The sequence below is a fragment of the Xiphophorus hellerii genome, chromosome 15 (genome assembly GCF_003331165.1).
Source record: "Xiphophorus hellerii strain 12219 chromosome 15, Xiphophorus_hellerii-4.1, whole genome shotgun sequence".
NCBI lineage: Eukaryota > Metazoa > Chordata > Actinopteri > Cyprinodontiformes > Poeciliidae > Xiphophorus > Xiphophorus hellerii.
In genome coordinates, this window is record NC_045686.1 from 3,694,631 (window position 1) to 3,765,330 (window position 70,700).

The window sequence follows — 70,700 nt, forward strand, 5'->3', positions numbered from 1 at the left end:
GATCAACAACATCAAATCCACAATAAAGTTCCCAAAATCCCAAACTGCACTTTGGATCAAATATTCATTTTATTTTATAATTATATTCATTACACACAAGAGGGCAGTATAGAGCCAGAATCAATAATTGTTATCTGGTTTTAAATAGTCAGACAGAAACTTGTTCTGTTTCGCTCCAGTTTGTAACCACAGAGATGCTTTTACTGATGTAAACAGTTTCAAATGTTCTGGTTTGACACTTGGGTCCATCTTACTTTCATTAAATGGGCCAGACGTTGAGTTGAATTCACCTTCTGGTTCTATCAGGTTCTGTTCACAACAAAGCTGTCATCAGTGTGCGATGTGTCCACTTCTCTTTCTGTGGCTCTTCTAGTCTCTCTGTATCTATGTTATAATCTGCTGTTGACGCTTTAAGCTCAGCTTCAGCCTGAGAACTTCCTGTTTGTCGCCGTCCAGTGACGAGATCCTGTTGACCAGAGGTTGCTTGTTGTCTTGGTCACATGACAGAATGTGAGCAGCATGATGACTATTAAAAAACCAACTATTATGAAAGCAGGAAATGCATTAGTTGACTCACGGACTGAACAGTTGATGTGAATTTTGGACTTAAGCTCATAGTTGGAGAACAACAAGTTGTGAAAAAATCTCCTGAAACATTGAAAAGCTGGATACATGCATACAAAAATTTAGAAAAGGTCACACTAAAGTCACCTATAGAGGTCATAGTTCACTATAGTTACTCTTGATATTTTACTCTCTGAATATCCCATTTTGTAAATGAACAAAGCAGCTGCTAACAGATCACAATTACTTTTTGTCAATTTGTAAAATATTAAAAATAACAGGCGAGTTAGGAATGTAAAACTGTTGATCTTAAAACTCTAAAGTTTCTCGTTGTTTTAACACTTTTCCTTTTTTGAAAACCAGCAAAGCTGTGAGGTGAACCACTTTCTCACCAAATGACTTCCCCCTTCATGTGAATGTCTGAGTTAAAAGTAGAAACAAGTTGTGCTAAAACTTCACCTTAAACTTTCTGCTTTACTTGCTGCTATTGTAACTTTTACATGAATTTGATTTCAATGCTGAGTCTACAAAGACTGACTGTTAAACTTTTCTCTTAAAGAACTTCTAAACATTCAGTTTAGTTCACTTCCGCTTTATGACGGTGAGAAACGCCTCTGTTTCTGATGTGCTTTGTGGTTGAACACAATGTTCACAAAAAGGCATTAAGATGCATTTTAGTGTGTTTAGATCTTAGCAAAGTAAAATATGAATGTGAGAGTTAAAATGTCTAATTTTAGCTCAGACATTCATCTGAGAACTGAAGAGGGAAGTGCTTTGATGAGAATGTGGGCAGCAGCAGAGAGCTGCTGGTTTTCACAGCAACAAGCATCAAAAACCTAAAACTATTTTTAAACAACAATAAGAAAACTTCATATCTTGATTTTTCACATTGTTAAGATTAAGTGAGTCTCATGTTGTTCTCTAATAAAAGTTGACTCATGCTGAGAAGAAGTAATGACCGCTAACGATGTTTCAGACATTAGTGAGAGAGATATGCATCAACCACTGTTATGTTGGGAAATTCATCATTGATCATCTGAATGCTTTTTTGAGACCTTGAAACATTTAAGTGTTCTGAAATCTTTACCACAGTCATTTCCATGCATCTGCTGTTAAAAAAGTTTCCCATTCTTTCACTCTCTGCCGTTAAAACTTTTAGTTTTGCTTTTAGTTTATTGTTACATGCAATGAATCGAGGGAAAGTATTTATTGCGATGTTGAATCCTGCTGGCTGAATGTGGCTGTGGCTTAAAAGTGCTTTGAGTTGTTGGTAGAACCTGAAATGTGCGGATATGTGACTGATGTTCGATGGCTTATAAAGATGCAGTTAAATATGAGGCAACGTTTTGAGTAGTGTGTGTAATAATAAAGTTCATCTGTTACAAATGATGATTTTCATATTAAGTATCATCACAATGAGAGTGAAAGTCTTAAAGACTCTTAACCCAACATACTGACCAACCTGTTGTGCTCAGGTTTTAAAAAAAAAAGTGATCTGTTTTCTGAATGCATTTTGTCTTTTGAGATGTAAAACGAAAAAAGTTTCACATGGGAAACTTTTAAAAGCTCTGAAGGTTTTACCACAATGATGATGCAATAAATGACCAAGTTACATACTACTTATTTCCTAACATAATGAGTATGTGAGAAAGTAACACCTCTTTTATCACGGAAGTACAGATGACCTTCAATAGCTGCCAGTGTCGGTTTAGTTCATTAGAACAAGAAAGACGGAAGCATCAAGGAGCAATGGCTGAACTAAAATGGATTAAAGTTCATTTATTTCTGTTCCTGGGGCTTCAGTTTACTGGTAAGAACATAAAGAAATATTTAAATGGCTCAGAAAATATAGCTGCTCATAATCATAACAAGGAAATGTTTTATTTATATTGCTACCACAAGTCAGTCATTTTCTGTCATTGAACATCTGAAATATGTCTGCAAGCTTCCAGTTAAATTGAATGATCTTGAAATGTTCAAGTTTGTGTATTTATGTATTTTTTACTGTCTGTTTTTGTCAACAGTGTGCACAATAACTGGATCATCTGTTTTCATAAGATCTGGGGATGATACGGTTTTGTCTTGCCAACATGTGATAAGTGGTCAGATAAACTGTAATGGTACCACATGGGTCAATAGTTACACCAGCGGCTCAGTAGAACTGGTTGAACTGGGACAGGTTAAAAATGTTCAGAGTAAATCTAACAGACTGAGTGTTGCAGCAAACTGTTCTCTGGTAATGAGGAACATCACAGTGAAGGATGCTGGTTATTATGATTGCCAACAATATAAATCTGAAGCTGAACCCAGTAAACACATTCTGGTTAATCAGTCTGGAGTTTCTCTGTCTGTTGTTCACAGTGAGTATGAATATGAAGTCATTTTTCTCTTCTACACTTTATCACTATTTTAAAGATTGAGCTCAATAGTAGCCAGACTGTCTATTGTATAATTGTATAATTTGTATATTTTATGTAAAATTTTTCTTCCAATATCTTATTTCTTGACCAGTGAGTAAACAGAAGGTTACAGATGTGGTGACATTAACCTGCTCTGTGGAGACGCTTGATCAGTGTGGATACAGAGTGAAATGGCTGACTGACTGTTGTACTGGGAATATCGCTTCGATCAACTGTACAGCACAACACTCTGGCTGCTCTGCTGCAGTTTGTTTTATAGAGCATTCCTACACACAGAGGTGTGAGTTCCAGTGTGAAGTCACAGACGGTGAAACCAAACAGATCTTCAACTTCAACCATCAGTCCACAGAAGATAAATCAGGTGAGAAGACTTGCTTCAGGTTGAATAAAAATAATCAGGCATGTTTAATCTCATCTGTTTTTTTTGCATCTTGTGGAGGGGAAAACATGAACCAAATAACTTATTGATCTTGTTTGTCTGCAGGTGGAACCACATGCATCCCAACAAGTAAAGTTGAAGATACAACAAAATTAATGACAACCACAATACATCCAACCATTTCAACGTTTAATAAAGACAAAGGTAATTAAAAATGAGACTCCATCTTGTTACCCCAACAGTCAAAACTACTTGGTTCTTCCACCATTACCTGTTACCAGAACAAAAGTTCTTTCCACATCAACACAAATGTCCCAACATTAAGGTGACAAGAGTTTGTTGAGTCAGCGTCTGGCAGAAAATATAAACATGGCTCCTGCAGTAACATTTAGCATGCTTGAGTTGTATTGATTATATTTTCACCCATAAGACTAAAGTAAAAGGAGATAAATTCCTTAACAGGTGATCTAAGATGTAATTTTTTTACTGGTTTGTTGTCAGGAGCTCCTTACATTGCTGTTGCTGTGGTTTTAGTCACAATCTTGATAGTTGCTGGGATTGTCATCAGATGGAGAACTAAACGTGAGGAAACTTTAAATATTAACAAAAATCATCATGTATTGTAATTCTGGAGGTTAAATCCAAACCTGATGTCTTTGCAGAAAACCAAAGACAGGTGCACGACTGTCCTGTGAGTATAATCACTATTAGAACCAATTTCTCAATTCTTCTTTGTGAAAGCATTAAAATGATTATTCATAACTGTCTTTTTGTGTAGAATCTGAATCTAAATTCTCCAGTGCCTCATACCCTCCTGGAAAACAGCCATGGCAACGTGAGAACACACACAAATAAAAACAGATTTTTAAAGTTGTACCTTTTAAAAATAGATTGCTAAATGTGATAACATATTAATTAAAGTAACTGTACATCTCACTGAAGTAAAACTACATCTTTCTCCATTAGCAGGTTGATCCTGAAGATAGTGTCTGCTACGCCACCATCAGTAAAGCCCAAGTGAGGTTCAATGTAAGTGTGACTCTAGTCAGTAAGTGAAGACATATGTAAGATTTTAATCTCTAGAAAAGTCTCAATAAAAGCCATTCCAAGTTTTCACACTTGAAATGGCTAAAATAAAGAGAGGACTCAGCAAAACAGATAATGGGCTAAAAGTTGAAGACATTCAGAACAACTGACAACAATCCCAAGTCTGGCTGTTGGAGAAAATTAACCCTAAGAGCAGACCGCAATGTGCTAAAAGTCTAAAAGTATCATCACTTCATCAAGTGGCTTGTTTGACTTTTCCTTTTTTTCAGGTTGTTGGTGAAAGAGACAACGTGATCTACAGCACTGTGTCGGCTGCTGGCCCGTCTGCTGCAGCACCATCTGACCCCAACAACCTGTACGCCACCATCACCGCCCCAGGAACATAGTTTTATAATGAGACTTTAATAATACTTTTCTGTTAAATTAGTAACATGTAAATTCCAGATGTTGGTGGTTCTGAGTGACTCTTATATCTCTCTTTGTTTTAAAATGCATTGGATAATTTTGTCTGACATTTGCTTTTATCAGTTTCCTGTATTTTTATCAGCTGCATCAATAAAATAGTTTGTTGTCGTTACATGGGTATTACAGTCACTAATGTATACTTCTGTAGTTTTGTAGATATCTGAAATCTGATTATAATAAATAGAAACTAAAGAGAAGCATTAGATTATTACACTCAGATGACACATTTACTACTTCCTGTTTTATAGCCATCAAGCAGCCGAGTCACACTTACCGCTCCCTGGAGTTACCAGAAGTACTAATGTTTTATTTCTTCCTTTCTTTCTTCTTCACGTTTATGAAGTTATTGAAACGAGAAAAATCATCAGAATTTGCAATAAAACACATTTCTGAGAAACAAACTTATTTACTCAGCTGCATGATTGAAAACACAACATGTTAGTCATTATTTTAATTGCTTTATTGTGTAATTAATAAATTCAGCCCTGAACATTTTGTCGTCACATTTTCAAGAATAATTCATCCAGTAGGAGGCACTGTTGAGTAAGATATTAATGAACCTTAAACAGTTTCAAATGTCCTGGTTTGACACATGGGTCCCTCTTATCTTCATTAAATGGGCCAGAAGTTGAGTTGAATTCACCTTCTGGTTCTATCAGGTTCTGTTCACAACAAAGCTGTCATCAGTGTGCGATGTGTCCACTTCTCTTTCTGTGGCTCTTCTAGTCTCTCTGTATCTATGTTACCATCTGCTGTTGACGCTTTAAGCTCAGCTTCAGTCTGGGAACTTCCTGTTTGTCGCCGTCCAGTGACGAGATCCTGTTTACCAGAGGTTGCTTGTTGTCTTGGTCACATGGCAGAATGTGAGCAGCATGATGACTATTAAAAAACCAACTATGATGAAAGCAGGAAATGTATTAGTTGACTCACAGATTGAACATCCATCCCTCCATTTTCTTCCTCTTTATCCGGGGTCGGGTTGCGGGGGTAGCAGCTTCAGAAGGGAGGCCCAGACTTCCCTCTCCCCAGCCACTTGTTCCAGCTCTTCCGGGGGAATTCCAAGGCGTTCCCAGGCCAGCCGAGAGACATAGTCCCTCCAGCGTGTGCTGGGTCTTCCCCAGGTCCTCCTCGGGGAAGACCCTCCTGGGACCTGGGACATGAACACCTCACCAGGGAGGCGTCCAGGAGGCATCCTGACCAGATGCCCGAGCCACCTCAACTGGCTCCTCCTCATGTGAAGGAGCAGCGGCTCTACTCTGAGTCCCTCCCGGATGACTGAGCTTCTCACCCTATCTCTAAGGGAGAGCCCAGCCACCCTACGGAGAAAACCCATTTTGGCCGCTTGTATCCGTGATCTCGTTCTTTCGGTCATGACCCAAAGCTCATGACCATAAATGAGGGTGGGAATGTAAGATCGACTGGTAAATCGAGAGTTTTGCTTTTTGGCTCAACTCTCTCTTCACCACGACGGACCGGTACAGCGCCCACTTGACGGCAGACGCTGTGCCAATCTGCCTGTCGATCTCCCGCTCCCTTCTTCCCCCATTCGTGAACAAGATCCCAAGATACTTGAACTCCTCCACTTGGGGCAGGACACCCCCCCTGACCCGGAGAAGGCACTCTACCCTTTTCCGGCTCAAGACCATGGTCTCGGATTTGGAGGCACTGATCCTCATCCCGGCAGCTTCACACTCAGCTGCGAACCGCTCCAGCGAGAGCTGCAGATCACGACCCGATGAAGCCAAAAGGACTACATCGTCTGCAAAAAGCAGAGATGAGATCCTAAGGCCACCAAATCGGATCCCCTCAACACCTTGGCTGCGCCTAGAAATTCTGTCCATGAAAGTAATGAACAGAATCAGTGCCAAAGGGCAGCCCTGGTGGAGTCCAACTCTCACCAGAAACGAGCCCGACTAACTGCCGGCAATGCAGACCAGACTCTGACACCGGTTGTACAGGGACCTGACAGCCCATAACAAAGGGCCCGGTACCCCACACTCCCGGAGGACCCCACACAGGGCTCCCCAAGGGACACGGTCGAACACCTTCTCCAAGTCCACAAAACACATGTAGACCGGTTGGGCGAACTCCCAGAACCCTCCAGGACCCTGCCGAGGGTGTAGAGCTGGTCCAGTGTTCCAGGACAAAAACCACACTGCTCTTCCTGAATCCAAGGTTCGACTATCTGACGGACCCTCCTCTCCAGGACCCCTGAATAGACCTTGCCAGGGAGGCTTAAGAGTGTGACCCCTCTATAATTAGAGCACACCCTCTGGTCCCCCTTTTTGAACAGGGGGACCACCACCCCAGTCTGCCAATCCAGGGGAACTGCCCCCAATGTCCATGCGATATTGCAGAGCCGCGTCAGCCAACATATCCCTACAACATCCAGAGCCTTAAGGAACTCCTGGCGGATCTCATCCACCCCGGGAGCCTTGCCACTGAGGAGCTTTTTAACCACCTCGGCGACCTCGTCCCCAGAGATTGGAGAACCCAACCCAGAGTCCCCAGGCTCAGCTTCCTTAATGGAAGGCATGTTGGTGGGATTGAGGAAGTCTTCGAAGTATTCTGCCCACCGGCCCACAACGTCCCGAGTAGAGGTCAGCAGCACACCATCCCCACTCCAAACAGTGTTGGTGCCGTACTGCTTCCCCCCCCTGAGACGCCGGATGGTGGACCAGAATCGCCTCGAAGCCATGTGGAAGTCTTTCTCCATGTCCTCTCCAAACTCCTCCTACGCCCGAGTTTTTGCCTCAGCAACCACCCGAGCCGCATGCTGCTTCGCCTGCCGGTACCCATCAGCTGCTTCCGGAGTCCCACAGGTCAAGCCTTTTTGGCCTGTGGGTCTCCAGAAGCAGCTGGTTGAACAGTTGTTGTGAATTTTGGACTTAAGCTCATAGTTGGAGAACAGCAAGTTGTGAAAAAATCTCCTGAAACATTGAAAAGCTGGATACATGGATACAAAAATTTAGAAAAGGTCACACTAAAGTCACCTATAGAGGTCATAGTTCACTGTAGTTAATCCTGATATTTTACTCACTGAATATCCCATTTTGTAAATGGTCTGTTTGAACTTTATATTTTTTCTGAAAAATTATAGATTGCATAAGGTCAATAAAGTTTTAGCATTGTAAAAAAAAAATTCCTATTGATATGTTTCAGACATTTTAGCTCTCACCTTTTGTGATTAACAAAGCAGCTGCAAACAGAGCAATCAATAACAGTAAAGGTTATTTCTATACAAAAAATAGTTATTAGTATAACGTAGCAAGACGTATAACAAGAATACTAATTAACTGGATGTAAAGTGACTCTTTTCTAAGCTAAAATAAACATGAGTTCATTTAAAACTGAATTCATCTTCACAATAACTTTTAATCAATTTGTGAAATATTAAAAATAACAGGCGAGTTAGGAATGTAAAACTGTTGATCTTAAAACTCTAAAGTTTCTCGTTGTTTTAACACATTCTTTTTCTTTTTTGAAAAAAAGCAGAGCTGTGAGGTGAACCACTTTCTCACCAAATGACTTCCCCCTTCATGTCTGAGTTAAAAGTAGAAACAAGTTGTGCTAAAACTTCACCTTAAATTTTCTGCTTGCTGCTTTTGTAACTTTTACATGAATTTGATTTCAATGCTGAGTCTACAAAGACTGACTGTTAAACTTTTCTCTTAAAGACCTTCTAAACATTCAGTTTAGTTCACTTCCGCTTTATGACGGTGAGAAACGCCTCTGTTTCTGATGCGCTTTGTGGTTGAACACAAATTTCACAAAAAGGCATTAAGATGCATTTTAGCCTGTTCAGATCTTCTTAGGAAACTCAAATATGCCTATAGTTTATTAACATTAATCACTAAAGTAAGAAATAACTAAAATATTCATTTTGTGTGTTATTTCCTAACACAATGAGGATGTGAGGAAGTAACACCTCTTTTATCACGGAAGTACAAATGACCTTCAATAGCTGCCAGTGTCGGTTTAGTTCATTAGAACAAGAAAGACGGAAGCATCAAGGAGCAATGGCTGAACTAAAATGGATTAAAGTTCATTTATTTCTGTTCCTGGGGCTTCAGTTTACTGGTAAGAACATAAAGAAACATTTAAATGGCTCAGAAAATATAGCTGCTCATAATCATAACAAGGAAATGTTTTATTTATAATGCTACCACAAGTCAGTCATTTTCTGTCATTGAACATCTGAAATATGTCTGCAAGCTTCCAGTTAAATTGAATGATCTTGAAATGTTCAAGTTTGTGTATTTATGTATTTTTTACTGTCTGTTTTTGTCAACAGTGTGCACAATAACTGGATCATCTGTTTTCATAAGATCTGGGGATGATATGGTTTTGTCTTGCCAACATGTGATAAGTGGTCAGATAAACTGTAATGGTACTGCATGGCTCTATGGTAACACCAGCAGCTCAGTAGAACTGGTTACACTGGGACAGGTTAAAAATGTTCAGAGTAAATCTAACAGACTGAGTGTTGCAGCAAAATGTTCTCTGGTAATGAGGAACATCACAGTGAAGGATGCTGGTTATTATAATTGCCAACAATATAAATCTGAAGCTGAACCCAGTAAACACATTCTGGTTCATCAGTCTGGAGTTTCTCTGTCTGTTGTTCACAGTGAGTATGAATATGAAGTTATTTTTCTCTTCTACACTTTATCACTGTTGTAACTGCTTTACCACAGAATACTTAATATTCAAAAGTATGAACTTAATAGTAATTATAGTGACATATGTTGTTGCGCAACATCCCCCTCCCCCCCTTCTTTCTCTACTCTCTCTCTCTCTCTACTTCCTCTTCTGAGAGGTGAGATGTGCTACCAGCTCTCTAACGGGCTAATTGAGTTTCCTGAATCTGCTGGGATGTATCCTGTCCAGAACTGAAGTAAATTCTGTTTAAAGCTGGTCTCAAGAAAAGACTCATCTGGTTTCTGATGGCCTACATCCAGGTGTCCCAACCTTCCCAACCCTGTGAATTAGCCAGACTCATCAGCCTGCAGCCAGCTAGTTTCACAGAGCACACCTGTTAACTGTCGCTCCTTCTCTAAATTACAACGTGCTCGTTACTGAACCAGGTTGGTTTTAGTGACTCGTTCGAGTCCAAAGGATGTTGTTTTACATGTAGTTTTTGGGCTAAAAGCAATCTATAAAACATTTTCCAGCTCTTCCTCTCCAGAATCAAACATCAGAGCTATTTTACAACCATCAAAGAACTTTAAGGTGACTCATTAACTGAATGTTCACAAAACCTTTGAGAGAGACGGACGGAGTTTGGCGTTTCAAGAAACCAGAACTGGCCTGATGATGAAGAAGGTGTTGCAGCAGGAAGAGGAAGTTGATCGATGAAGGCAGGGATCTCTGTAGGTCTGATGAGCTTCTTCTCTGCATGGATGGTGAGGTCACACAGGACTTGGTGCTGGCAGGAAGAGTACTGACTTAGAGCGACAGGTCTCGGCTCTGAAGCTCCCTCCATCTTGTCTCACAATCTTCCTGGTCCAATGAGATGTAGACAAGCCAACCTCATGGAAGGAAGGCACCAGTTCTTTGTCTTTGTCTTTGCCTTTATCTTCATCTTTGTCTTTGGGGTCTGAACCCAGCTGATGAGAGAAGTGCGATTTGAAGCCACAGGTTGCGGGCCTGACGGGTTGGTCTCCATGCGCAGGTCAGTCTTCGGCTCTGTGGCCCCGGCTCTTCTTCAGCTGCAGAGTTCTTTGTCCATCTCGATCTTGGCTCGAAGCTGCCTGGAGGATCCTACCAAAGGTTCCTCTTTTGCTCTCACCTTTTATAGGGTTTATCCACCTTTTGGTGGGTTCGCATTGGCTAGCCCTGATGTTGTGCTTGTTTCATTGGCCGACTGCTCAGACAGATGATCTCATATCCATCACTGTCTTAGAGACATTATGTCCTGATGTCTGTGCTAATGTCTCAGGGTTGCTCAACCTCCTATGTCCATTGCCTGCACAACCTTTTCTTTGAAAAGTTTAAGTTGTCCAACAATCTGCTTCCAAATAAGACGTTGATCATCTCTGCTCTCCTGTTAGTTCCCCTTTTTCCCCTAACCTTTCACCTTTCACCTACCATCCACCTCCAACATATTGGTGATGTTTAATTGCAGTTACACCTTTTACACCATTTCAAGTTCTGTCAAAATCACATTTATAACTTCTTTAGCTTCTCTGATTTAGCTTTCATTTATAATTTTATAACCATAACTTATTAATTACTCTTATTATAATCTTAATGTGAGTTATTACAGATGTTTTCTGAAAAGAAACCAAGAATAATCCATGATTCTAATTATTTGACACCAAAGTTACAGTTACATGTTTTACTTGTAAGTGTACCAACAAATGTAAGTGTAAGTATTCTTACAAATAAACCAATAATAATATAAGTATTTTACTTTGAATCTTGTCCAATTACTCAAAATGTTTAGACTTTATTCTTTAAAACTTTCATGTTTTGAAATAAGGAATAGTCTCAACTATTTTTATAAATCTGCAGGCTGAAAACTTCCAGGAAACCTGCTCTTCCTGTTTCATGACTCTCCCTGTCTGACTATGATTTCTTATGATTAGATAGAAAAAAGAAGTAGAATTAAAGCAAAGTCTGCAGGAGACGAAAGCAACACACACAACCAGATGGATTTTATTGACGTCTAAGTCTGCTGTTGGGCCTAGATGTCACTTGTGTGATTAACTTTAAAGATAACTTTATTTATTGTTACTGTTAAACTAAAATCTTCAGCATTGGGAAGTGGGATGTTCTCGGGTTTTCTTGACACATATTTTCTATAATTTGTATAAAATTTCTCTTCCAATATCTTATTTCTTGACCAGTGAGTGAGCAGAAGGTTACAGATGTGGTGACATTAACCTGCTCTGTGGAGACGTTTGGTCAGTGTGAATACAGAGTGAAATGGCTGACTGACTGTTCTACTGGGAATATCGCTCCGATCAACTGTCCAACACAACACTCTGGCTGCTCTGCTGCAGTTTGTTTTATAGAGGATTCCTACACACAGAGTTGTGAGTTCCAGTGTGAAGTCACAGACGGTGAAACCAAACAGATCTTCAACTTCAACCATCAGTCCACAGAAGATAAATCAGGTGAGAAAAGTTTTTGCTTCAGGCTGATTAAAATTAATAGAAATATCTATTCTTCTGGAATTTCTGGTTTGGGTTTGCATGTATTATTTTTTTCATGCAGAGTGAAAACATAAACCTAAAAACTTCTTGGTTTTGTTTGTGTGCAGGTAAAACTACATGTAACCCAACAAGAAAAGCTGAAGATGCCACATCAGTTTTGCCTATGAGAAATTCTTTGTCCAATGAAGGTAATGATGCTGCATGTTACTGTGAAACTTAAGGTTGTAAGTTTATTTAATTCTGTCTATATGTTCGTCACTCAAACTGCATGGAGTAAATGTTTGGGGGGAAAGTTCCCTGACTCATTATTATCTTTACCAAATAGTTTCTAATAACCCAATCTCTTGTATGGTTATCAAACCAAATCCAAATGATTTTGTATTGATGGATCAGTTGGAAGCAAAACAAAAAAAAACATGCAAAAGGAGAGAGGAAGAGTTTCTGGAGGGACAATGTTAGTATCAAGCTTTTGTAGGCCGGAGACACTAGAAACAGGAAATTTTATTCGCCCCAAATGATATATTTACTGAAATAACCATGAAATAAAACTTCCATTTTATTTCATGGTGACAAAATATTAAGTTATTTTAAGGTTTTCTGCTCGTTTACATGTGAAGATGCTGCATCTTAGTTTGATTTTAAACCTAATATCATTGCTGCAAACTGTTCTATCAGAAATCATTGGAATTAATGATGTGGACTATTTTAGATTTCTTTTTAGAGTTTGATGATATGAAAATTAACAAATGTGAAATATGAAGTGACAGTAAACTGATATTTGTTTTTTATTTTCAGGAATAAAGATCATCATCCTCTCTCTGGGTTTAGTGGCGCTTTCAGGAACTGTTCTGGTCGTTCACATCTGGATAAGAATCAAAGGTAAATACTAAAGATCTGACAGATTTCACTTACAATTCAATTAAAATTTACCATCCTTTTTTGTTTTAGGAAACAAAACATGGACTGTAAGAAATAAAGTAAGTTAAACTTGGATATTCAATGATTTATGCATGTTTTTGTGGACAAACATTTTTTTTGTTAAATTGTGTATAAATGTTTCTCTTTGAGGATATTTGTCAGATAAAGCTGGGTTTCCTTTAAGGTCCTTTGTTTATATTGTCGTTGCCTGATGTTCATTTTTTCCTTCATTCATTGTCAACAAAATGGTTTTATCTCAAGAGAAATGTTTGTTTGTTATTTGCAGAGTGGTGATGATGAAGAAGATGAACTGTAAAAACCCTTGAGACTGTTTGGTTTATGTCAGAATCCATTCATGAATATTACCCAGTCCTCAATATATTAAGACCCAAACTGTTAGGCTGCAGACATTTTCATTAGTATTGATTTTATATGATAGTTAGATTATTTGCACACAAGAGGGCAGCAGAGAGCCGGAAGTAGTGAATCTTGTCACCTTGTTTTCAGGAAGAGGTTTGGTTAATGTCAGACAGAAACCTGTTAACTGTCGTTTTGCTTCAGTTTGTAACCAGAGATACTATCAATATGTATGTTTTGCTAATTCTTTGCAAAAATATTAAGATTAATGTGGATTTATTATCATTTTTCTTTACACTTTATTTCTTCTAAAATGTTGCTTGTATAAATATTTGTTATAAAAACTGTACATTTAACTTTTTTTAGTAAAATTTGCTGCATGAATTATGATCCTTTGTGTCAGAATTTTTTTTCCATTTTTTAAAATTCTTTTCTTAAGTCATAAAAAAGGTAGGAAAATTTTTTTGTAAAAATAATTATTTTTTTATTTTTTATTTTTATGTGATCAATTGTAATTTTGTCCAAGTACAAAGTTGTTATTTGAAAAATACATCAGTAGTATTGTTCCTTAGGGGTTATCTGATGTCACAATATTTTTTTTACTTGCAAGAGTCGTCTACAGTAGAAGGAGGGACCGGGTCGGTTCTCATGCTTTTTTGTCTGTCGGCCATATTGTATTTAACAAAAATAATTTCTTGCATTTGCAGCTGATGGCCAGTAGTTGATGGTATATTTTATGATGCATTAGTGTCCACTTCAGTGGTCTGTGTGCATTTATAACATAAAAATCCACAGGAAGCACAAGAAAATGGCTTTTAGATAGCTGTCCACTGTAGTGACCACTATGCATGAAAGGGTTAAAAAGCAAGACATTGAATTCATTTTATGCTAATTGTTTATAATTGCTAATTTTATGCTGTTGAATAAAGTTATCAGCATATGACTCATAATCAAAGCAAAAAAAAAAAAAAATAAAGACAAACTAAGTAGAGCTGTTCTGTGTTTGTCATGACTTGTTGAGTTTAGAGAAAATAATTACACACTTTCAGGTATTTTCAAACCTCACCTGGCTGTGAAATGTTTTTTAAATTAATTTTAATTTTTTATCATGAATAATTTCAACACTTTTTCCACCTGTAAAACACTGATCATGTACGATTTAACAGGTTCACATGTTAACATGGTTCTTATTCATGGGAATAATCAGTTTGATTTCCTGTTGTAGGTTTAAGACACGCTAAGCTAGAAAGCGCTAACTTCCTGTGTTATTAACTCAGCGCCTGTTTCAAATGCTTCCTGTTTACTGATCAAAATGTTTTAGATTAAATAAGAATAATATTCTGATTTCTCAGAAATACGTTTTTATTGTTTGTGACATGTTTGGTTACCGTTTGGATTATGTTTCATCTATAACACAAATTCTGTGTTTTTAAATCAACATAAACACAGAAGAAGAAAAGAACGGTGCTGCATCTAATAGTCAACGCTTATTTATTCACTTCCTGTTAGACTTCCTGTTCAGTTATCAAAAAAATCAACCCCTTGGAGTTGTGATAAGACATTTGAGGTCTTAGATTGTCACGTATAACATGATCAGTCAAAAGCATTTCAACAGGATGTTGATCAGGGAGAGTCTCTGCTCAGCAGCAGAAACATTTGTTTTGATCATAAATGGCACCGAAATAAAAGCAGAATACAAGATTTAAAAATCTTTCTTCTCTGTTTTTATTAGTAACTTGATTTTCAGTTTACAGGAAATTCAAGGATGCAAAAGCAGTTGACAGGCCCAAGATTAATGAAATGAAATAAGAAAAGGACGGTGTGATCAGAATTTTGATCCTCTGGTTTTGCTTGTATTTAAGCCAAACGTAGAAAAGAAGAACTGTGTAACATCTGATATTTATCTACTCAAACAGTCTTTACATCTTTATTCAGTTCCTCTTTTTCTTAAATAAACATCAAACACACCACAGTCAAAGATGTTGATTTGCACTGCTGGACACAGCCTGCTACAATTTATTATTTTTACAGCATCATTAAGTGATGCTGTAAAATCCTACTTAGATCATATGTAGGATTTATTCCCTGCTTTTCCATTTCTTACCAAAATACTTTTAGCATTTTATAATCTAAACAGTTTAAATCCTAATAGCTTAAAATTTTAATGATTAATATTGAAAATTTATCATGTGCATATATATTTAAATAAATCTGCTCCTCTATTTTATCTAACTAAAATTCTCTTTTATTTTTCTGCCTAAAAATAAAACGATAAAACCATTCAGTCGGCATAAGGAAGTGGTGAGTGTCAGGAAGTAGCTGCTGCATCTCTGTTGTCAGACTCAGATCTGTGGCTGAGAGCAACAGAAGCAGAATGACTGAACTCGGATGGATTAAAACGTTTTTATTTCTGGTTCTGAAGCTCCAGGTTACAGGTAAGAGAATAAGATATATCTGATCAGCTCTGAAGCTGAAACCTTAAACATTCGTTCTGGTTTGTTGAGTTAATGACTGAAATGCTTCCAGATCCTGATGCACATGGCTTTATGTAAAACTACTGGATCTGTTCTATCTTTGCAGCAGTCATTGTAAACACTGCGTCTGTTTTAAAGAGAGCTGGAGATGACGCCGTGTTGTCCTGTCAGAATGTGGTGGAAGGTCAACAGAACTGTAACGGTACAACGTGGCTCTTGGGAGGGTCCAAAAGCACAGAGCTCTTAGCTCTGGTTACGTTTGGACAGATTGAGGGGGAAACCAGAACCAGAACCAGTATAACTCCAAACTGTTCTCTAATTATAAAGAACATCACAGCTGAGGATGATGGACAGTATGAATGTCAACAATATAAATCTGAAGGCTCAAAATATCTGCCTCATCCATCTGTGATTGATCTGTCTGTTATTACCAGTGAGCATTTTTATATGATATTTCAATCTTTTTTCTGAAACTTCTTCACCATAGATAACAACAGTAGAAATGACAATTCTGTGAATATTTTTCCTACAGTGACTAAACACGTGGAGAACCAAACGGTCACATTAAGCTGCTCGGTTATGAAATATGGCTCCTGTAAACACAAAGTGAAGTGGCTTTTTAGTCATCAAGAAATGGAAAAGTGCAAAGTGAAGCCGTCTGAGAAGGAGTGCTCTGCTACTGCGATCTGTCTGGAGTCTAACTCTGATAACTCATCATCGATGGATCAGCTATTTCAGTGTGAAGTGACGGGTGCTTCTAAAAATGTTCAGCTGTTTTCCTTCAGTCAGCATTCTTCAGGTGAGAAAACTCTAGAAAAAAGTAACTCAGTTGAATTTTATTAATAAAAAATTCACTCTTATGATGTGTGTTTTCACGATGACCAAATAACCTATAGGTTCTGGTTATATGGTTGTTTTATCTTCTAACAAAAATAAGACAACAGACAGAAAACATAACATTATTTGAGTTTAATGACTTTCATTTGCTTTTAGGTGCAACACCAGCGACACAAAAACCAACAACAACTGAAAACGGAAACACAATGAAGACCACAACAGGAAGTGAGCATCTCATTAAACCGTGGAGAAAACGTCTTCATGCTTCATGCTGTAGATCTTTATCTAGAATGATTTCTTCTATTTGTGGTTTTATTTTTTTAATACTTTCAAATACCTTCAAAGTGTAGTTACTAAACAAATGCTTTTGAGTTATTTTCATATTCAAGATATTACAGGAAAGCTCCAAAATAAACAAACTGATAATACTTGAAAAAAAGACAGTTTATGAATAATAGTAAACTGAATGTAAAGTGTTTAAACAACAGTATTAATTAGATTTATTTTGGTCATCAGTTGATCCCTAATTCCCAAAAATTTCTAAAATTTATGCTTTTATAAACTAATTTAAAACTAAATCTTTTGTAAGGATGTTTAATCTGTTTCCCATTTCTGAAATTAACTTTAAAAATGAAAAGAGGCTCTAAAAGCATTTCCACATAAGCTTTTATTTATGCTTCCTTCTTCTTGTCAGGTACTCCATACATTGGTGTCGGTGTGGCGCTGGTCGTCATGGTGATAATCGCCACGGTTGTCATCAGATGGAGAGCTAAACGTGAGAACTCTGTTTGGACTGATATAAACAACTTTTTTCATTCTATCCATTAAATCTGCTGACTTTTTAAGTTTCTTTCTTAGGAAATGAAACACGACGGGATGAAAACGCTGTGAGTGAAAATAAGAAAATATTTCCTCTGTGAGAAATAAAGATTTTATGAAATCTGAACTCAATTAGAAGCTGGAGTCTCATGTTTATGCATACAGGAGAAGCTTTTATACAATTTATAAATCAATATAAAACAAATCTACTTTAGGATGAGATGTAATTGTCTATAAATAAAACTCATTATGTTTATAGATCCAAGTTAAAGTACCAAAAAATCCCAAAAAGAGCCTTTTTAAGTGAATATTTAGAAACTCCAAGACTCAGACTCGCCTACATGAAGAAATGTGAGAAATATTTACTATACTGAAGCTAGAAATGATTGATGTGTCTCTGTTGTTTTCTTCGTGTTCAGGTTGATGCAGATGATGACGTTTCTTATGCCTCCATCAGACATCCCAAAACCAGCAGCGGCGAAGTTTTGGTAAGACAGTTGTTTTTTGTTTTCGCATTAATTGGTGAAAAACATTCTCAGAGAAACAGGGAGTGTTTATCTTGCCTTTATGAATTTGGCTGATAGGTAAATTAAGAAGATGAAGAAATACAGCTAGTATGAATAATAAGTTATAAAGTTAATATGTAGATTGTGTGCTCTGGGTTTGGCATCGTTTTGTGCTCTAAATGTAACTTGAGGTTTTGTTCATGAGGGATGGAAGTATACAGCAGCAAATGGTTGATAAACAGGAGCTTCCTTTAATGCAGGCATTTAAGGAAGGAAAAAGGTGAATTAAAGTAAAGTCCTTTTTTTACTGGTCCTAACTCTCAACCATGAAGCCTAGAAGCTAGAAATCATGACTGAAAAAATACAATTCTGGATAAAAGTGGATGAAATTAGCTTCTCTCACAGACAAGACTCTGTCACACTGTAACCATGGGAACAGCAGTAAAAATATCAGGAGAGTAAACATTCACTTCAAAAAGTATATTCAAACATCTGTTTAGCTGTTCCTTTATCTTGATAACGCTGAAATATTGTGTTTTTTTCCAGGTTCATGGTGATCTGGACTCAGTGACCTACAGCACAGTGAGAAGTCATTCTTCATCTGCTGCAGCCTCCAATGACCCCAACAGCCTCTACTCTCTTATAAACTATAACTAGAATCGGACCAAATGACGGTGAAATATTCAATGTTTTATTGTTGGTTTGGATCAAAAACCAAACACTGAAAATAAGCATAAAAACCTCACAGCTGTAAGACATTTGGCAGCTCCAGAACCTCATCATTGTTATTGGGTAAACAATGTATTGGCCTACTTCACTGTGCCATGATCCTAAAGGCTGAAACATTTTAAAACATAGCACTGCTTAATAACAACATAGCGTCCACCAGAGGGCAGCAGATATGTTAGGGTAAGATCTCGTACAGCTTTCTCTTCTCTGAGGCAGTTAAAGCATGTTAACGGGAAGGAACAAAAATGACAAAATGGCCACCTATCTTTGGCCATTTTCTGGCCAAACAGAAAATGACTGAACATATTTGAACACAGAAGATATCTATGTTCAGAGCACAGAGAACATCTCTGCTGTGGCCTGGAAACGTCAGAGGATCCTCCAGAAAGAACTGGAACTTTTCAGAGACAAACAACTTATTGACCTGAAAACCTTTTCCTCACTCTGATGCTATCAAACATCAAAAGAGAATCCTAAATCTAACTCAATAAATCCTGTTAGTTCACCTCGGGGAATCAAAACTGCATTCTGGATTAGATGGAGTGGAGATTTGTAAACCGCTTTCAGGATGATATTTTTTTTCAGCCTGGTATGACTATAATTCTATAAACTACAGCAATTAATGGATATTTGTCTGCATATGTGCTACAGCTGCAGCTTTAAAATAACTTCTGTTGATGGGGTTGTCAACGACACCTAACAATGAACAAACCACACCTGATTTGGTCTTTGTGGTTAAAACCTCCAGAGCTCTGCTGATGCTGATGCTCACCATGTTCTCATCAAACACTTCCTGTTCAACACAAAATAACTCTGCCCACTGCTGTTCTTCGTGCTGTAAGGTTTATGCGATTCACATGTAACTTTCAATTTGATGTGGAGAACTAGCACATGCCTCCACTGTGCACATACACACGTACTCTAGAAACACACTTCAACCCCACACACATTCACACAGACATGTTTAAGTATACACAATCTGAGGTTGTAGTTGTCAATACAGGTTAGCTTTTCATGATGCAACCTGACCACTTTGAACAGAGAGTCAATCATACAATTAGAATTATATTTTTGCAAAGAATGTCCTGCTGCATGCAGGCCATCTGCTTCTTCATACGGTATGTCTGGAATGTCGATGTAGGACGAGCATAAAAAAAAACACAAAAATTGAGTCGTGTGCTTCTTTAAGCCTTCTCTTGTGTTTTCTAGGTGACTTTTTCAGTTAGGAATCTACAGTATATATGTATATAGAATGTAGTACATACAGCTTTCTGTCTGCAGATGTGTCTCTTCCTTCTACAGCTTTAAAATACTTCTGGATGATGGGAGTGTCAATAATATGACACGGAGCAAACCACATGATCTTTTAGAGCCTTCGACTGTTTTGCTCACACAAATGACTCAAAGTCGTCTGGAGATAAATGTTCAGAACACAAATGTAGATCCTTCAGAAGTTGTGCTTGGCTCTGACTTGCTCCCACTTCTCTCTTCTTTTGTGTATGTGTGGGAGGTGTTTTTTCTTTCTTAATACAGCCTCCAGATATTACCTGATATCACACCAGTCAAACACAATATGACAAACAACGACCAAAGTAAAGTTAGCCTTCCTGTGTTTACTCTGTAGATTCCAGCACAGAATGGACCAAGACGTGTCATCAACCCATCGGTGAAAAAAGGGCAACATCCATGGGTGGAAAATATAACAAAAGATGTACATTTTTTAAAGTGATTGAGTTTTGGCATATCACAAACAACTTTTTTTTTACTTAACAGGAAAATTACGGCATATTTAAGCCAACATGTTCAACTAATCTAGGATTCCTTTAAAAGGATAAAGAATAAACTGTTATTGGTTTGCGTGACTGTGTGCACGCATACCTTTAATGATTATGAGACATTTTTGTTCAAGCTGCATCTTTAAAATGATGTTCAAAATAGCAGGCATACAAAATAAAATTCACATTTAAACTGTTTCCTGTTGCAGTTTTAAAATACATTTGTTGGTGAGTCTAAATGAACCCTGACATGGTGCTAACCACGTTTCACACTGACCATCATAGGTTAACACCCCCAGAGCTCTGCTGAAGTTCAACATATTCTCATCACTAAGATTAAGTAGAAGCTCCATCTGTGTTCAGGAGGCAGTCAGTCAGTCCTGACTGTGAGAGCAACAGACGCACAATGGCTCAACTCCCCTGGATTCAAGGCTTTTTATTCATCATCCTGCAGCTCACAGGTAGGAAGACTCTAAACATTTCTATAGAGCTACAGATCATAGATCTGCTTTATTCACTGTGTTCAGATTTAAGGTTTATTTACATAATCTCATGCTGACAAGTGTTAGAAGTTCACTGAACACCCATTAAAACTATATTTTTAAATGCAGCATCTTTCAATGCACTGAAGTCATTGTTTTTTTTATATAAATTATAAATCCGTTTAAACATGTCAGCTGATCAAATCATCCCATGGAAATTAAACACTATTTCTGCAGCGGTTTCCATGCTCAGAGAGCCAAATTAAAAATAATAAAACAGTTTAATTGTGTGACTTCATTCTTCCTTCTCTGATGTGCTAACAGACCCACAGCTGGTCTCTCTGCCTGCAGCAGGTTCAGTCAGTTATTAACATCATCTGTCAGATATGAATATTGAGTGGCTTGTTATTAGTGGAGACATTAAATAATATCCATCCATCCATTTTCTGTTCACCCTTGTGCCTAACGGGGTCGGGAGGGTTGCCGGTGCCTCTCCAGCTACGTTCCGGGCGAGAGGCGGGGTCACCCTGGACAGGTCGCCAGTCTGTCGCAGGGCAACACACATTCACCTAGGGAGAATTTAGATAGACCAATTAACCTAACAGTCACGTTTTTGGACTGTGGGAGGAAGCCGGAGTACCCGGAGAGAACCCACGCATGCACAGGGAGAACATGCAAACTCCATGCAGAAAGACCCCGGGCCGGGAATCGTACCCAGGACCTTCTTGCTGTTAGTAGCTACCAACTGCACCACTGTGCAGCCCAATTAGATAATATCTATTGGTAAAATCTGGTCGGCTAGTTATTTGAGAAATATCTTGTTTTAGTTTGTTTCATTTTTTGTTATATGATTCTAATAATTCTGATGTTGTCATCAGAGTTTTAACCACTTTTTTAACAGTTAAAACCTTCTTAGCTCTTTAGCCACATTCTAAGAAAACTTCCTCTTTGGTTCACAGAAACAAACTTTTCAGTGGAACCTTGAGGAATTAAAAGCTCTGAGATCAGCAACACATCTTAACCTTGTCACATATCTGAACTGTAACTTTCACACATTCATCATCTTCCTCTTTTTAGCACCTCACCTTCAGAAACCTTAATGATCTCACCTGCTGCTGTTGTCTCTTTACATTTACTGGTCAATTATTTTCCTGTTAAAAAGGAGGGGCAACTTTATTTTTCTTTAATCCTTTAGCCTTCTGACCTTTCTCTATAATCAGTTCAGTTTTAAAGTCTATAAATGATTTTGCTTTGGCCTCTGACTGCATTTGTACCACATCTAAACCAGCTTAAGTTTTAAAAAAGTTCATAACCATCAGTCAATATGAGGAAGTGACATCATGTGGGTCAGTAATAAGAGTCTCCATCTCTACCAGAGATAAATACTGAGGACAAGAGACTATTGATGGCTAAATTCAGATGGATTATAATGTTTTTCTTATTGATTCTGACTGCTACAGGTATGAATACAGGTATAGTAAATCTACTGATTGTGTTGGATCATCTTTAAACTGATTTAATGAAAATGTTCAAATCTGTTTAAATTATCTCAAGATGAAAATGAATCATTTATGTTGATTATTGTGACACAAAGCTGCATATTCCTGATTTACTTTCTCTCATCTCCTCAGCAGCAGCAGCTGAACAAAGATCTCACTTTGTTGTCAGAGATGGAGATGAAGTCACTCTGCCTGCTCAATGTTTTAGAAACCAGAGGGAAACCTGTGATAAAACTGTCTGGATATTCAGTGGTCAAAGAAATACAGTAGTAACACTGTATGAAGATGAGAAGATTCATAAAGATTCCAGAACTAAATCAGACAGACTGAGTGTTACAGCAAACTGTTCTCTGGTTATAAAGAAGATCTCAGTGGAGGATGTTGGTCTTTATGGCTGCAGACAGTTTAACTCATCAGGACACAACGTAGCAGAGTCTGAGGCTGATCTGTATGTTGTTAACAGTGAGTATTTATATTATTATGTTTTCACTTCAAAATATTTTGCTACAGTAGAAAATGATACAATACAATGAATACAACAGAAGTGATGAAGTTACCATTAATGTTGTTACTGTAACAATGTCTTCACCTTCCTCAGTGACTGAACAGAAGATCAGTGATGAAACCATCCTGATCTGCTCTGTGTCGACACTTGGTGGATGTTCTCACTCAGTGAAGTGGCTGTATGATAAGAAAGATGATGAAAATATCAGAACCATAACTCCACCTCAGTCTGCCTGTTCAGCCACTGTTAGCTTCACAACTTCTCCTCATGTTTCCACATCAAAACGTTCTGAGTTATTCAGATGTCAAGTTAAACCTGAAGGAGACACCAAGGAGTTTACCTTCAGGATTTCACCTCCGAGAGAAAAACCAGGTGAGAATATAAACTGTTAATAACTACTTCCTGTCTGCTGATAAAATGATGCTTCTGTAATATTACAATTTAAATATGACGGTTTGTTAGTTTAGAAATCACTCATGGAAACATAATATTCTTTAACAAGATGAAACTGTGACAATAGTTGAGAATTAAATCTAATTTGAAGATATTTGGATTGTGTGATGTTTTCTTTAAAATATTTATTTTTACTTATTTTCCAGGTACGACACGACCAACCAAAGTAACGATGACTTTGACTAGAATGAAACCAACAAAAGCTAAAGAGACAATCCAACCCACAACAGGAAGTTATTCATCAAACTCTAAAGGTTTGATGAATAACTTCATCAAACGATATGTTTAATATCGTCATAGATATTAAACATATCTATTATATTAAACATATCTGATAGATATGTTTAATTTCAATGTTTCTGAAATATATTAATTTATTCATGGTATTTTTATCTCTGATATATTATCATAAATCTGTTAGTAGATTTATGGTATTTATTAGATCTATTGAAAATATATTTAAAAACAAAACCAGTGATTTGGTTTTGTGGGAAAAAGAAAGCATTAAGAACATTTCCTGTTTGTTGTTTGTACTTTAACACAGAACATAAAAAATAATTTATAAACTCTAAACAACTGTAGAGCTTCATGATATTTAAGGGTAACTATATTGATAAAGACAACAAAGAAATAACAGAATCATCGTCTTCCTGCTCTGCTGCTGTCGCCTTCCAGACGTCAAATTACTTTTACCATTCAAGGTTTAACATGTTCAAGTGTGAAGTAAAGATAGAAAATAAAGTTCAGCTTTTTACCTTCAGCTCTCATCAATCGGGTGAGAAATTATGAAGTTAAAAATCTCTTGTAAATATATTAATCACATAAAACAATTTTTTTTCAGAAGTATTGTTGACTTATGCTCCATTTTTAGAGAAAGACAAAACAACAACCACATCGGCAGTTACAACTATACCAGACAAAAGACAAGAAACTTGGGAAACCACAGTTACAACTAAACTAGATGGAACATCAGTCTGTAGAGATGGAGGTAAAAATAAACCAACTTTTGCTGAAAATATGGAAAATAGTGAGTCTTAAATGTCCATTTAGTGACATTTTTAAACAACAAATGAAGATATTAGTTTTGAAGCTTTAAATAGTGCAGCTTTAGGTCTTTCATTATAGTTTGCATTCTTGCTGTTTTTACATTAATTGATGCTCCACCAATCAAAGTTGTTGTTCCAGTTTCTCTGGTTTGTCTCTGAACATAACCTGCAGCAGACTGGTGGAGGTTCCTCTCTGGTTCTGTGGGTTTAGCTGCTCTGATAGCAGCTGTTCTGATCGTCACCATTTGGGCCAGAACTAAAGGTCAGAGTATCAACAGATCACTGGGAAAACTGGATAAACATGAAGGTTCTTTAGAGAAGCTGAACTTTGCTCTTCTGTTTTAGGGAGGAAAACACATCTGGATAAAAACACTGTGAGTTTTTAAAACAAATATCAATCATTTGTTTTCAGTTTGTTTTATATCAGAGTAAAGGAAATGTGATCTGAGTAAATGTATCTGCCAGAACGATGTGAAGAGCTGTAGTTTATTAGTTCCTGAGAAAAGTTAATCATGCAGAAAACTACCTGAATAAAAACACCAGCTGCTGGATTTAGTCATAATTTCAAAGAGATTAATTCTGCTTTAAGTGCTAATCTGTACAGCAGGCTGGTGGCATGTTTTATCTCACTTTTATACTAATTATATGTATATTGATCTCTTTTTTTAAATGTTAGATGTTAATAAATTGTTTGTGTTTCTCTCAGGTGTGTTATGATGAAGATGAAGCTGCTCTGAACTATGAAAACATCAGAACTTCTTCAGTTTGATCCTCCTGCTTTTCTCAGACTCAGTAGATCCAGAAGCTAAACATCAGCAGGTTTATCTGTTTTAATGTTATCTGCTGTAATAAAAAACTGCTGAAATGTTAAAATAACATCTTAAAATAAGCATAAGAATTAATTATGTCATCCTGATAAGTAAAGCAGTAACTGAACAGTGTGGAGAATTTTCCTTCTCCATGCTGAGTTCTTGATCTATGAGGTTGAAGAAGAGTCAGTGAGTTGAATTCATGAATTTCATTTATTAATACCAAAATGCAGCTGGTCCATTTCTCATGCTATCCTTAAGGGCTAGCAGAACAAAATGGCATCAAACAAAGTTTGTCTTCCTCTTTGTTAGCCTCTATCTGAACTACACCCTAAAGACGGCATTTCCTAGTGTGTCATTTCCTTTAAATGTGTCATTTCCTTTAAATGTGTCCTTTCTTTTAAATGACACCTTAGGGTCATTTAAAGGAAATGACCCTGGTCTGGAAATAAAATGTTAGGGCGTTTTCTAACATGTCATTTCCTTTAGCTTTAGCTTTGCAACTAGCTAAAAGAGATAGAAGAAAAACAGAGAACTAGAAAATTTCTGAAGAAATTTAGCCGGGGCCTGCCAAGGCGTGCTCGTCGGTTTGGGCCCGGCGTTGTCATGCTACAAATTAGCATCGATGCTAAAGAACGCTGCAACGTAATCAATAGCATGTGGAGAATCACAAGAACGTTAAGTAAGGTGGACGTGCACCATTCAGTATGATTTAAAATTTTGTCAAGGCTTTTATTTTGGAAGTTTGGTTAAACTTCATTTCAAAGGGCCAAACTAATCCCATGCGTAATAGTCCTTGGGTTAAAATAGTTATATAATGCTCAAAACACAAGTAGTTGATGTAAAAATATTAAAGGCTTTCATTTTGAAATGTTTGTTAAGCTTCATTTTAAAGCGCCAAACTAATCCTATGTTTATCAGTGCTTTGGATAAAAAAAATCACATAATGCCCAAAAGAGCAAATACCTGATGTAAAATAGTCAAGGCTTTTAATTTGAAATTTTCAGTATGCTTCATTTCAAAGGGCCAAACTAATCCCATGTGTAACAGTGCTTTGGATGAAAAAGTCAAATAAAGCCAAAAAGAGCAATTACATGATGTAAAAATATTCAAGGCTTTTATTTTGGAATTTTTGTTAAACTTCATTTCAAAGGGCCAACCTAATCCCATGAATAACAGTCATTGGATAAAATCAGTTATATAATGCTCAAAACACAAGTAGCTGATGTAAAAATATTAAAGGCTTTTATTTTGGAATTTTTGTTAAACTTCATTTCAAAGGGCCAAACTAATCCCATGTGTAACAGTGCTTTGGATGAAAAAGTCAAATAAAGCCAAAAAGTGCAATTACTTCATGTAAAAATATTCAAGGCTTTTATTTTGAAATTTTCAGTATGCTTCATTTTAAAGTTCCGAACTAATACCATGTGTAACAGTGCTTTGGATGAAAAAGTCAAAGAAAGCCAAAAAGAGCAATTACGTCATGTAAAAATATTCAAGGCTTTTATTTTGGAATTTTTGTTAAACTTCATTTCAAAGGTCCAAACTAATCCCATGTATAACAGTCATTGGGTTAATTCAGTTATATAATGCTCAACAGAGCAAATATCTGATTTAAAAATATTCAAGGCTTTTATTTTGAAATTATTATTATGCTTCATTTTAAAGTTCCAAACTAATCCCATGTGTAACAGTTACTGAGTGAAATCATTTATATACAGCCCATAGCAGCAAGTAGTTCTAAAGGCCAGTTCAGTCCTGATCTGTTTCAACTGAGAGTTCCACTATAGATAGAACTACAGCGATGCGTATTTGTAGTCCTAATCAGCAGCCAATAGCCTCTTGAGTTCCGTTGCTATGTTAAATAAGTTTCTCACCAAGGTGTGAACTGTTAGTGACAGAGCCTGAGAGCCTCAGAATATCCTGTCGCATGACTTTGCTCTGAAGCACCGTGACAGAAAACCGTACGGTCTAGATAAATTTCGAAAACATTTTACCGGAGCAGACATGCGTATCAATGTCAGGACCGATTTTGATACCAATCGTGCGATATTTGTGGGCGTGATGGCGATTTGAAAATTATCTTGGGCTCAAAAAATCTCTTCATTTCTCACTCTAGCAGAGGGGCACTCAGACAGAGAGACACTCTAATTTTAGGAAAAATGAGAAACTTTGGGTCGCTTAGAGACAAATTGTGGACAAACCGTAATTGGTATCGACGAGCCGTCTTCACTTTCGAAGAGATCACAGACGTATCTACAAAATGAAATTTGAATGGCATTTCTACGTGAATTCGTGACGACACAGAAAATCCTCAAAAATAGGGTATTTGAAGGATTTTTCCCATTGACTTATAATGGGGTTTTTTTCGTAGTTTTTTGCGAATTATTTCGCCACTTTAAGCCCGAATCCCACCAAAAGTAATAACTCCAATGGCGTGAATTTTCTGCACGTTTTGATACCTCATTTGTAGGTGTGCACGCAGCGGTATGAGCCGCATTAACGGTTACGGATGAAAAACTAGAAAATTTCTGAAGAAATTTAGCCGGGGCCTGCCAAGGCGTGCACATCGGTTTGGGCCTGGCGTTGTCACGCTACAAATTAGCATCGATGCTAAAGAACGCTGCAACGTAATCAATAGCATGTGGAGAATCACAAGAACGTTAAGTAAGGTGGACGTGCACCATTCAGTAAGATTTAAAATTTTCTCAAGGCTTTTATTTTGGAAGTTTTGTTAAACTTCATTTGAAAGGGCCAAACTAATCCCATGCGTAATAGTCATTGGGTTAAAATAGTTATATAATGCTCAAAACACAAGTAGTTGATGTAAAAATATTAAAGGCTTTTATTTTGAAATGTTTGTTAAGCTTCATTTCAAAGCGCCAAACTAATCCCATGTTTATCAGTGCTTTGGGTAAAAAAATTCACATAATGCCCAAAAGAGCAAATACCTGATGTAAAATTGTCAAGGCTTTTAATTTGAAATTTTCAGTATGCTTCATTTCAAAGGGCCAAACTAATCCCATGTGTAACAGTGCTTTGGATGAAAAAGTCAAATAAAGCCAAAAAGAGCAATTACATGATGTAAAAATATTCAAGGCTTTTATTTTGAAATTTTCATTAAGCTTAATTTTTATTGCCCCAATAAACCCATGTCTAATAGTCATTGGGTAAATCAGTTATATAATGCTCAAAACACAAGTAGTTGATTTAAAAATATTAAAGGCTTTTATTTTGAAATTTTTGTTAAGCTTCATTTCAAAGGGCCAAACTAATCCCATGTGTAATAGTCATTGGGTTAAATCAGTTATATAATGCTGAAAACGCAAGTAGTTGATGTAAAAATATTAAAGGCTTTTATTTTGGAATTTTTGTTAAACTTCATTTCAAAGGGCCAACCTAATCCCATGAATAACAGTCATTGGATAAAATCAGTTATATAATGCTCAAAACACAAGTAGTTGATGTAAAAATATTAAAGGCTTTTATTTTGGAATCTTTGTTAAACTTCATTTCAAAGGGCCAACCTAATCCCATGAATAACAGTCATTGTATAAAATCAGTTATATAATGCTCAAAACAGCAATAATCTCATGTAAAAATTCTCAAGGCTTTTATTTTGAAATTTTCAGTATGCTTCATTTCAAAGTTCCAAACTAATACCATGTGTAACAGTGCTTTGGATGAAAAAGTCAAATAAAGCCAAAAAGAGCAATTACTTCATGTAAAAATATTCAAGGCTTTTATTTTGAAATTTTCAGTATGCTTCATTTCAAAGTTCCAAACTAATACCATGTGTAACAGTGCTTTGGATGAAAAAGTCAAATAAAGCCAAAAAGAGCAATTACGTCATGTAAAAATGTTCAAGGCTTTTATTTTGGAATTTTTGTTATATTCAAGGCTTTTATTTTGAAATTATTATTATGCTTAATTTTAAAGTTCCAAACTAATCCCATGTGTAACAGTTACTGAGTTAAATCAGTTATATACAGCCCATAGCAGCAAATAGTTCTAAAGGCCAGTTCTCAGTCCTGATCTGTTTCATCTGAGGGTTCCACTATAGATAGAACTACAGTGATGCGTATTTGTAGTCCTAACCAGCAGCCAATAGCCTCTTGAGTTCCGTTGCTATGTTAAATAAGTTTCTCACCAAGGTGTGAACTGTTAGTGAAAGAGGCTGAGACAGCCTAGAAAATCCTGTCGCATGACTTTGCTCTGAAGCACCGTGACAGAAAACCGTACGATCTAGATAAATTTCGAAAACATTTTACCGGAGCAGACATGCGTATCAATGTCAGGACCGATTTTGATACCAATCGTGCGATATTTGTGGGCGTGATGGCGATTTGAAAATTATTTTGGGGTGAAAAAGTTCTCTTGATTTCTCACTCTAATCAGTGAGAGACGCACTCTAAATTTAGGAAAAATGAGAAACTTTGGGTCGCTTAGAGACAAATTGTGGACAAACCGTAATTGGTATCGACGAGCCGTCTTCACTTTCGAAGAGATCACAGACGTATCTACAAAATGAAATTTGAATGGCATTTCTACGTGAATTCGTGACGACACAGAAAATCCTCAAAAATAGGGTATTTCTAGGATTTTTCCCATTGACTTATAATGGGGTTTTGTTCATAGTTTTTTGCGAATTATGCCGCCATGTTAACCCCGAATCCCACCAAAAGTAATAGCTCCAATGGCGTGAATTTTCTGCACGTTTTGATACCTCATTTGTAGGTGTGCACGCAGCGGTACGAGCCGCATTAACGGTTACGGATGAAAAATAAAGAATTGGGAGAATAGCAATAGGTTCCTGCCATTGCTTTGCATGGCAGGAACCTATTATTTATTCTCAACAACAGTATATTTACTGCCACCTAGAGTCAGATTTACATCATCGCTTTGTATCAGGTTTGTTAGTTTTGCTCAACATCAGCAGGTTAATCTGTCAGTTTATCATCCAGTGATCAGAACAGTTTTCCTTCAGCTCCATGAGGGATCGTTATAGATCCATTATAGATTTCCACAGAATGTTGAGTATAAACATTTGTCCTTTTAATCCGCCTTAAATTATCAGCATTTGGTGCATTATGTAATATGTTATCCAAAGGTTGTTTTAGATTTATTTGCTTTGCCTTTATTACTCAAAATGAGGCATGATGCTGCCATTACCATGCATAGTTAAACATATATGTTCTGTTTTTATCTACTTCTTGTTCTGTTTGCACATTTCTGCTGAAAAATGTAGATAAATAAAAGTTCCAGAGGTTCAAAACTCACTTTTTTGATTATTTTTGGATTATTTTTTCTTTATGTGTGAAGCAGCTGAAATGACATTTTGTTAATAAACTGATCTGATTTAAGATGGACGTGTCTTTAATTTGTAGAATTGATTCTTTATTAGTTGTTGTGACATTTGATCCACCTTAACCTGTTGGTGAGTTAAGCAGAACTCCTTATCATTAATTTACAGGTAATTTGTTGAAATGCTTGGTGATAATCTAATTTTTTATCTTTAAATTTAGACCATATTTAGTTTTAAACTTAATATCAATCTATTACCAGTCACAGCTTTAGATGCACTAAATGAATGCTTGATGCTGCTGTTACCCACAGAGAGTGAAGTCATTTTTGCCACGTTCAGACCTCTGCTGCTTCTGTAACCACATTCTCATGAAAATACTTCCTGTTTTAATTATCACAAACCAAAGGAGGGCAGAAAACTTCTTCAGATCTGCATTAATCCACCCTAAGTTCTCACACCAGAATATTTCCTATCATCTTTCTACATCAACACAAAATGTAGCAGAGCAGTAAACTGAGAACATGAATGTTATTTTTAACATTGACACTCAACAAATTGAAATAAAATGCAGTCAATTGTTACACATATATGAACCATATATGTTCAAACAGCTAACCTCTTCCTCTTTTCAACAAATGGCTCCACTTTATCATATGTTCCACCATGGCAATCGATGAGTTTTTATATGTTTGAAGAAAATTTGAAGACTAAAATTTTATTAGTATTAAATGATTGGTATTTTTACTCTTTATATAACAGTTTTATTTATTTGCATTACATTTTTAAAAACATGTTACATGAAAGTTTAAAATGTATATGCTCCATATTATGTAGTACTTGCTCATATTGAACACAAGGGGGCGCCAGCTACTATGGTTATCAGCATGATTTCTGTTCAGAAATGTTAAAAATCAGTAATTACTTTTTTCATGCATTTTAGCATTAACACTTTTTCATTAACTCTTTCTTAAACCTTTCTGTAAATATTAATATCTTAATATGGAGATTTTTATCAATGTTTCCGAAATAATTTATTTTTGTCATTAATCCACAATAAGATCATGTTACATTAGATGAGTCTCATCATGTAAATTTGTTGTAAATTTGTAGCATTTCAGTGTCTCAAACACAGCAGTTCATTCTGAATTCAAAATGAAGACACAGAAACTGACCCAACGTTTCTACATTACACCACCAGCTGTGGTGTGAAGCCTTGCAGCTTTCATGACGAAGTTAAACCCTGAATAACTACAGGAAGTAAAAACATAGAGGTTTAAGAGCTCAAGTTGTCACTGAGGTTCAGGAAGCAGAGAGACGATGAAGCAGAGAGGAGCCATGGAGGATCCTATGTGGAGGAAAATGTTTCTGTTTTTCATCCTGCAGTTTACAGGTGAGACTCTGAACAGCTACTGTTTATTAAATCCTCTTCATTTCAACATTAACATCACTGTTTCATCGATGCATCATGTTGGTAGTTTCATAAGGAAGAACCTGAGTTTAACTTCCTGTTGATAATCTGGTTGTAGAAGATATAAAATGTCTCTACAGTTATTCTTTATTTATATTTCTTATGTGAATATTTCTGGTTTTGTGTCATCAGGAGCTCTGAGCAGAGATCTGTCTCTCTACTACGCTGTCAGAGCTGGAGATGACATCACTTTGTCCTGTGAAAATGTGATCGATGGTCACAGTAACTGTGACACAACAACCTGGGTCTACGGTTATGCAAGTCAACCAGCTGTAGAGTTAGTTATTCATGGGAAGGTTAAGGATCCCAGATCAGACAGACTGAGTGTTTCTGCAAACTGTTCTCTGGTTGTAAAGAAAGTCACAGATCAGGATGTTGGTTTGTACAACTGCAGACAGTTTGAGAAACCAGGAGAAGGTCAGTTTGGTCCAGATGCTTTGGTTCATCTTTCTCTCGTTCACTGTGAGTATTATACAATATTTTCATCTTCAGCTTTTAGTGACAACAACCTGCTGACAGCAGAATCATAATGATTTCATAAACTGAAGTAACCATAGTTACTCTGCTTTTCTCTTTCAAATCCTCCTCAGTGACAAAACATGAGGACCAGAACAAGATGACATTAACCTGCTCTGTGGTGACAGATGAACCATGTAAACACTCAGTGAAGTGGTTGTATAATGGTAACTATATTGATAAAGACAACAAAGAAATAACAGAATCATCGTCTTCCTGCTCTGCTGCTGTCGCCTTCCAGACGTCTAATTACTTTTACCAGTCAAGGTTTAACACGTTCAAGTGTGAAGTAAAGATAGAAAATAAAGTTCAGCTTTTTACCTTCAGCTCTCGTCCATCAGGTGAGAAATTATGAAGTTAAAATTCTCATGTAAATATATTAATCACATGAAACAATTTTTTCTAAGAAGTATTGTTGACTTATGCTCCATTTGTAGAGAAAGACAAAACAACAACCACATCGGCAGTTACAACTAAACTAGATGGAACATCAGTCTGTAGAGACGGAGGTAAAAATGAACCAACATTTTCTAAAAATATGGAAAAAAGTGAGTCTTAAATGTCCATTTAGTGACATTTTGAAACAACAAATGAAGATATTAGTTTTGAAGCTTTAAATAGTGCAGCTTTAGGTCTTTCATTATATAGTTTGCATTCTTGCTGTTTTTACATTAATTGATGCTCCACCAATCAAAGTTGTTGTTCCAGTTTCTCTGGTTTGTCTCTGAACATAACCTGCGGCAGACTGGTGGAGGTTCCTCTCTGGTTCTGTGGGTTTAGCTGCTCTGATAGCAGCTGTTCTGATCGTCACCATTTGGGCCAGAACTAAAGGTCAGAGTATCAACAGATCACTGGGAAAACTAGATAAACATGAAGGTTCTTTAGAGTAGCTGAACTTTGCTCTTCTGTTTTAGGGAGGAAAACACATCTGGATAAAAACACTGTGAGTTTTTAAAACAAATATCAATCATTTGTTTTCAGTTTGTTTTATATCAGAGTAAAGGAAATGTGATCTGAGTAAATGTATCTGCCAGAACGATGTGAAGAGCTGTAGTTTATTAGTTCCTGAGAAAAGTTAATCATGCAGAAAACTACCTGAATAAAAACACCAGCTGCTGGATTTAGCCATAATTTCAAAGAGATTAATTCTGGTTTAAGTGCTAATCTGTCCAGCAGGCTGTTGGCATGTTTTATCTCACTTTTATACTAATTATATGTATATTGATCTCTTTTTTTAAATGTCAGATGTTAATAAATTGTTTGTGTTTCTCTCAGCTGTGTTATAATGAAGATGAAGCTGCTCTGAACTATGAAAACATCAGAACTTCTTCAGTTTGATCCTCCTGCTTTTCTCAGACTCAGTAGATTCAGACGCTAAACATCAGAAGAAGAAGAAGAATGACTTTATTCATCCCAGCAGGGAAATTATTTCGCAGTTACAGCAAGAATTTTTTATACACAGATTAACACACACACGATGGGAGCTGCGTCTGCAGGCAGCCAGCTGAGCCGGCGCCAGGTTTATCAGCAGGTTTATCTGTTTTAATGTTATCTGTTGTAATAAAAAACAGCTGAAATGTTAAAATAACATCTTAAATTAAGCATAAGAAGAGTTTAATGAGCAGATTGTTACTTTTCAGATTAAATATCAATTTTGTTAATAGGTAATTCAGAAAATGAATTATTTCCTGGTTTGTGCTGCAGAGCGTCATGAATTAATTATGTCATCCTGATGAGTAAAGCAGTAACTGAACAGTGTGGAGAATTATCCTTCTCCATGCTGAGTTCTTGATCTATGAGGTTGAAGAAGAGTCAGTGAGTTGAATTCATGAATTTCATTTATTAATACCAAAATGCAGCTGGTCCATATTGTCAGTAGGGGTCAGTGTGATTCCACCAATGACAAAGAGATCAACGGAGAAACAGATACGGTCGTCTCTAAATCATACATGCATCATCTTATTTCCACGTAACATTTTATGATTGACTCTTGTGAACCTCTAAGGAGCCCAATAGCACTGAATTGTAATTTGACTCCACTGCGCCCCCTAGTTTAATCCATCAGCTGTATCTCCTCACTACATCGGCCGATCTGCACCAGATTTTTTGTGCGTCGTCGGGAAGTGCTGCTGAACGCATCGATGCATATCACCTGGCAGACGGGCGCGGGAACTAACCCCCGCGGTGGCCAATAGGCCGGAGAGGCGCTGAGCTGCGAGGGCCAACCGACGCCGCTTGCGGCTTTAATTACATTTGTAATCTTTTGGGATAAAATGTCAATTTCTGTTTTGTACCTGTGTAAATGGAAATACGTGCCTGTAAAAAAATCCAATCTATATAAATGTTGTGCTAATAAATCAGAATTTGTGATAATGAATAAATGTTTCTATCTTTTAAACAAAAATGTCTGAGATTTTCATGTTTGTGTCATGAGTTGGTGGTGTTGAGGTGGTGAGGCAGACGCAGCAGACCCAGGTAAGATGAATGATTGATTTTAATAAAGACAACACAGTCCAATCAACGGGCAGCATGGCCGAGCAGAAGCCAGGGCTCGACGCCGGTACCAACCGTTAACACGAATGGACAACACGAATGACAGCACGCACATTAGACGAGGACCCGACAAAGAACAGACACACAGGTGACACTAGATACACTGGGGGTAATCAGGGAACAAGAAACACCTGGGAACTAATCAAGGGGAGAACAGGACAACACGGAGACACGGAGACACTGAAAACTCGAAATTAGCACACAGAAAACACAGAATACGACAGTTTGTGCATCTAAAGTTAATTTAAATTTAAATAAAAGCTAAAATAAAAAATAATAAAATAATTACACCAGTTCCACATTTAATCTTAATCTCTGTTTACAAGTCAAAAAGTTGTTAGTAAAACTGCATTGAGATAATTAACTTCACTTACATGAATTTTAAAGCTGCAAGTCAAAAACATTGACCAATCTCAGCTGATTGGTCAATGTCATGTCAATCACAAATTCAACTATCCAATCAGAGAACAGAAGGGTTTGGCTGTCAGACCTGGTTCTACTGAGTTTCAGGTAAAATATGATTCTGTAAATGTGTTGCTCTGTAGCTGCAGGTTTAAAATAAACTGAGTTGATTAGTGAATAAAATGTTCCCATCAACGTTCTAATAACGTGTATTTATGTGGTTATTGTGGGTTAAAACCTCAGAGCTCTGCTGCTGCTGCTGTTCACTTCCTCATCATCTAACAGAAAAACATGTCAGAGATCAAACTGGAAACCAGCACATCTTAAAAAGTAAAAGGAAATGGTAAATGTGATGGATCTATAAAACTGGACTTTTCATCGCTAACTCCAATCAGATCCCCTGGATTCTTCAGCTTAAATATCAGAGTCTCTAATAGACCCTAACAAAAGAGAAAATGCATCTATTTACAACATTAATGTAATCTGAAAATAATCACATGTTGATTTTTCTTTCTTATTTTAGTCATCTTGCATTGTGTTTCATGTCATAAACCAGTGGGGCCCAAAGTGGGTCCTGGAGGTCCGGCATCCTGCATGTTTTAGTTTTCTCCCTGGTTTAACTCACCTGGATCAAATGATGGTTCATTAGAAGCTGTAAGAAGAACATTAACATGCTAAAAAGGTTGTTATTACCAGCAGAGAGAGAACTAAAACATGCAGGATGCCGGGCCTGCAGGACCCACTTGGGCACCATGTGATAACCAGACATGTATGAGTACATAGTTTTATTCAGTTCTTTCTTAAATGCAGCTTCTTTAACCATATTTCAGTTTACAGGAAACAAAATGGTTTCCATGTGCTCATCAGTGTTTTAACCATCTCATTTTTAACAGTTAAAACCTTCAGAGCTCTTTAGCCACATTCTCACAGAAAACTTCCTCTTTTCTTCTCAGAAATAAACCGTCCAGTGGAACCATGAACCAATAAAGGGTCTGAGGTCAGCTACACATCTTAACTTCATCAGGGAGGTGAGAAACTGACCGGGGCGTTCACACATATCTAAATGTAATTTTCACACATTCGTCATCTTTCACATTTTAATCATCGATGCTCCGAAACCAACCAGATGATTTGACCAAATAAAGCGATGAGCCTCCATCAGTCAGAATGAGGAGGTGGTGAGAATCAGGAAGTAGAATCTTTATCTGTGTTCAGGAGGCAGTCAGTCAGTTCTGAGAGCAACAGACGCACAATGGCTCAACTCCCCTGGATTCAAGGCTTTTTATTCATCATCCTGCAGCTCACAGGTAGGAGGACACTAAACATTTCTATAGAGCTACAGATCATAGATCTGCTTTATTCACTGTGTTCAGATTTAATGTTTATTTACATAACCTCATGCTGACAAGTGTTAGATGTTCACTGAACACCCATTAAAACTATATTTTTAAATGCAGCATCTTTCAATGCACTGAAGTCATTGTTTTTTTTATATAAATTATAAATCCGTTTAAACATGTCAGCTGATCAAATCATCCCATGGAAATTAAACACTATTTCTGCAGCGGTTTCCATGCTCAGAGAGCCAAATGAAAAATAATAAAACGGTTTAAATGTGTGACTTCATTCTTCCTTCTCTGATGTGCTAACAGACCCACAGCTGGTCTCTCTGCCTGCAGCAGGTTCAGTCAGTTATTAACATCATTTGTCAGATATGAATATTGAGAGGTTTGAGTGGCTTGTTATTAGTGGAGACACTAGATAATATCTATTGGTAAAATCTGGTCGGCTAGTTTTTTGAGAAACATCTTGTTTTAGTTTGTTTCATTTTTTGTTATATGACTCTAATAATTCTGATGTTCTCATCAGAGTTTTAACCACTTTTTATTTGCTCATCTTTAACAGTTAAAACCTTCTTAGCTCTTTAGCCACATTCTAAGAAAACTTCCACTTTGGTTCACAGAAATAAACTTTTCAGTGGAACCTTGAGGAATTAAAAGCTCTGAGATCAGCAACACATCTTAACCTTGTCACATATCTGAACTGTAACTTTCACACATTCATCATCTTCCTCTTTTTAGCACCTCACCTTCAGAAACCTTAGTGATCTCATCCTGCTGCTGTTGTCTCTTTACATTTACTGGTCAATTATTTTCCTGTTTAAAAAGATGAGACACATTTATATTTCTTTAATCCTTTAACCTTCTGACCTTTCTCTATAATCAGTTCAGTTTTTGTCATAAAGTGGAGGTGTGGAGGTGGTGAGGCAGGACGATGTAGACCCAGGGTGTAATAAATAAATGATTTTAATGATGAATGTCCAGAATAACACAGTCCAACATGGTCCAAAAACACCGGGCAGCATGGCCGAGCGGAAGCCAGGGCTCAACTCCGGTAGCAACCGGTCACACGATGGACTAGACGAACTGGGCACACAGACGACAGAGGCAACACGCAAAATGAGACAACAGCTTAGACAAGGACCAGACGAGGAACAAGTGACACAGGTGGGGTTAAATACACAGGAAGTAATCAAGTAATTGAGACACACCAGGGAGCAATCAAAGGGGTAATACAGGACAGCACAGCGACTCAAAGACACAAAAACTCAAATCAAGACGCAGAAAAAATGATTCCTAACAGTTTTAAAGTCTATAAATGATTCTGCTTTGGCCTCTGAATCATTTGTACCATATCTAAATCAGCTTAAGTTTTAAAAAAGTCCATAAATATCAGTCAATATGAGGAAGTGACATCATGTGGGTCAGTAATAAGAGTCTCCATCTCTACCAGAAATAAATACTGAGAACAAAAGATTCAGATGGATTATAATGTTTTTCTTATTGATTCTAAATGTTACAGGTATGAATACAGCTATAGTAAATCTACTAATTGTGTTGGATCATCTTTAAACTGATTTCTTGAAAAATTTTCAAATCTGTTTAAATTATCTCAAGATGAAAATGAATCATTTATGTTGATTATTGTGACACAAAGCTGCATATTCATGATTTACTTTCTCTCATCTCCTCAGCAGCAGCAGCTGAAGAAATGTCTCACTTTGTTGTCAGAGATGGAGATGAAGTCACTCTGCCTGCTCAATGTTTTAGAAACCAGGTGCAAACCTGTGACAAAACTACGTGGATACTTGGTGGTCATAGATCAGTGACACTGTATGAACATGGGAAGATTCAGAAAGATTCCAGAACTAAATCAGACAGACTGAGTGTTACAGCAAACTGTTCTCTGGTTATAAAGAAGATCTCAGTGGAGGATGTTGGTCTTTATGGCTGCAGACAGTTTGACTCATCAGGAAAACAAGTAGCAGAGTCTGAGGTTGTTCTGTATGTTGTTAACAGTGAGTATTTATATTATTATGTTTTCACTTCAAAATATTTTGCTACAGTAGAAAATGATACAATACAATGAATATGAAATGTTGAAAATGTTGTTACTGTAACAATGTCTTCACCTTCCTCAGTGACTGAACAGAAGATCAGTGATGAAACCATCCTGATCTGCTCTGTGTCGACATTTGGTGGATGTTCTCACTCAGTGAAGTGGCTGTATGATAAGAAAGATGATGAAAATATCAGAACCATAACTCCACCTCAGTCTGCCTGTTCAGCCACTGTTAGCTTCACAACTTCTCCTCATGTTTCCACATCAAAACGTTCTGAGTTATTCAGATGTCAAGTTAAACCTGAAGGAGACACCAAGGAGTTTACCTTCAGGATTTCACCTCCGAGAGAAAAACCAGGTGAGAATATGAACTGTTAATAACTACTTCCTGTCTGTTGATAAAATGATGCTTCTGAAATATTACAATTTAAATGACAGTTTGTTAATTTAGAAATCACTCATAGAAACATAATATTCTTTAACAGGATGAAACTGTGACAATAGTTGAGAATTAAATCTAACTTGAAGATATTTGGATTGTGTGATGTTTTCTTTAAAATATTTATTTTTACTTATTTTCCAGGTACGACACGACCAACCAAAGTAACGATGACTTTGATTAGAATGAAACCAACAAAGGCTAAAGAGACAATCCAACCCACAACAGGAAGTTATTCATCAAACTCTAAATACTCTAAATCTATGACGATATGTTTAATATCGTCATAGATATTAATTATATCTATGACGATAGATATGTTTAATTTCAATGTTTCTGAAATATATTAATTTATTTATGTGATTTTTATCTCTGATATATTATCATAAATCTGTTAGTAGATTTATGGTATTTATTAGATCTATTGAAAATATATTTAAAAACAAAACCAGTGATTTGGTTTTGTGGGAAAAAGAAAGCATTAAGAAAATTTCCTGTTTGTTGTTTGTACTTTACCATAAAACATAAAAACAAAATTAATAAACTCTAAACAACTGAAGAGCTTCATGATATTTAAGGGTAACTATATTGATAAAGACAACAAAGAAATAACAGAATTATCGTCTTCCTGCTCTGCTGCTGTCGCCTTCCAGACGTCAAATTACTTTTACCATTCAAGGTTTAACATGTTCAAGTGTGAAGTAAAGATAGAAAATAAAGTTCAGCTTTTTAACTTCAGCTCTCATCAATTGGGTGAGAAATTATGAAGTTAAAAATTTCTTGTAAATATATTAATCACATGAAACAATTTTTTCTAAGAAGTATTGTTGACTTATGCTCCATTTTTAGAGAAAGACAAAACAACAACCACATCGGCAGTTACAACTAAACTAGATGGAACATCAGTCTGTAGAGACGGAGGTAAAAATAAACCAACATTTTCTAAAAATATGGAAAAAAGTGAGTCTTAAATGTCCATTTAATGACATTTTTAAACAACAAATGAAGCTTATTATTTTTGAAGCTTTAAATAATGCAGCTTTAGGTCTTTCATTATAGTTTGCATTCATGCGGTTTTTACATTAATTGATGCTCCACCAATCAAAGTTGTTGTTCCAGTTTCTCTGGTTTGTCTCTGAACATAACCTGCAGCAGACTGGTGGAGGTTCCTCTCTGGTTCTGTGGGTTTAGCTGCTCTGATAGCAGCTGTTCTGATCGTCACCATTTGGGCCAGAACTAAAGGTCAGAGTATCAACAGATCACTGGGAAAACTGGATAAACATGAAGGTTCTTTAGAGAAGCTGAACTTTGCTCTTCTGTTTTAGGGAGGAAAACACATCTGGATAAAAACACTGTGAGTTTTTAAAACAAATATCAATCATTTGTTTTCAGTTTGTTTTATATCAGAGTAAAGGAAATGTGATCTGAGTAAATGTATCTGCCAGAACGATGTGAAGAGCTGTAGTTTATTAGTTCCTGAGAAAAGTTAATCATGCAGAAAACTACCTGAATAAAAACACCAGCTGCTGGATTTAGTCATAATTTCAAAGAGATTAATTCTGGTTTAAGTGCTAATCTGTACAGCAGGCTGTTGGCATGTTTTATCTCACTTTTATACTAATTATTTGTATATTGATCTCTTTTTTTAAATGTCAGATGTTAATAAATTGTTTGTGTTTCTCTCAGGTGTGTTATGATGAAGATGAAGCTGCTCTGAACTATGAAAACATCAGAACTTCTTCAGTTTGATCCTCCTGCTTTTCTCAGACTCAGTAGATTCAGACGCTAAACATCAGAAGAAGAAGAATGACTTTATTCATCCCAGCAGGGAAATTATTTCGCAGTTACAGCAAGAATTTTTTATACACAGATTAACACACACACGACGGGAGCTGCGTCTGCAGGCAGCCAGCTGAGCCGGCGCCAGGTTTATCAGCAGGTTTATCTGTTTTAATGTTATCTGTTGTAATAAAAAAGCTGCTGAAATGTTAAAATAACATCTTAAATTAAGCATAAGAAGAGTTTAATGAGCAGATTGTTACTTTTCAGATTAAATATCAATTTTGTTAATAGGTAATTCAGAAAATGAATTATTTCCTGGTTTGTGCTGCAGAGCGTCATGAATTAATTATGTCATCCTGATGAGTAAAGCAGTAACTGAACAGTGTGGAGAATTTTCCTTCTCCATGCTGAGTTCTTGATCTATGATGTTGAAGAAGAGTCAGTGAGTTGAATTCATGAATTTCATTTATTAATACCAAAATGCAGCTGGTCCATATTGTCAGTAGGGGTCAGCGTGATTCCACCAATGACAAAGAGATCAACGGAGAAACAGATACGGTCGTCTCTAAATCATACATGCATCATCTTATTTCCACGTAACATTTTATGATTGACTCTTGTGAACCTCTAAGGAGCCCAATAGCACTGAATTGTAATTTGACTCCACTGCGCCCCCTAGTTTAATCCATCAGCTGTATCTCCTCACTACATCGGCCGATCTGCACCAGATTTTTTGTGCGTCGTCGGGAAGTGCTGCTGAACGCATCGATGCATATCACCTGGCAGACGGGCGCGGGAACTAACCCCCGCGGTGGCCAATAGGCCGGAGAGGCGCTGAGCTGCGAGGGCCAACCGACGCCGCTTGCGGCTTTAATTACATTTGTAATCTTTTGGGATAAAATGTCAATTTCTGTTTTGTACCTGTGTAAATGGAAATACGTGCCTGTAAAAAAATCCAATCTATATAAATGTTGTGCTAATAAATCAGAATTTGTGATTATGAATAAATGTTTCTATCTTTTAAACAAAAATGTCTGAGATTTTCATGTTTGTGTCATGAGTTGGTGGTGTTGAAGTGGTGAGGCAGACGCAGCAGACCCAGGTAAGATGAATGATTGATTTTAATAAAGACAACACAGTCCAATCAACGGGCAGCACGGCCGAGCAGAAGCCAGGGCTCGACGCCGGTAGCAACCGTTAACACGAATGGACAACACGAATGACAGCACGCACATTAGACAAGGACCTGACAAAGAGCAGAGACACAGGTGACACTAGATACACTGGGGGTAATCAGGGAACAAGAAACACCTGGGAACTAATCAAGGGGAGAACAGGACAACACGGAGACACAGAGACACTGAAAACTCGAAATTAACACACAGAAAACACAGAACACGACAGTACCCCCGGTCCGGCGGCCGTCCGTGGCGCTGGAGGCGGGAACCACGGAGGTGGTCCGGTGGCCGTCCGCGGTGCCGGAGGCCACGACGAGGAGTCCCGGGGGCCGCCCAGAGGCAGCGACGACGAGTCCCGGAGGCCGCCCAGAGGCGGCAAGGAGCGCAGAGAGTCGGGGTCTCAGGAGGAACCCAGAGAGTCGGGGTCTCGGGAGGAACCCAGAGAGTCGGGGTCTCGGGAGGAACCCAGAGAGTCTCGGTCTCGGGAGGAACGCTGAGAGGCGGAAGTGGTCCGGAGCGGACCCTTGGAGCTGGCAGCGGAGGAAGTCCAGAGAGGAGCCTCGGAGCCGGCAGCGAAGGTGAGCCGGAGCGAATCCTCGGGCCGGCCGGCGGAGGTGAGCCGGAGCGAAGCCTCGGAGCTGGCGGCGGAGGTGAGCCGGAGCGAAGCCTCGGGGCCGGCGGCAGAGGAATGCCGGAGCGAGGCCTCGGAGCCGGCAGAGGAGGTGGCGGTTCCGGAAAGCGACGAGGGGCCGGGTCCGCCGGCGGCTCACGTTGCTGTCTTCCCAGGTGGAGGTAACGGCGGGGACCGAATCCGGGGGGCTCTGGAGTGGTGACTGCTGGGGTATGACATTGGTTCCTCCATAGATCATAGTCCGAATCCAGCCCCATTTCCTCCAGCAGCAGCGGAGATGGCAGGATCTCTACGTCCCTGTAGAGATCCCTCTGAGCCAACTCCAACTGCTGCTGGATCCATACCTCCTGGTACGCCTGAGCCATGAAGCTGCTTCCTCACATCGTTCTGGTCGGTTCCTTCTGTCATGAGTTGGTGGTGTTGAGGTGGTGAGGCAGACGCAGCAGACCCAGGTAAGATGAATGATTGATTTTAATAAAGACAACACAGTCCAATCAACGGGCAGCATGGCCGAGCAGAAGCCAGGGCTCGACGCCGGTACCAACCGTTAACACGAATGGACAACACGAATGACAGCATGCACATTAGACAAGGACCTGACAAAGAGCAGAGACACAGGTGACACTAAATACACTGGGGGTAATCAGGGAACAAGAAACACCTGGGAACTAATCAAGGGGAGAACAGGACAACACGGAGACACAGAGACACTGAAAACTCGAAATTAACACACAGAAAACACAGAACACGACAGTTTGTGCATCTAAAGTTAATTTTAATTTAAATAAAAGCTAAAATAAAAAATAATAAAATAATTACACCAGTTCCACATTTAATCTTAATCTCTGTTTACAAGTCAAAAAGTTGTTAGTAAAACTTTGCATTGAGATAATTATCTTAACTTACATGAATTTTAAAGCTGCAAGTCAAAAACATTGACCAATCTCAGCTGATTGGTCAATGTCATGTCAATCACAAATTCAACTATCCAATCAGAGAACAGAAGGGTTTGGCTGTCAGACCTGGTTCTACTGAGTTTCAGGTAAAATATGATTCTGTAAATGTGTTGCTCTGTAGCTGCAGGTTTAAAATAAACTGAGTTGATTAGTGAATAAAATGTTCCCATCAATGTTCTAATAACGTGTATTTATGTGGTTATTGTGGGTTAAAACCTCAGAGCTCTGCTGCTGCTGCTGTTCACTTCCTCATCATCTAACAGAAAAACATGTCAGAGATCAAACTGGAAACCAGCACATCTTAAAAAGTAAAAGGAAATGGTAACTGTGATGGATCCATAAAACTGGACTTTTCATCACTGACTCCAATCAGATCCCCTGGATTCTTCAGCTTAAATATCAGAGTCTCTAATAGACCCTAACAAAAGAGAAAATGCATCTATTTACAACATTAATGTAATCTGAAAATAATCACATGTTGATTTTTCTTTCTTTTTTTTGTCATCTTGCCTTGTGTGTCATGTCATAAACCAGTGGGGCCCAAAGTGGGTCCTGGAGGCCCGGCATCCTGCATGTTTTAGTTTTCTCCCTGGTTTAACTCACCTGGATCAAATGATGGCTCATTAGAAGCTATAAGAACATTAACATGCTAAAAAGGTTGTTGTTACCAGCAGAGAGAGAACTAAAACATGCAGGATGCCGGGCCTGCAGGACCCACTTTGGGCACCATGTGATAAACAGACATGTATAAGTACATAGTTTTATTCAGTTCTTTCTTAAATGCAGCTTCTTTAACCATATTTCAGTTTACAGGAAACAAAATGGTTTCCATGTGCTCATCAGTGTTTTAACCATCTCATTTTTAACAGTTAAAACCTTCAGAGCTCTTTAGCCACATTCTCACAGAAAACTTCCTCTTTTCTTCTCAGAAATAAACCGTCCAGTGGAACCATGAACCAATAAAGGGTCTGAGGTCAGCTACACATCTTAACTTCATCAGGGAGGTGAGAAACTGACCGGGGCGTTCACACATATCTAAATGTAATTTTCACACATTCGTGATCTTTCTCTGGTTAACACCTCACTGTCAGAAAACATACTGATCTCACCGTTTGCGCTTTAAAGGACACAGGGCAAATGATGCTGTTCACTCTGAACATTTATTAATCAATATTTTCCCTTTAAACAAACGAGGAGTTCTTCCCACAGTTTCCCAGTGGGATCCCCTCTGAGTTCGACTCTCGTTGTGTCCTTGGATTAGACACTTCACCGCCTCGCCTGCTGCTGGTCAGAAATGAGCTGGATTAAAATGTTTTATTATTGAACAGTTACAGGTAAGGATGAAGTTATAGTTCTTCCTTTGATTGTGTTGGATAATCTTTAAACTGATTTTAGCAATTTCGATTACTTAAATCTCCTCAAAATGGCAATCATTTATGTCAATGTCAATCATAATTTAAGACATCCAATCAGAAATCAGATGGGTTTGGCTGTCATTTTTGTGTTTTACTGAGCTGCAGCTCAAATGAGGATTCAAAGTTTCTGATTTTATCCTCACTGAAAATGTCTTTTCTGACAACTGTATTTTTTTAGTTTATTGCCTTAAATGATTAATTTGTATGCAGGTTTTTCCATTTCCTTAAAGATAATCACCATTTTACCAGTTAGGTGTCCAGGAAGTGTAATGCCCATAAACAGTAAAATATGACTCTGTAAATGTGTTGCTCTGTAGCTGCAGGTTTAAAATAAACTGAGTTGATGGTTTAATAAAATGTTCCCATCAACGTTCTAACCACGTGTATTTATGTGGTTATTGTGGGTTAAAAACTCAGAGCTCTGCTGCTGCTTTTCACTACAACAAACACTTCCTCATCATTTCACAGAAAAACTATTCAGAGATCAAACTGGAAACCCATTTTCTGTACGCCCTCGTCCCTTTGAGGGATCAGGAGGGGTGTTGGTGCCTCTCCAGCTACGTTCTAGGCGAGAGGCAGGGGTCACCTGGACAGGTCACCAGTCTGTCGCAGGGCAACACAGAGACATACAGGACACACAACCATGCACACACACTCTCACACCTAGGGAGAATTTAGAGAGACCAATTGACCTAACAGTCATGTTTTTGGACTGTGGGAGGAAGCCGGAGAACCCGGAGAGAACCCACGCATGCACACTCCATGCAGAAAGACCCCGGGCCGGGAATCGAACCCAGGACCTTCTTGCTGCAAGGCAACAGTGCTACCAATTGCGCCACTGTGCAGCCCCCAAACTGGAAACCAGCATATCTATTTTAAAAGTAAAATAATATGCTAACTATGATGGACCAGACGATTTGACCAAATAAAGCGATGAGCCTCCATCAGTCAGAATGAGGAAGTGGTGAGAATCAGGAAGTAGAATCTTTATCTGTGTTCAGGAGGCAGTCAGTCAGTCCTGACTGTGAGAGCAACAGACGCACAATGGCTCAACTCCCCTGGATTCAAGGCTTTTTCTTCATCATCCTGCAGCTCACAGGTAGGAAGACACTAAACATTTCTATAGAGCTACAGATCATAGATCTGCTTTATTCACTGTGTTCAGATTTAAGGTTTATTTACATAACCTCATGCTGACAAGTGTTAGATGTTCACTGAACACCCATTAAAACTATATTTTTAATTGCAGCATCTTTCAATGCACTGAAGTCATTGTTTTTTTATATAAATTATAAATCCGTTTAAACATGTCAGCTGATCAAATCATCCCATGGAAATTAAACACTATTTCTGCAGCGGTTTCCATGCTCAGAGAGCCAAATGAAAAATAATAAAACAGTTTAAATGTGTGACTTCATTCTTCCTTCTCTGATGTGCTAACAGACCCACAGCTGGTCTCTCTGCCTGCAGCAGGTTCAGTCAGTTATTAACATCATCTGTCAGATATGAATATTGAGTCGCTTGTTATTAGTGGAGACATTAGATAATATCCATCCATCCATTTTCTGTTCACCCTTGTGCCTAACGGGGTCGGGAGGGTTGCCGGTGCCTCTCCAGCTACGTTCCGGGCGAGAGGCGGGGTCACCCTGGACAGGTCGCCAGTCTGTCGCAGGGCAACACAGAGACATACAGGACACACAACCATGCACACACACACTCACACCTAGGGAGAATTTAGATAGACCAATTGACCTAACAGTCACGTTTTTGGACTGTGGGAGGAACCCACGCATGCACAGGGAGAACATGCAAACTCCATGCAGAAAGACCCCGGGCCGGGAATCGAACCCAGGACCTTCTTGCTGCAAGGCAACAGTGCTACCAACTGCGTCACTGTGCAGCCCAATTAGATAATATCTACTGGTAAAATCTGGTCGGCTAGTTTTAACCATTTTGAGAAACATCTTGTTTTAGTTTGTTTCATTTCTTGTTATATGACTATAATAACTCTGATGCTCTCATCAGAGTTTTAACCACTTTTTATTTGCTCATCTTTAACAGTTAAAACCTTCTTAGCTCTGTAGCCACATTCTAAGAAAACTTCCTCTTTAGTTCACAGAAACAAACTTTTCAGTGGAACCTTGAGGAATTAAAAGCTCTGAGATCAGCAACACATCTTAACCTTGTCACATATCTGAACTGTAACTTTCACACATTCATCATCTTCCTCTTTTTAGCACCTCACCTTCAGAAACCTTAATGATCTCACCTGCTGCTGTTGTCTCTTTACATTTACTGGTCAATTATTTTCCTGTTAAAAAGGAGGGGCAACTTTATTTTTCTTTAATCCTTTAGCCTTCTGACCTTTCTCTATAATCAGTTCAGCTTTAAAGTCTATAAATGATTTTGCTTTGGCCTCTGACTGCATTTGTACCACATCTAAACCAGCTTAAGTTTTAAAAAGTCCGTAACCATCAGTCAATATGAGGAAGTGACATCATGTGGGTCAGTAATAAGAGTCTCCATCTCTACCAGAGATAAATACTGAGGACAAGAGACTATTGATGGCTAAATTCAGATGGATTATAATGTTTTTCTTATTGATTCTAAATGTTACAGGTATGAATACAGCTATAGTAAATCTACTGATTGTGTTGGATCATCTTTAAACTGATTTAATGAAAATGTTCAAATCTGTTTAGATTATCTCAAGATGAAAATGAATCATTTATGTTGATTATTGTGACACAAAGCTGCATATTCCTGATTTACTTTCTCTCATCTCCTCAGCAGCAGCAGCTGAACAAAGATCTCGCTTTGTTGTCAGAGATGGAGATGAAGTCACTCTGCCTGCTCAATGTTTTAGAAACCAGGTGGAACCCTGTGATAACGTTACCTGGATATTCAGTGGTCAAGGAAATACAACAGTAACACTGTATGAAGCTGGGGAGATTCATAAAGATTCCAGAACTAAATCAGACAGACTGAGTGTTACAGCAAACTGTTCTCTGGTTATAAAGAAGATCTCAGTGGAGGATGTTGGTCTTTATGGCTGCAGACAGTTTAACTCATCAGGACACAACGTAGCAGAGTCTGAGGCTGATCTGTATGTTGTTAACAGTGAGTATTTATATTATTATGTTTTCACTTCAAAATATTTTGCTACAGTAGAAAATGATACAATACAATGAATACAACAGAAGTGATGAAGTTAGCATTAATGTTGTTACTGTAACAATGTCTTCACCTTCCTCAGTGACTGAACAGAAGATCAGTGATGAAACCATCCTGATCTGCTCTGTGTCGACACTTGGTGGATGTTCTCACTCAGTGAAGTGGCTGTATGATAAGAAAGATGATGAAAATATCAGAACCATAACTCCACCTCAGTCTGCCTGTTCAGCCGCTGTTAGCTTCACAACTTCTCCTCATGTTTCCACATCAAAACGTTCTGAGTTATTCAGATGTCAAGTTAAACCTGAAGGAGACACCAAGGAGTTTACCTTCAGGATTTCACCTCCGAGAGAAAAACCAGGTGAGAATATGAACTGTTAATAACTACTTCCTGTCTGTTGATAAAATGATGCTTCTGAAATATTACAATTTAAATATGACAGTTTGTTAATTTAGAAATCACTCATAGAAACATAATATTCTTTAACAGGATGAAACTGTGACAATAGTTGAGAATTAAATCTAATTTGAAGATATTTGGGTTGTGTGATGTTTTCTTTAAAATATTTATTTTTACTTATTTTCCAGGTACGACACGACCAACCAAAGTAACGATGACTTTGACTAGAATGAAACCAACAAAGGCTAAAGAGACAATCCAACCCACAACAGGAAGTTATTCATCAAACTCTAAAAGTTTGATGAATAACTTCATCAAACGATATGTTTAATATCGTCATAGATATTAATTATATCTATGACGATAGATATGTTTAATTTCAATGTTTCTGAAATATATTAATTTATTTATGTGATTTTTATCTCTGATATATTATCATAAATCTGTTAGTAGATTTATGGTATTTATTAGATCTATTGGAAATACATTTAAAAACAAAACCAGTGATTTGGTTTTTATGGGGAAAAAGAAAGCATTAAGAACATTTCCTGTTTGTTGTTTGTACTTTAACACAGAACATAAAAAATAATTTATAAACTCTAAACAACTGAAGAGCTTCATGATATTTAAGGGTAACTATATTGATAAAGACAACAAAGAAATAACAGAATCATTAAGATAAGATAAGATTTATTTGTCATTGTCATCAACAGATTACAACGAGATTGAGATTTGCTCGACTCGAGTTAAGATGTGTATATACATAATATACAAAGATAAAGAAATAAATAGTACAAAATGAGAAATAAATAGACATCAGAAGATGGTTGCAGCGCCTGGAGGTGTCGCAACAGAATTGACATTTATAACAAAGTGGTGTCAAGAGCAGAAGTTCTTATGCCTTTGAATTTAGTGCCATGATTGTCATCGGGTAAAAACTGTTTTTTAGGCGATTTGTCCTGGTTTTTATTGCTCTGTATCTCTTGCCTGATGGCAGCAGCTGGAAGAGACCATGGCCAGGGTGTGAAGAGTCATTTAAAATGTCCAAAACTTTCTTGTGGAGCCTGGAAGTGTAAATCTGTTCCATAGTGGGGAGGAGGCAGCCTATGGTTCTCTCTGCTGCCCTAACAACCCTCTGGAGCGCCTTCTTGTCCGCGGATGTGCTGCTGTCGTACCAGACACACAGACTGTACGTGAGCACACTCTCTATGGAGCAGTGATAGAAGGCCTGAAGCAGGTCTGAGGGGAGACGGTTCTTCTTGAGTATTCTCAGAAAGTACAGTCTCTGCTGTGCCTTCTTCAACAGCTCCTTGATGTTGGTGCTCCAGGTTAGCTTGTCCTCCAACTCCATGCCCAGAAACCTGAACACTGGGACCCTCTCCACACAGGTCCCACTGATGGTGAGAGGCTGGATGTCCGTTTTGTTCTTCCTGAAGTCGATCACCAGCTCCTTTGTTTTGGAGGTGTTGAGGAGCAGGTTATTGACTTTGCACCACTCTGACAGCCGCTTCACCTCATCCCTGTACTCCAGCTCCCCCTTCCCGCCTGAGATGAGACCAACAACAGTCGTGTCATCTGCAAACTTTATGATCTTGTTGCTAAGGTAGTTGGAGACACAGTCATGAGTGTAGAGGGTGTAGAGAAGTGGGCTGAGCACGCAACCCTGTGGCGATCCGGTGTTCAGGCTCAGAGCAGTGGAGGTGTGGGAGCCCAGTCTGACCCTCTGGGAGCGACCTGTTAGGAAGTCCAGGATCCAACTGCAGGTGGCTGATGGGAGCCCAAGGTTTGCTAGCTTGGACACCAGACGTTGGGGAAGTATAGTATTAAATGCTGAGCTGAAGTCCACGAAGAACATTCTGACGTAGCTCCCCTGCTTCTCTAAGTGGGTCAGGGCATCATGAAGTGCTGTGGATACAGCATCCTCTGTGGACCTCTTTGCTTTGTAGGCGAATTGGAGAGGGTCCAGCTCAGCAGGCAGGCCAGCGAGGATGTGACTCCGCACCAGTCTCTCGAAGCACTTCATGATGATCGGTGTGAGTGCCACTGGACAGTAGTCGTTCAGGGTGTTGATGTTGGTTCTTTTCGGCAGGGGGACAATGGTAGAGGACTTTAGGCAGGGAGGGACAGTGGCTTGAGACAGGGACTGGTTAAAAATCTTTGTGAAGATTGTGAAGCACCCGTCCCGACACACCGTCAGGTCCCGCAGCCTTCCTTGGGTTCACCTTCCTCATCACCTGCCTCACCTCACTCTCCTCTACTGTGAGAGCAGAGCTGCTGTGGACAGGCAGCTGTGGTGGAGTTGTGGTAGGTGTCGCCTCAAAGCGGGCAAAGAAGATATTCATCTCCTCTGCCAGGGAAGTGGTTCCCTCCGTGCATGGCTGGTTGCTGGATCTGTAGTTTGTAATGTGCTGAACACCCTGCCACACCTGCCTGGTGTTGTTGCTCCTGAGCTGCTTCTCTATTCTCCCTCTGTATGATGCCTTAGCTTGGCAGATGCCTCTTCTCAGGTTGGCTCTGGCAGAACTGTAGAGTGCTTTGTCCCCAGACCTGAAAGCAGAGTTCCTGGCTTTCAAGAGGCCCCGGACCTCCTTAGTCATCCAGGGTTTCCTATTTGGATAGATCCTCATGAGTCTGTTCCTGGTGACATTGTCCGTGCAGAACCTGATGTAGTCCAAGACTGCTGAGGTGTAGTTCTCCAGGCCTGGAGAACTACACCTCAGTAGTAGTTAGCCAGTAGTGGCTAACAACTACTGTGGAGTTCGTACACCAGCTGTTATTTACATAAACGCATAGTCCACCTCCTCTTTTCTTACCGGAGCTCGCTGATCGGTCCTGTCGGTGTGCTGTGTAGCCTGCTAGCTCGATCTCCGGGTCCGGTATGGTTGGATTTAACCACGTCTCCGTGATCAACAGAATGCAGCATTCCCGGATGAGGTTGTCAGTTGCAATCCACAGCTTCCATTCGTCCAGTTTGATAGCGAGAGACCTCACGTTGGAGAGAAAAATGCTTGGTAACGGTGGTTTGTGTGGCTGTTTCCTGAGCCTCGCTAACACGCCGCTGCGACACCCCCTCATTTGTTTACGATCTCTGCGCCGTCGCCCTGTGGTAGATGCTGGGATTGTAATCCAGGGAGAGCCCGGTGTCCGAGCAATATCGACCGGAATGTTGTTGTGGACACGGAAAAGCTCCTGTGACAGACTTCCCCCGATTGCTTGACCAATGGCCAGTAAATTTTGTCGGTTGTAGGTGTTTTTAACCAAGCAAAGTGGAAAAGACGAACTTCGAGCCGCTGCGTCTACATTAGATAATATCCATCCATCCATTTTCTGTTCACCCTTGTGCCTAACGGGGTCGGGAGGGTTGCCAGTGCCTCTCCAGCTACGTTCTGGGCGAGAGGCGGGGTCACCCTGGACAGGTCGCCAGTCTGTCGCAGGGCAACACAGAGACATACAGGACACACAACCATGCACACACTCACACCTAGGGAGAATTTAGATAGACCAATTGACCTAACAGTCACGTTTTTGGACTGTGGGAGGAACCCACGCATGTACAGATATTCAGTACAGACCAAACGTTTGGACACAACTGTGTGTCCAAACGTTTGGTCTGTACTGTATATATATATATATATATATATATATATATATATATATATATATATATATATATATATCCCTTTTACACATACTCTTGGCTTCATATTGTCACACATTAATTAAATTTTTAAGCTTAACTGACTTAATATATTTTTTGTACTTTAAGGTTTAAGTTTTGTAAGGAAAAACTTGTATTTGTCTGAGAAATCCACTTTAAATTTGACTTTTGAACATATACTGTAGGTGTTTGGTCTGTCTGGCATTTCCATATATTTTTACATAAATTTATCTCAGTAAATATTTTAGTAAGTTTTTGTTTTGAGTTTCTTCTTCAAGTTGTTTTTCTGCTGTTATCTCTACTAGATTTCATCAGTTGCTTTTATTTGAGTAACTCTGCACCCTTCACCCAACAACTAAAATCCATCCATCCATCCATCTTCTTCCGCTTATCCGGGGTTGGGTCGCGGGGGTAGCAGCTTCAGAAGGGAGGCCCAGACTTCCCTCTCCCCGGCCACTTCTTCTAGCTCTTCCGGGGGAATCCCGAGGCGTTCCCAGGCCAGCCGAGAGACATCGTCCCTCCAGCGTGTCCTGGGTCTTCCCCGGGGCCTCCTCCCGGTGGGACGTGAACACCTCATCAGGGAGGCGTCCAGGAGGCATCCTGACCAGATGCCCGAGCCACCTCAACTGGCTCCTCTCGATGTGAAGGAGCAGCGGCTCTACTCTGGATGACTGAGTTTCTCACCCTATCTCTAAGGGAGAGCCCAGCCACCCTACGGAGAAAACCCATTTCGGCCGCTTGTATCCGTGAGCTCATGACCATAGATGAGGGTGGGAACGTAGATCGACCGGTAAATCGAGAGCTTCACTTTTTGTCTCAGCTCTCTCTTCACCATGATGGACCGGTACAACGCCCTCTTGACGGCAGACGCTGCGCCAATCCGCCTGTTGATCTCCCACTCCCTTCTTCCCCCATTCGTGAACAAGATCCCGAGATACTTGAACTCCTCCGCCTGGGGCAGGACAACCCCCCTGACCCGGAGAAGGCACTCTAGCCTTTTCCGGCTCAAGACCATGACCTCAAATTTGGAGTCACTGATCCTCATCCCGGCAGCTACACACTCGGCTGCAAACCGCTCCAGCGAGAGCTGCAGATCATGACCTGAGGAGGCCAGTAGGACCACATCGTCTGCAAAAAGCAGAGATGAGATCCTAAGGCCACCAAATCGGATCCCCTCAACACCTTGGCTGCGCCTAGAAATTCTGTCCATGAAAGTGATGAACAGAATCGGTGACAAAGGGCAGCCCTGGCGGAGTCCAACTCTCACCGGAAACGAGCCCGACTTACTGCCGGCAATGTGGACCAGGCTCTGACACCGGTCATACAGGGACCTGACAGCCCGTATCAAAGGGCCCCGTACCCCTTACTCCCGGAGAACCCCCCACAGGGCTCCCCGAGGGACACGGTCGAACGCCTTCTCCAAGTCCACAAAACACATGTAGACTGGTTGGGCAAACTCCCATGCACCCTCCAGGACCCTGCCGAGGGTGTAGAGCTGGTCCAGTGTTCCACGACCAGGACAAAAACCACACTTCTCTTCCTGAATCCGAGGTTCGACTATCCGATGGACCCTCCTCTCCAGGACCCCTGAATAGACCTTGCCATGGAGGCTTAAGAGTGTGACCCTTCTATAATTAGAGCACACCCTCCAGTCCCCCTTTTTGAACAGGGGGACCACCACCCCGGTCTGCCAATCCAGGGGAACTGCCCCCGATGTCCATGCAATATTGCAGAGTCGCGTCAGCCAACATAACCCTACAACATCCAGAGCCTTAAGGAACTCCGGGCGGATCTCATCCACCACCGGGGCCCTGCCACTGAGGAGCTTTTTAACCACCTCGGCGACCTCGTCCCCAGAGATTGGAGAGCCCAACCCAGAGTCTCCAGGCTCAGCTTCTTCAATGGAAGGCATGTTGGTGGGATTGAGGAGGTCTTCGAAGTACTCTGCCCACCGGCCCACAACGTCCCGAGTAGAGGTCAGCAGCACACCATCCCCACTATAAACAGTGTTGGTGCCGTACTGCTTCCCCCCCCGAGACGCCGGATGGTGGACCAGAATCGCCTCGAAGCCGTATGGAAGTCTTTCTCCATGGCCTCTCCAAACTCCTCCCACGCCCGAGTTTTTGCCTCAGCAACCACCCGAGCCGCATGCCGCTTTGCCTGCCAGTACCAATCAGCTGCTTCCGGAGTCCCACAGGCCAAAAAGGCCCGGTAGGACTCTTTCTTCAGCCTGACGGCAACCCTCACCGAAGGTGTCCACCAACGGGTTCGAGGGATGCCGCCGGGACAGGCACCGACAACCTTGCGGCCACAGCTCCGATCGGCCGCCTCGACAATGGAGGCACGGAACATGGTCCACTCAGACTCCATGTCCCCCACGTCCCCCGGGATGTGTTCGAAGTTTTGCCAGACGTTCCCAGCAGACCCTCACAACACGCTTGGGCCTGCCAGGCCTGACCGGCTTCCTCCCCCACCACCGGAGCCAACTCACCACCAGGTAGTGGTCAGTGGACAGCTCCGCACCTCTCTTCACCCGAGTGTTCAAGACATACGGCCGTAGATCCGATGAAACAATGACAAAGTCGATCATCGAACTGCGGCCTAGGGTGTCCTGGTGCCAAGTGCACATATGGACACCCTTATGCCTGAACATGGTGTTCGTTATGGACAATCCATGATGAGCACAGAAGTCCAACAACAGAACACCGCTCGAGTTCAGATCGGGGGGGCCGTTCCTCCCAACCACGCCCCTCCAGGTCTCACTGTCATTGCCCATGTGAGCGTTGAAGTCCCCCAGCAGAACAAGGGAGTCCCCAGGAGGAGCACTCTCCAGTACCCCCTCTAAGGACTCCAAAAAGGGTGGGTAATCTGAACTGTCGTTCGGCCTGTAAGCACAAACTACAGTCAGGACCCGTCCCCCCACCCGTAGGCCGAGGGAGGCTACCCTCTCGTTCACCGGGGTAAACCCCAATGTAACCTGCACAAAATAAGGAACCCGTATTTTATTTTGGCGGGTCAAACTGACAGCACCCTTTTAAGTTACGGGTCACAGGTGACTCGGATCTCAATCGCTGTTGCTGCTGTCCCTGTGGCCAGCTGCTCGTCTCGGCGTCTTCTAAACTTATAGAAGAATACGGCTGGATCGAGGCTTACAAAAAGGGCCGAAGGATTAAATTGGGTGTTTCCTGTCGACCGCTCGACGGTCAGGTTTTTTCCCACCCCCTGTGTCACGTCAGGATGGCGAGCTACCGGATCACCGCAGCTTCGCGGTAGGATTTAAATGAACCAAGCTATCTTTTCATTCTGGACCTATTTGCTCTGGATCTTGGGAAAAAAAGAAAACAATCAGATATTGATTGATGGACTATTGATCACCTTGGATTCATGAATGGACCAAAATAGAAACTCTTAGGTGACATCAGGGTTTATTGTTTTTGTTGCTGAGTGCTTGTTTTTTTTTTTCCTTGTTGTGTTTTTGGTTATATTATAGAAAATCACTGTTATTATAAATATTATTATTATTGCATATCTTCATATATATATGAAAGAAAAAACAAGTTGAATACAATAACTTAAACATACTTTTGTCTAATGGTATTTTATTCACACCCACGGGCTCCATAGCCGAATCTATCTGAGCGCCATTTGTTATATTTGGCCGTAGTCAGGCGCCTAGCCTTAAGTAGCGTTACACGTGGCGAGCTAGCCAGGAGCTTGTGGGTGTGAATACTTTCTGGGTTATTTATTTACATTTTGAACAGTTATTTCAGTTTTGGGGAAAAAATTTGAGTAAAATATTCAAAACAAATAAAACAATAAAAGATGGATTTTGTTGTGCAATCTGGTATAAACGTATCACAGTCAGTGATGATTACTGGTGCTACTAATACCAACGCCGACGAAGAAATACTTGATTGCTTAAGTAGCTATGGCAAACTTAATCGCACTTTGTATGTAATTGATTCCTCAAGCACTTTTTTTGAAAACCTGATCGTTGAGTTTGCGGATCTAACTGCTTTTTCCGCGTTACAACCGCTTCTACCTTATACTTACGCCTCTAAAACGAATACTGATCTTGTGTTCCGTGTCACTGCTTTGGCGCTCGAGTACGCAGCCACAGTGGACAGCAGCAGCAGCAATCAGCCCAACTACATCGCTGAACTTAAGAAAATCGCTGATCAAAGCGGCCATCGTTTTGAAGATGTCCTGAAGACAGTAATGAGCCAGATTGGCCAACATTTGCATGCAGCAGGAGCAGATGGAGGTGATAATGACGATGATGATGATGATGATGATGATGAAGATGACTATGACGATGACATTGATGAGAAGGATAGAGTAAAGGTAAAAGAGGAAGTGGATAAATTCACTGCTTTACAGCCAGCACAAACAGGGCTGAAATCAGGATCGTTATCCTCACTTCCTCCTGCTCATTCCTCCTCGGACCAGGGAGCACGACCTCGTCGAAAGCAAACTGGACCAGCTCCAGGACTGTCGCTTTCCACCAATGATCTCAATCCACCTCAAATACAACGGGTTGTTGTTGAACATGTGGTTCGAAATACTGATTTGACTGGTTCAACCTCACTTCGTCTCCGTACCTTTTCAGGAAGGCTTCCTAAGCCGAGTAATGAAGCTGATTTTGAGTCCTGGCGTTCCCAGATTGAGTCTCTGCTTGCTGACCCCAGTCTTTCTGCGCTACACGTCACTAGACGAATCACAGAGAGCCTGTCATCACCTGCAGCTGATTTGGTCAAAGGTTTGAGCCCCAACACAGTACCAACAGTTTTGCTAAACATACTAGATTCTGCCTTTGGAACAGTGCAGGACGGTGAAGAATTGTATGCACAATACTTAAACATTCTGCAGAATTCAGGAGAACGACCATCCACTTACCCTCAAAGACTTCTGCTCACTCTCAACACTGTTGTGAAGCAAGGAGGAATTTCACCTGCTGACATTGATAAACATCTACTCAAACAGTTTTGTCGTGGGTGTTGGGATAACACTGTCATCACAAAGTTACAGCTGGAACAAAAGAAAGACAACCCACCATCTTTTTCTGATTTGTTGTTGTTACTGAGGACAGAAGAAGATAGACAATATGCTAAAGAGTCACTTATGAAAAAGCACATTGGAACGTCCAAACAGAAAGTTCACATCCAGTCCCAAAGTGCCTGTTCTTGTGGACATTCTACGTCCAATGAAGAGCTCAAAGAGATGAAAAAACAACTTCAGAAACTACAGCAGCAAATGTCTCAACTTCTGTCCAGGAAGAGTCCAGCTGAATTCAAGTCCGTGTCGAGAGAGAACAAATCCTACTCTTCTTCACCTCAGTTAAAAACCAAGCCCAAGCCCTGGTACTGTTTTAAGTGTGGAGAAGATGGCCATCTTTCCTCCTCCTGCACAAATAAAGCAAACCCCAGTCTTGTTGAGCAGAAAAAGAAACTGTTACGCCAAAAGCAACAAGCGTGGGATGCCAAGAATTCAACGTCATTAAACTAGAAACAGCTTCTGTAGTGGGACACACAGAAGCTGTGTATATGAACAGTCCCAAAGAACGTGAAATAAGAACACTGCCACGAGGTCTTGTCGGCACAAAGAGCACAGGTCAAGTTAAAATAAAAGGAGATCAGTTCAACTGCCTCCTTGATTCCGGCTCACAGGTTACCACTATCCCTTACTCCTTCTACAATACTTACCTCAGGGATCATGAAATCAAATCAATAAACAACCTGTTGGAAATAGAAGGAGCAAATGGACAAGCAGTGCCTTATCTGGGATATGTAGAGATCAACATGACCTTCCAGCCTGAATTTTTTGGTTTACCTGTGGAAGTCGACACACTTGCTTTCGTTGTGCCTGATAATAAACCAGCTCAACATCTGATTCTCATTGGCACCAACACCTTAGATGTTGCTTACAGCAAACATTTTGATACTCATCCTGATGAGTCATTTCAACCTACAGGCTCTGGTTATATAGCAGTGTATAAGATTCTCCAACACCGCTATGCCCAGAGTTTGAAGGACCTTACTGCAACTGTCACCCTGCAGTCTAGTCAGCCGCAAGTTATTACTGCTGGACAAACCACAGTTGTAGAAGGGTGTTTAGCAGCAAGATGGTGGCAGGAAGAAAAACAAGTCCTCCTCGAACATCCAAGTTCCTATGCCCTCCCTGGTGGGCTCATGGTAAAAACCTGCCTTATTGACTTGCCTCAACACCGGCCTTGTCATCTGCCAGTTGTTGTAAGCAATGAGTCTGACCATGAGATTCACATTCCAGCACGAGCAGTCATAGCAGAAATCAGCACTTTCCGGAGTGTGATCTCACAAGAGCAAACAGTCCAAAATTCAACCCAGTCTACAGAGTCGCTACAATCATCTCAACCACAATACAACTTTGGAGACTCACCTTTATCTCCAGAATGGAAGCAGCGAATCATCCAAAAACTCAACGGTATTCCTGAGGTGTTTGCAAAGCACGAGCTGGACTTCGACCGGACAGATAAAGTTAAACATCAAATCAAGTTGTCTGATCCCACTCCTTTCAAACAAAGGCCAAGACCAATCCACCCTCAGGATGTCGACGCTGTAAGAAAACATTTGCAAGAGCTTTCTGATTCTGGAGTCATACGTGAGTCTGATTCGCCATTTGCTTCTCCAATTGTGGTTGTTCGCAAGAAGAATGGCAGTGTACGTCTCTGTATCGACTACAGGAAGCTAAATCTTCAAACAATAAAGGACGCCTATGCTCTACCCAAGCTTGAAGATGCATTTTCTGCCCTTTCTGGATCAAAGTGGTTCACTGTGTTAGACCTTAAGTCGGGCTATTATCAGATTGAGATGGAGGAAAAGGATAAATCTAAAACTGCCTTTGTATGTCCATTGGGGTTTTGGGAATTCAACCGCATGCCACAAGGGGTCACCAATGCCCCAAGCACATTCCAAAGGTTGATGGAAAGATGCATGGGAGAGTTAAATCTAAAAGAAGTTTTGGTTTTCATCGATGATTTGATCATCTTTGCACCTACCTTGGAGGAACATGAAGAACGCCTGATGAAAGTTCTCAACAAACTTAAGGACTTTGGGTTGAAGTTGTCAGTCGAGAAATGTGTGTTTTTCCAAACATCTGTGAAATATCTGGGACATGTAGTGTCCCAGAATGGTGTTGAGACAGATCCTGATAAGATCAAAACACTCACCTCCTGGCCAGTGCCCAAAAACCTGAAAGAGCTGAGGTCTTTTCTCGGTTTCTCTGGATATTACCGCCGTTTCGTCCAAGGATATTCAGCCATAGTTAAGCCACTGCATGACCTGACTGCTGGTTATCCGCCATCCCAGAAGAAATTGAGACCAACTGTAAAACCTGAGAATTACTTGAACCCCAAAGCACCATTTGGAGGACGGTGGACACCAGTGTGCCAGCAGGCTTTTGAAACCATCATCGAGAAACTAACTTCTGCTCCTGTACTGGCATTTGCTGATCCACAAAAGCCCTACACACTCCACACCGACGCCAGCTCCACCGGTCTTGGCGCGGTGTTGTATCAGGAGCAGGACGGAAAGAACAGGGTTGTGGCATATGCCAGCAGAGGTCTCTCGCGGAGTGAGTCCAAGTACCCTGCTCATAAATTGGAGTTTCTCGCTCTGAAATGGGCGGTGACGGAGAAATTTAATGATTATCTCTACGGTGCTCAGTTCACAGTTGTCACAGACAGCAATCCACTAACTTATCTGTTATCCTCAGCAAAACTCGATGCTACCAGTTACAGATGGCTTTCAGCTTTGTCTACTTTCACATTCAAGATCATCTACAGAGCTGGAAAGCAGAACATGGATGCTGATGGATTGTCTCGACGACCTCATGGTGAGCTGTTTGATGATCCTACCTCCAGGAAGGAACATGAACGAGTCCTAAAATTTGCCCAGCAACACCTCAACGAACCAGATTATTTCTCCATTGATCAGCACACCATCGAAGCAGTTTGTGCTCGTCACCTGGTGTACAGCTCAGATGTACATCTTGACCATGCTCTGGTGTTGTCTATGTCAACCCATGTCAACAGTCTACCTGACAGTTTTACTGACGATGAACAGTTCAGCTCCCCTTTACTTCCTCGATTCTCAGCAGATGACATTGCAGCCAAGCAGCGTGACGACCCTGTTATCCGCCATGTCATAGCTCAGCTGGAACGAGGAGAGTCACCATCACCATCGGTGAAGGAAGAACTTCCTGAACTGCCTTTTCTACTCCGAGAAGTAAATAAAATGGAGCTCCAAAACAACCTTCTCATTAGGAGGAGACAAGTGGGAAGTGAATCCAGATGCCAACTAGTATTACCTGAGGAGTATCGAGCTGTTGTGCTGCACCAACTGCATAACCAAATGGGTCATATGGGAATTGACAGAACTCTAGACTTGGTCCGTTCCCGTTTCTACTGGCCCAGGATGTTCATTGATGTTGTCAATAAAGTTAGAACCTGTGAAAGATGTGTGAGACGCAAATCATTGCCTGAACGAGCTGCACCTTTGGTCAACATCAAAACCACTCATCCTTTGGAGTTGGTGTGTATGGATTTCCTCTCTGTAGAACCGGATCGTAGAATCAAAGACATCCTTGTTATTACAGACCACTTTACAAAGTATGCCATTGCTGTGCCTACTCCAAACCAAAAAGCTAAGACCGTTGCTAAGTGTTTGTGGGATAATTTCCTTATGCATTACGGCATTCCAGAAAAGCTGCACAGTGATCAGGGCCCAGATTTTGAATCACGAACCATCCGAGAACTCTGTGAAATGGCCAACATTCACAAAATAAGAACCACTCCATACCATCCAAGAGGAAATCCTGTTGAACGTTTTAATCGAACACTGCTGGACATGTTAGGAACACTAACTGAAAAAGAAAAATCTCATTGGACGGATTTCGTAAAACCACTAGTGCATGCTTACAACTGCACAAAAAACGATGTTACAGGATACTCACCATATGAGCTGATGTTCGGACGCCAACCCCGCCTACCGGTGGATTTAGCCTTTGGACTGCCATTAAATGAGGATGGATTTTGTTCCCACACACAGTATGTGCAAAAGTTAAAGTCCCACCTGGAGGAAAGTTACAAACTGGCCAGTAAGAACTCAGCTAAAGTGATGCAGCGTAACAAAACCCGATTTGACCAGAAAGTTACTGCATCAGAACTAAATGTTGGAGACAGAGTTCTAGTAAGGAACGTGCGACTAAGGGGGAAACACAAACTCGCAGATAAGTGGGAGTCGTCTGTGTATATTGTTGTGAAGAAAGCCGGCAATCTTCCTGTGTACACAGTCAGACCGGAAGGCCAGAACAAACCACTAAGAACCCTGCATCGAGACCTTTTATTGCCATGTGGGTACTTACCTGTTCCTGAAAAAGAGATACCTACCAGAGATAAAAAGAAATCTCCTGTGTCTTCTCCAGTATCTGCTGATGATGAAGAGGATCCATCAGAGGATGAACTAATTGATCCACCTCTGTACATTCCATCATCTGTTGAACCTGTCAAATTTACAATTGATATTGACCTGCCTCCTGTCGATCAGTCTGTTCTAAGCACTGAACAGTTTGTTCCCTTCACGCAATCTCCAGCACCTGTAACTGAAGAGGACAATGATGCTGAGGATGATGAACCCAAACCTGTGGAAGGGGAACCCACAACTGTTAAAGAGGAACAACTAGCAATAGACAGTGAGGAACCTGAAATTGACTCTGAACAAATCAATCCTGCTGAAGTCTCCAGAGTTGAAGGAAGACTCTCTCCAGATCCTGATACTCCAGAGTCTGACAATGCAGGACTTGACACACAAGAACCTGATGTACCTGACATTTCCAGCCATGCTGAAGAACCTCACTCACCAGTGGATTCGGTATCTCTGGACACTGAGGACCAACCTCTGAGACGTTCCAGCCGCAAAAGAAATCCACCTGATCGACTGCAGTACACTAAACCTGGCGAACCATTACTGAAAAGCATTCAGGCTTTGCTCCACGGTTTGAGCTCTGCTTTCTCCTTCGCCCTCCAAGAAGATGAAGAAAAACAGTGTTTTGCTCCGTACTCTAGTCAGCCACCTATTTGCTGCCAGCCTGGCACATGTACGAGGACGTACATGGGATCAGGAGGGGAGGGTGTAACCTGCACAAAATAAGGAACCCGTATTTTATTTTGGCGGGTCAATCTGACAGCACCCTTTAAGTTACGGGTCACAGGTGACTCGGATCTCAATCGCTGTTGCTGCTGTCCCTGTGGCCAGCTGCTCGTCTCGGCGTCTTCTAAACTTATAGAAGAATATGGCTGGATCGAGGCTTACAAAAAGGACCGAAGGATTAAATTGGGTGTTTCCTGTCGACCGCTCGACGGTGAGTCGTTTAATTTATGTACTTTGTTTTCTTTGGAAATAGAAATGCGGTGGCGACACGCCCACTTAATCTGTGCATTAATGACTGAAAAGTTTATTTATTGATTTAAAAGGTCATTTTCTTTTTGTTAATTTTGTGGCCGAATAGATTATATATTGTTAAAATATTAAATAGGCCTTTTGATTTTTGTAGATTTGTCCTTTTAGGACAGTTTTAGTTATTTTTTTTGATTGATTTTTGCTAACGGCCTATAGAACTCTGGGCTTGGTCATTTGTTTTTATTGGGGAGTTGCGCAACGGGAAAAAAAAAGGAAAAAAAAACAATTGTTTATTGAAACGATGTGGAAGTCAATTAAGTTTAATTGACGCAGTCAATTGACGCAGTCAATTAAACTTAATTGTGCACATTATGTGCACATAATTGTGCACATTATGCACAATTAAAGTGCATAATGTGAAAGTGCACTTTAATTTGATCTGTACCGGTAACTTTAATTTGATTTGTACCTTTTACCGGTAACTTTAATAAGGTCTATACCCTTGATTTGAATCTGAATGTAACCTTGAATTTGATCGCGATCTTTAATTGGAAATTCATTTGAAAAAAATCATGAGAAAACACTTTATGGAATATAGTTATTTGTTTATTTTTTTGTAATTGTTGAATGTTTTTTTATTTTGGATAACAGTTTAACAATGTTTAAACATGACAGCTAATTTGTTTTATTTTTATTCATGACCTTGTTTAGGTCAGGTTTTTTCCCACCCCCGGTGTCACGTCAGGATGGCGAGCTACCGGATCACCGCAGCTTCGCGGTAGGATTTAAATGAACCAAGCTATTTTTTTCATTCTGGACCTATTTGCTCTGGATCTTGGAAAAAAAAGAAAACAATCAGATATTGATTGATGGACTATTGATCACCTTGGATTCATGAATGGACCAAAATAGAAACTCTTGGGTGACATCAGGGTTTATTGTTTTGTTGCTGAGTGCTTGTTTTTTTTTTCTCCCTTGTTGTGTTTTGGTTATATTATAGAAAATCACTGTTATTATAAATATTATTATTATTGCATATCTCCATATATATATGAAAGAAAAAAACAAGTTGAATACAATAACTTAAACATACTTTTGTCTAATGGTATTTTATTCACACCCACAGGCTCCATAGCCGAATCTAGTTGAGCGCCATTTGTTATATTTGGCCGTAGTCAGGCGCCTAGCCTTAAGTAACGTTACACTAACATGGTATGTTGCCCCCCCACCTTTTTTTTTTTTTTACCCCTCCAGGGGGTCTTTTGTGGGCTCTAGTGTCCCTTTTCCATGAAGTTAGGCTGACAGGAAAGGGGGAAGGAGAGGGGGTACATGCGGTAAACGTCGCCGGGTCCGGCAGTCAAACCCGCGTCGAGGACTTGAGGCCTCCAAATGTGGGTCGCGCTAACCGCTACGCCACCACGGCACGCCCCCCCACCTTTTTTTTAAATTAATCTGCAAAATCACCAAAACAGGTAAATTACGCAGAATTTGTCCTGATTTCTGTGTTGCTTCAGAGGATGAAACTCGTCAAAGGAAGATCGAAAGATGCCATAAACAGATCTCAAAGCAAAGATTAATCCCTGAAAGCCAGATAAATGTTGAAGAGCCATGGGATTAAAAATAAAATGTTTAAAAGATCGACTATGTTGTTTTTCACATCTCCTCATATTGTAGATATTTCAATTAGATATCCACAGAAACTATAGTGAAATCTTTTCAAACACTGTTTTTGTAACATGCTGTAATTTATAATTATAGAGTTGAGTTCCTAGTTCACTTACAGAAGACATGGCAGATCTATGTGGCAGTGTCATTTCTTTATTGTTGATATTTTTTCTCGTAATTTAACTAATGTGCATGCAAAATGACAATAAAGTCAGTCTAAGTCTAAGTCTAAACATCTTTATTCTTTTCATTAAGTGACTCTAATATTCAACTATAAGAGACAACGCTGAAAAAACTATTGTCTTATTTACTTTTACATCAGAAACGGGTTAAAATCTTCACTCAAACTGAGATTCTGAAAGTGTCACCGGTTAATCCAGGTTTGCTTCTTAAAGCGCAGAGTGTCTGATAGATCAGGATCAATAACAGGTGATTATTGGACTTTTGTCGGCCGATATAGTTTAGTGGATAAAGCAGTTCTCGTAACTCAGCAACCGCTGGTACCAGTTCAGTTAGAGATTTAGTCTGATTCACTTTTTGGACCAGTTTATTTTATTGTCTAAAAAATAATATCCACTTGCTGTCAATGTTTTGAATGTAACATCGTTTAACAGGTTTGCCAGGCAAACTTTTAACTGTAAGGATTTTGTGAAATTACTAAATTGCACAGCTTTGCGTCTGCAGCCCAGTTAAGGTGCAAACGAAATAATAGAATAGAATAGAATAGAATAGAATTCAACTTTATTGTCATTGCACTGTCACAAGTACAAGCAACAAGATGTAGTTTGCATCTATCCAGAAGTGCTCTACGAGATATAAATATTTATTTACAGATGTACAAGACTATGTATGTATGGACTATAAGGGGTTATAGCAAGAGATATAGATATTGTGTATAAATATAAATATGGGAGCTATATGCACAGATTATACAGAATATACAAGAATGTTAGGGAATGGATTATAGATAAATAATGGCAGATAAAATTTACAGGTTGTATGTGTGTGTGAGAAAACAGTCCGTGATGTGTGTGTGTGAGGATAGTCCATGTGTTATTGTTGTATGAGAGGATAGGGGAGTACAGTCCTTATAGTTTATGTTTTATGTCAGGAGGCGTTCAAAAGCGTGACAGCTGTGGGAAAGAAGCTGTTCCGGTGCCTGGTGGTTCTGGTCCGTAGGCTTCTGTAGCGCCTCCCAGAGGGCAGGAGGGAAAAGAGTGTGTGTGCTGGGTGAGTGGAGTCCTTTGTGATTTTCCCGGCCCTTTTCAAACACCGCTTCCTGTAGATGTCCTTGATGGCAGGGAGCGGTGCCCCGGCGATATACTGGGCAGTTTTCACCACCCTCTGCAGCGCCTGCCGGTCGGAGACAGAGCAGTTCCCGTACCAAGCTGAAATACAGTTGGTGAGGATGCTCTCAATGGTGCAGCGGTAGAAGTTCGTGAGGATCTCTGAGGACAGGTGGTTCTTCCTCAGGGTCCTCATGAAGAAGAGGCGCTGATGCGCCTTCTTAATGAGTTTGGAGCAGCTGGTCGTCCAAGTCAGGTCCTCGGAGATGTGGACTCCCAGGAACTTAAAGGTGTCCACACGCTCCACCACTGTCCCCTTAATGTGGATGGGTGGATGTGGGTCAGGGTTCCTCCTGAAGTCCATGATAAGCTCCTTGGTCTTCTCGGTGTTCAGCTGCAGGTTGTTTTTGTCGCACCACTCAGCCAGACGGTCTACCTCCTCCCTGTAAGCGGCCTCGTCATTATCTCTGATGAGGCCGATCACCGTGGTGTCGTCTGCGAACTTGATGATGGCGTTAGAGCCGTGGACAGGTCTGCAGTCGTAGGTGAAGAGGGAGTAGAGGAAGGGACTCATCACACAGCCTTGTGGCACTCCGGTGTTTATGATGATGGTGGATGAGAAGTGGTTGTCCAGCCGGACATGTTGAGGTCGACTGGTCAGGAAGTCGAGCAACCAGTTACACATGAGTGGACTGATGCCGAGGTCTGTGAGTTTGGTAATGAGTTGTGATGGGATGACAGTGTTGAATGCTGAACTAAAATCTAAGAACAGCAGTCTGGCGTAAGTGTTCTTACTGTCCAGGTGAGAAAGGACAGAGTGCAGCGCTATAGAGACTGCATCCTCTGTGCTCCTGTTCTGCTTGTATGCAAATTGGTGGAGGGTCTAGTGTGGGGGGGAGACAGGATCTGAGGTGTGCTAGGACCAGCCGCTCCAAGCACTTGGTAATGATGGGGTAAGGGCTACCGGGCGGTAGTCATTGAGTCTGGTTGGGTTGGGATTCTTGGGGATTGGGACGATGGAGGTAGACTTGAAGCAGGTCGGTACTACAGCGCGGGCCAGGGACAGGTTGAAGATGTCCGTCAGCACTCCTGCCAGCTCCCCAGAGCACGTTCTGAGGACACGTCCAGGTATGCCCTCAGGACCCGCAGCCTTGTGGGATTTAATCCTGCTCAGAGCCGCTCCTACGTCAGTGGGGAGGAAAGTCAGTGGCTGTTGGCCTGGGGTGGTAGCTGCTTTGGTTGCAGTTGTGGTATTCCCTCTCTCAAAACGAGCATAGAAGTTGTTAAGTTCGTTGAGGAAGGAGACATCAGTAGAAGCGGGGGTGTTATTGGGGTTCTTGTAGTCTGTGAGAATCTGAAGGCTTTGCCACATACGTCAGGGGTTGGCGTTAGAAAAATTATCCTCCACCTTCCTTTTGTAGTGGTGTTTGGCCTTCTTGATTCCCAGCTTCAGCTAATGTGGCTTCCATTAAATGAGCAAAGAATTAGTTTGCATGATATCAGAACTGTATACATTTATTGACATGTTAGCAGAGCATATCAGTCAATACAAGACCGAGAAGATGTAAAATAATCGTCATTATTCTAAATGCTGGGTGATGGTACAAATTCTTACAGTTTAGCACAGTCTCCTCTTGAAGTCTGGTATATTTTAGTTATATTTCAATATATTCTAGAATATTCCTTCATATACAAATAATTATTATTGTTTTGAAGAGATCATGGAGAAAGAGACATTTTCTAATCCGTTTATTTACGTTTGTTGCATTTTGATCAGGAAACGACACAGCCACCTAATTTTTTACAAACATCTGCGTTGAGGACCCCGTTTGACTGTCAATAGTTAATCTAAGTGTTAATGCGGCTCGTTTTGTTTTTAAGTTTATTTCCCCCTCGTCACCAGCCTGCAAACCGGTTCCCAGTAGAGAACACAGATAAATACTGTAGATATGGATCATAATCTGTTGGTATCTGACAGTATAATGTAGGAACGTTTATTATTATAATGCTGGTTTGTCAATTTGGATACCACCAACTACAACATTGGCTGTTAACTTTATATCATTTAGATGAGATTTTATTGCAGTATAACTTATCGACATTACTTTATATTCCTCTGTATTTGGACACATAAACACCACAAGCAGCACAATCAGGTATGTGATTTAAATTTTATTAAATATGATGACACCAGCCTCACTGTTTCTGAACTTTCTTTTCTTAGCAACACTACCCACAGGAAGTGTCGCTAAGAAAAGAAAGTTCAGAAACAGTGAGGCTGCTTTGCAGGATCTGATCCAGAAACACTCACTAGGCTAGAAATGTTAATAAATCACATTACAGGAACTAGAGAGTCAATTCCAATGTTTTTCTGATCAGAGCTGGTTGCAAAAAGCAGAAACTTTTCACTTATATTACATTGTGTCTATTCATGAGATGAAATTAATTCATTCTGGTGAACATGAATGATATCAGGCCCGGCCCAAGGCATAAGTGAATTAAGCAGCCACTTAGGGGGCCCCGGGCCCACTAGGGGGCCCCCTAAGTGGATGTTAGGGGATGTTTTTGAATGATATGATTCTATTACACACAACTACATTATAAAGTTCAGATTTTTATTTTCACAATGATAATATATCATATATATGTGTGTATGTACAGTATGTGTGATCATGTAGAAATCGCTCTATACACGCAGAAAGGAAAAATAGAAATTGGTCTTGGGGCGCCCCCTAGTGGCTGCAGTAGATCACATTTCACTGGTAATATGAGCTTCTTGCTCTGCAATTTAAAGTTTCCATCCAGGCTTATTAAGCACCAGTGGAGACACATAACTAACATTAGATAATGTCGCTAAAAAGGGCATATCCTTCAAGGGCTGAAAAAAGAAAGAAAAGAAGAAGAGAAAAACGGCAAAATAAAGGTGTGTTTGCGCGTCTCTTTAATCAAAAATATTTGCGTAGCTGCTAATGGATAATTAGCAGCTAAACAGTTAAGCTACCGTGTTTGCACTTGTTAATAACTGAGTTTTAATTTTATATTAGTTGATTCTAGTTGTTGGTCCTATAAAAAATTCCCTTCTCACCCACCGCGGGTGGTTCTTATCCTCTGAGCTCAGGTCCTCTACCAGAGGCCTGGGAGCTTGAGGGTTCTGCGCAGTATCTTGGCTGTGCCAAGGACTGCACATTTCTGGACTGAGATGTCTGATGTTGTTCCTGGGATCTGTTGTAGCCATTGGTCCAGTTTGGGGGTGACTGCCCCGAGGGCCCCGATGACCACAGGCACCACTGTGGTCTTCACCTTCCAGGCCCTCTCCAGTTCCTCCCTGAGGCCCTGGTATTTCTCTAGTTTCTCGTGCTCCTTTTTCCTGATGCTGCAGTCGCTTGGTATTGCTACATCTACCACAACGGCTTTCCTCTGTTGTTTATCCACTACGACAATGTCTGGTTGGTTCGCCATTACCATTTTGTCTGTCTGGATCTGGAAGTCCCACAGGATCTTAGCTCTGGCGTTCTCCGCCACCTTTGGGGGTGTTTCCCACTTTGATCTCGGGGTTTCCAGTCCATATTCTGCACAGATGTTTCTGTACACTATGCCTGCAACTTGGTTATGTCGTTCCATGTACGCTTTCCCTGCCAGTATCTTGCACCCTGCTGTTATGTGCTGGACTGTCTCAGGGGCCTCCTTGCACAACCTACACCTTGGGTCTTGTCTGGTGTGGTAGATCTGGGCCTCTATTGCTCTGGTGTTTAGGGCCTGTTCCTGGGCGGCCAGGATGAGGGCCTCTGTGCTGTCCTTGAGTCCAGCTTTTTCCAGCCATTGGTAGGATTTACTGATATCAGCCACTTGGGTTATTTGCTGGTGGTACATCCCATGTAGGGGCTTGTCCTCCCATGATGGTATCTCTGGCACCTCAACCTCCGTTCCCTGTTGTCTGAGATATTCACTGAGCACATTGTCTGTTGAGGCTTTGTCCCTGATGTATTTATGGATCTTTGTTGTTTCGTCCTGGATTGTGGTTCTCACACTCACTAGTCCTCTGCCTCCTTCCTTGCGGCTCGTGTATAGTCTCAGGGTGCTGGATTTGGGATGGAACCCTATATATATATATATATATATATATATATATATATATATATATATATATATATATATATGAACTGTATATATATATGGGTTACTAGCTATACTTGAGTGGAAATATGTTGTGGGCTGTTGAGCTTGATAATTTACGTGACTAAAAGGAAACTTTTTCAGAAACTTATAAGTTACGTGAAATTCTGCAGGAGCTGTTTAAATACTTCAGCAGAACAGAATCAGCTCAGTGCTAGTTCACACTCCCAGGCTCAGCTGTGGATCAGGTAAGAGAAAGACTCACCAGACAGCATACAATTAATCTTTAGCTCTGGCAGTTACACTCCAGAGTCTGAAATGAAAGTATGTAAGGAATGTGTGTGCATATGTACGTACAAAACAAGATGGCGGCGCCCAAAATGGCTGCGGCTGCATAGGCTCTCGACAACTTGTGAGTATTTGAGCAAAATACGCCGCCAAAAACGCTACAAACTTTGCACCACTTAGTAAGGTAGCATATGATCGCCAGCGTCTGCAGAAATTACAATCATCAAGTGATTTCGGACTCATAAATACGACTACTCTGGAGTGTTTACGTGATCTCTAAGTGCTACGGAGGCAAGACCCAGCGGCCCGCAGCGCAGCGGACTCGCCTAGCAGCACTAGCCGGAGGAGGAGAAAGCGAAGGCGGTGCGACCGACAGCGGAAGCGCAGCTGTC

General features: G+C 40.0%; 5 protein-coding genes and 2 long non-coding RNA genes across 9 annotated transcripts; all 7 read left to right on the top strand.

Moving 5' to 3' along the window:
• The first annotated feature begins 1,733 nt into the window (after nt 1–1,733).
• On the top strand, nt 1,734–4,987 carry LOC116734624 (uncharacterized). Of its 2 annotated transcripts, none has more exons than XM_032586111.1 (9): nt 1,734–2,374; nt 2,589–2,924; nt 3,076–3,345; nt 3,469–3,567; nt 3,865–3,945; nt 4,026–4,054; nt 4,142–4,198; nt 4,330–4,392; nt 4,680–4,987. In XM_032586111.1, the coding sequence occupies exons 1-9, from the start codon at nt 2,245–2,247 to the stop codon at nt 4,794–4,796; spliced, it is 1,182 nt and encodes a 393-aa protein (XP_032442002.1). In that variant the 5' UTR covers nt 1,734–2,244; the 3' UTR covers nt 4,797–4,987. The 2 variants fall into 2 exon arrangements, with proteins under 2 accessions (XP_032442002.1, XP_032442003.1); XM_032586112.1 differs by having other exon boundaries at nt 4,333–4,392.
• Nucleotides 4,988–8,831: 3,844 nt separating this feature from the next.
• On the top strand, nt 8,832–13,602 carry LOC116734383 (uncharacterized). The gene is made up of 7 exons (XM_032585739.1): nt 8,832–8,955; nt 9,170–9,505; nt 11,727–11,996; nt 12,143–12,223; nt 12,831–12,914; nt 12,984–13,012; nt 13,240–13,602. The coding sequence occupies exons 1-7, from the start codon at nt 8,895–8,897 to the stop codon at nt 13,267–13,269; spliced, it is 891 nt and encodes a 296-aa protein (XP_032441630.1). The 5' UTR covers nt 8,832–8,894; the 3' UTR covers nt 13,270–13,602.
• Nucleotides 13,603–15,651: 2,049 nt separating this feature from the next.
• LOC116734382 (uncharacterized) lies at nt 15,652–20,648 on the top strand. 2 transcript variants are annotated; one of them, XM_032585737.1, is made up of 9 exons: nt 15,652–15,745; nt 15,891–16,217; nt 16,317–16,583; nt 16,778–16,846; nt 17,316–17,396; nt 17,480–17,508; nt 17,860–17,928; nt 18,493–18,620; nt 20,300–20,648. In XM_032585737.1, the coding sequence occupies exons 1-8, from the start codon at nt 15,685–15,687 to the stop codon at nt 18,601–18,603; spliced, it is 1,014 nt and encodes a 337-aa protein (XP_032441628.1). In that variant the 5' UTR covers nt 15,652–15,684; the 3' UTR covers nt 18,604–18,620; nt 20,300–20,648. The 2 variants fall into 2 exon arrangements, with proteins under 2 accessions (XP_032441628.1, XP_032441627.1); XM_032585736.1 differs by lacking the exon at nt 20,300–20,648 and having other exon boundaries at nt 18,493–19,863.
• A 3,311-nt stretch (nt 20,649–23,959) lies between these two features.
• LOC116734385 (uncharacterized) lies at nt 23,960–25,770 on the top strand. Its single transcript, XR_004342214.1, has 4 exons — nt 23,960–24,377; nt 24,608–24,697; nt 24,781–24,809; nt 25,142–25,770. It is a non-coding gene; the product is annotated as an uncharacterized LOC116734385 (long non-coding RNA).
• A 6,056-nt stretch (nt 25,771–31,826) lies between these two features.
• LOC116734581 (uncharacterized) lies at nt 31,827–33,115 on the top strand. The gene is made up of 5 exons (XM_032586058.1): nt 31,827–31,939; nt 32,150–32,479; nt 32,608–32,874; nt 32,971–33,042; nt 33,105–33,115. Exons 1-5 carry the CDS (start codon nt 31,867–31,869, stop codon nt 33,113–33,115), a joined length of 753 nt encoding a protein of 250 aa, XP_032441949.1. The 5' UTR covers nt 31,827–31,866.
• Nucleotides 33,116–40,205: 7,090 nt separating this feature from the next.
• On the top strand, nt 40,206–41,125 carry LOC116734386 (uncharacterized). The gene is made up of 4 exons (XR_004342215.1): nt 40,206–40,250; nt 40,482–40,571; nt 40,655–40,683; nt 41,016–41,125. It is a non-coding gene; the product is annotated as an uncharacterized LOC116734386 (long non-coding RNA).
• A 5,169-nt stretch (nt 41,126–46,294) lies between these two features.
• On the top strand, nt 46,295–48,926 carry LOC116734384 (uncharacterized). Its single transcript, XM_032585740.1, has 3 exons — nt 46,295–46,390; nt 48,082–48,411; nt 48,548–48,926. The coding sequence occupies exons 1-3, from the start codon at nt 46,336–46,338 to the stop codon at nt 48,844–48,846; spliced, it is 684 nt and encodes a 227-aa protein (XP_032441631.1). The 5' UTR covers nt 46,295–46,335; the 3' UTR covers nt 48,847–48,926.
• Nucleotides 48,927–70,700: the final 21,774 nt, after the last annotated feature.

Coding starts and splice junctions, on each gene's coding strand:
- LOC116734624 (XM_032586111.1), top strand. CDS start 2,245: ATGACCTTCAATAGCTGCCAGTGTCGGTTTAGTTCATTAGAACAAGAA. Junction 2,375..2,588: donor CCTGGGGCTTCAGTTTACTG/GTAAGAACATAA, acceptor TTTTGTCAACAG/TGTGCACAATAACTGGATCA. Junction 3,346..3,468: donor GTCCACAGAAGATAAATCAG/GTGAGAAGACTT, acceptor GTTTGTCTGCAG/GTGGAACCACATGCATCCCA.
- LOC116734383 (XM_032585739.1), top strand. CDS start 8,895: ATGGCTGAACTAAAATGGATTAAAGTTCATTTATTTCTGTTCCTGGGG. Junction 9,506..11,726: donor TTCTCTGTCTGTTGTTCACA/GTGAGTATGAAT, acceptor TTTCTTGACCAG/TGAGTGAGCAGAAGGTTACA. Junction 11,997..12,142: donor GTCCACAGAAGATAAATCAG/GTGAGAAAAGTT, acceptor GTTTGTGTGCAG/GTAAAACTACATGTAACCCA.
- LOC116734382 (XM_032585737.1), top strand. CDS start 15,685: ATGACTGAACTCGGATGGATTAAAACGTTTTTATTTCTGGTTCTGAAG. Junction 16,847..17,315: donor AATGAAGACCACAACAGGAA/GTGAGCATCTCA, acceptor TCTTCTTGTCAG/GTACTCCATACATTGGTGTC. Junction 17,509..17,859: donor CACGACGGGATGAAAACGCT/GTGAGTGAAAAT, acceptor CTTCGTGTTCAG/GTTGATGCAGATGATGACGT.
- LOC116734581 (XM_032586058.1), top strand. CDS start 31,867: ATGAAGCAGAGAGGAGCCATGGAGGATCCTATGTGGAGGAAAATGTTT. Junction 32,480..32,607: donor TCATCTTTCTCTCGTTCACT/GTGAGTATTATA, acceptor AATCCTCCTCAG/TGACAAAACATGAGGACCAG. Junction 32,875..32,970: donor CTTCAGCTCTCGTCCATCAG/GTGAGAAATTAT, acceptor CTCCATTTGTAG/AGAAAGACAAAACAACAACC.
- LOC116734384 (XM_032585740.1), top strand. CDS start 46,336: ATGGCTCAACTCCCCTGGATTCAAGGCTTTTTCTTCATCATCCTGCAG. Junction 46,391..48,081: donor CATCATCCTGCAGCTCACAG/GTAGGAAGACAC, acceptor TCATCTCCTCAG/CAGCAGCAGCTGAACAAAGA. Junction 48,412..48,547: donor TGATCTGTATGTTGTTAACA/GTGAGTATTTAT, acceptor CACCTTCCTCAG/TGACTGAACAGAAGATCAGT.